Consider the following 72,089-nt stretch of genomic DNA (forward strand, 5'->3'; position numbering starts at 1 on the left):
ATCATGCATCTCTCCACATCAAACTATAACTTTTAAGTTAATATTATGACATGGTTGAGTGATGAATTGTAATTTTTAAGTTAATAATATGACATGGCTAAGTGATGAATTCATATTGGATGACAATATAATTTTACACTATTAGTGCATACCCATTAAACTTTTATTATATTTGTTTTTTTTTCCTACTAATTATTTTTCAATCTTAAGAGAAATAAAAGATAACAAATCTTACATTTTATCATCTAAATCTAAATTCATGAAGAGCAATTGATCACATAGTTATAGTCTCAACTTTTACGGTCTACTTGAAAAATTCAATGACTTTTTAAAATTCAATTTCATCTAATACACTATCAATTAAGTAGTATAAATATAACAAGGTCTAATATAAGACACTCCTGTAATGTAAGGGATATTTGATTTACACTCCTGTAAAAGAATTTTTATTTATTCTCCATTGTAATGTGAAGATTTCATGTCTATGGTCCATGAGTGCATTATTTGTTGACTTGGCTTGTCTGTGTCATTTAATTTTATTTTTTATTATTTTTTTAAAATTCATGTGGATTTTATTTTATTTTTCAAACAAAATTACTTTTTTAATTTGTTTTTTAATTTAAATTTAAAAACAAAAATCATTTATAGTTTGCCAATGACAGTTTTTCTCCCACACTCACAACATTCCCCACGTCTCTTTTCCTTCTTCTTCCTCCATGGAATTTAACCCTACATAACCCTAATAGCCTCCATGATAAACTATGTTTGGGGCGCTGCTTAGAGTGACGATTGTTGCTTATTCGTGTGTTGTTTTTGGTTGGATGATGATTCTTTCGGTGAAGCAACCTTCTTGCAAGTTGGAACTCCTTGGACTTCTTTCGCTTCCTATTAGTTTTACTATGTTTTAATCGCTTATGGAAAAACCCTCTAGATGAATGCATTGCCTTATGAAAATGTTGAAATTGTCTAATGTTAAAATGAGATATCATTGTGGTGAATGAATTGGTGGGTATGTATGGAAAAGTTAGGAGAATGGAGGATGCATGTCATGTGTTTGATGGAATGATTGTGAGAAGTGTTTTGTCATAATTATGTAGTATCTCTGCATGCGTGTATCTTTACTTTTATTGTTGTTGTTCCAATTCTATTTAGTATTGGAGTGACTTGCTGATCTAGGTATAATATAGTGCATGTAAATTGCATTATGCTATGAAGATCTGGTTGTTGTGATCTCATAGTACTGGAGTAGTTAATTGGCAGATGGATAACATTCTGTAGTGATTTTCATCTGATTTGGCTTAAGTGGTTAAAGTTGACAGTAGCTTAATAGTTGGCTTAATTGTTGTATCCTCACTCTGTCTCTCCACTTTTTTTTGTAGAAATATGGCTTTCGACGATGAGAAACTTCTCACTAGTAAGCCATGAAGCTTCTGGAGCATTAGAAGTCTACCATGTTAAACTGAAAGTCAAACTTTTTAATGATTCACATTTGGGAGTGCTCCAAAGAGTATGTTGGTTAGTCCACAAGTTAACAACTGGGTTGCATTCGAGCTACTGGCTTGATTATTTTGTAGGGAATCCATTAGACCAATTAGGAGACAACAGCATAACACATTTAGTGTGGAATCCGAGATCTAATGAAAGTGACAACATCATAACACATATAGTGCATTTAATATGTGAAATATTTTCTCTTCGATGTTACTATTTAACAGCATTATGAATGCTCTTATAACATTGCAGCAACATGTGTTCGTCTATCTCTGACTCCATGTTACACCACAATCAATACCATCGTGCACCCTTTTGTTGATCCTTCTTAAACAAGTTGGGAAATACATTTCTTACTGGTAGTTGAGTCCCACATCGAAATAAGGTAAAAGGTATTGAAATAAGCAAGAGTATAATAGAACTTGAATACCTTTATTGTAAAATACTTAGCTGGATGGGGTCAATAGGTGATCATGAAGACATATGGCCTAGTCTAGGAGAATTACCTTTATTTCCTTAGGAGGGTTGCTATCCTAAGGTCTATTAAAGCGGTGGAACCAACCTTATAATTTGTTGTAGTGGGGGCTGCATCCATGTTGTCCCCTCCTATTCTAATATCAAAGCTATGGTATGTTTAAATTCAGCATTGCACAAAAGAATATGATGTAATAATAATTTTTTTACTGGTTTGGTATAGAGAATTTATGTCAATGACACAACATGCAGATGAACTAATCCTCTCACGGTTTCATTTATAAACAAAAGTATGATTTTTGAGAAAAAAACTAAATCATCTGTTATTGAAGACTTCAATATGATCCTTTTAGGTTTAATCCGTGGTAATTTTGAATTGGGAGCAGACAGATTCAAGTACATATCATGATTCACAACAACTTCAACCCAAATGAATGTTCGATGTTTAAGAAAGAAATTCAAAATTACTAATATTTCTTCATCATTTACCATTTATGTTTTTTTACCTTTTCACTTTCTCAATTTCTTTTAATCTAAAACATTATGCATGTAATAAATTCTTATACTAACATAAGCTCAGTCACAGAATCATAAACAAATATCTACCCCATTTTTTAAATAACAATGCTAGAATCTCATTAAGATTGGACTATCAAGTTTTGCTTATGTGCAAATTTTGGACCAGTTGTTTGACATATGGAAACACCACTTCTTTTGAAAGGAATGATTAGAAGCAGATTATATTAGTATCCAACACGAACATGGAGTGGTTCAGTAGCAAGCTGACGCACATCAAAATGTAGGTGAAATTAAGAATTATATGAGAAAGGATCCAAAAGGGATACGAATCATGATGTTTGTAAATAAATAAAAATTAAGTTACAACATTCACAAAGTTTTAAGGAGTTCTAAGGCTCAACAGGAAAGACGGAAATGAATCCAAAATATACTCATTTCATTGAAACTACAAGCAAAACTGGAGGCAATGGTGATTCACAACCAAATGAAGATAATAGAGAAAAAAATTGGTATAGTTAATCCTTTTTGGGTATCTACAGCTTCTCGTGAAAGATGCAATGACTTACAATGTATAAAGCTTCATCAACTACTTTGTAACAAAGGGCTCTCTATAAAGCTCAAAGATACCGATGGTATATTTATAAATCATTAAAATTTTAAATCAACCATTTATCAACTAGATCCGTTTTTATAATTTTCTAAAGTTATTTATTTTCACTAATGGTAAAACTTTAAATGCCTATATTTTCATAAATAAAAATATTATTGCAGACTAAAACCAATGAAGAAGTATTGATATGAATACCTTATTTAGCTTAGAGTGTCAACAAGTAACATTATAACTTGTGAATGTTGCTTCTTCAAATCATTTTCTCTACGCTCTGCCAATTTTTTTTCCTTAAGACCATTTTACATCTGAAAAAATCATCAACCATAGCAGCAGAACAAAACATGTTAGATGGAAAAGTCGCCAAAAATAATCACCAGCCTTTAGAGATAGTTAGAAATGATTTTTTAAAAATAAATGATAAGAACATGGACATAAAAATGGTGTTCAGTTCAACCGAACTACTAATTAGGAAAACTAGTATAGAAAGTATTATAAGCCAACAAGCTAATTTACAATGTAGTTTTTCTTGTTAAAAGTGAATAATATCTTGACGTTTAATCACTAAGTGAAAATATATTGAATCAAGATTCTGCAGAGATCTAGGGCCATTTGGCTCAAATATGGTGATGCCAACTCGGGCTTCTTCCATGCATGTGTTAAGAGCAGGAGCATAAGGAATACTGTCATTGCTCTCAAGGTTAGGGATGTTTGGGTTGAAGGGGTTTCTGAGATTCTCCGGGTTGTGGTTGACCATTTCACTAACCACTTTAGAGAACCCTTTGTTGACCTCCCCCTGCTTAGACGGTGTCTTCTTCCGTTCCATTTCTGTTGAGGATAATCTTAGCCTTACTTCCCCCATTCTCTTATCTGAGATTGACCGTGTAATGGATCTTTGTGATGGAAAAAAGAGTCTTGGCCCTGATGGTTTTAACCTCTCATTTTTTAAGAGATTTTGGTCCCTTCTTAGAGATGACTTTGGGGAGATGTTTGCTCAGTTCCATATGTTTTCTAATCTCCCCCGTAGATTTACCTCTTTCTTTGTCACTTTGATTCCTGAGGTTGATTCCCCTTTTCACATAGGGGATTTCAGACCCATTCCCTTGGTAGGGTCTCTCTATAAGACCATTTCCAAGGTCTTGGTTGCCAGGATCTCAAGTGTTATAGATAAGCTCATTTTTTCCAATCAATCTGCTTTCCTCAAAGGTAGACTCTTAGTTGACAGGGTGGTTGTGGTGAATGAGCTTCTTGACCTTGTCAAACGGAGAAAAATCTTGTCTCCTCCTTTTTAAAGTTGACTTTGAGAAAGCCTATGATTTTGTTAGCTGGTCCTTTCTTGACTATATGTTATTCATTGGTGTAAGCCCTAGAGGCCAAAAATTTTGGTACTTGTATCGAATTATTTATTAATAATAAAAGGTTTTTTCTTTATTATGTTTGTCTAATAAAGTCCCTAGAATAGATAGTTCGTTTAATGTATCAAGTATGACTTAATCATGAGATCACATTAAACATAAAGAGATTATTCTTCAAGTATCCATAGTCGAGCTTTATTGTGAAGTGGGATAACATTAAAGCATTAAGACTATTATGTATATATAGACTATTGATCACATCTCATGGATCATGGATAAGGAGTTATCAAGTCTTAAACATAGGTATGAATATTAAGAGTAATATTTATACTGGATTGACCCGCTATGAGAATACTATATAGAATGTTATGCAAAGTGTCATAAGTTATTCTCATGGTGATAATGGTGTATACCACCCTTCGACCTGAAACCACTATGGACCCTAAATGTAGAGTCGAGTGCCTTATTGCTGATCAAACATTGTACGTAACTGGATGACCATAAAGACAGTTGATGGGTACTCCACGAAGCATGCTAAGGGACATGAGTGACCTAGATGGAATTTGCCCATCCCGCGTAACAGGATAAATGTCTATGGGCCCAATATTGAACTGGACAAGGACGACACGGTCTATGCCTTGTGTTCAATGTAGACATAAGGGCAAAAGGGTAATTGTACACATAAGTATTATCACAAAAGGATTTGTCAGATCACATGACATTTTCGTGTCTTGGGTAGCAGTGATGTGTTGCTAGATACCACTCACTGTTTATTATGTTAAATACGTGATTTAATATAATTGCCAATGCCGCGAAAACCTACAGGGTCACACACAAAAGGACAGATTGATGAGAGATAGAGTAACTAAGGAATACCGTAATGTACGCTGCACTTGATTGAATTATAGAACATTGTAAAGTAGGGTGTACTTAAGTAGAATACGAAATATGGTAAGGTACCACGCGCTTAAGTGATTTTGGAATATTATAAGATATGGGACACATACACTTGAGTGGGCTTTTTAGCTTGCAGCCCACACAAGTGGTTCTATAAATAGAACCCTTGTGTAGAAGCATTTGTGCAGTTGCAATTTCGTTTCTCTCTCTCTCACTCACTCAAAGCCTTCATTCGTAGCAGCTAGCACTGAGATTGAAGGAATCCGTTCGTGTGGACTGAGTAGAGGCGTTGTCATCATTCAACGTTCGTGATCGCTCCGTAGATCTGCATCAAAGGTTACAATCGCCACAAGAGGTAACGATTCTATCACTGATCATGCCCATTCGTAAGGATCACTAAAGGAGAAATTTTAAATTCCGCTGTGTTATGGATCGCTCTTCTCCTTCAATTCAGATTTGGGTTTAATGATAAATTGAGGAGTTGGATTAGAGCTTGTATGTTTTCTAGTAATCTGGCCGTCTTGGCCAATGGTTTCCCGGCTCGTGAGATTAGTATCCAAAGGGGGATGAAGCAAGGTGACCCTCTAGCACTGTTCCTTTTTCTCCTAGTTGTCAAGGGCTTGAGTAGTTTATTTTCTAGGGCAGTTGATCTGAACCTGTTGTCGTGCATTAGGGTTGGGTCCTCAAATTTGGTGGTCTCTCATTTTCAATATGCAAATGACACGATTATCCTGGCCAACGATACTATTGACAGTTTACAGACCATTAAGACCATTCTTTGTGGGTTTGAGCTTGCTCTAGGCCTTTGTGTGAACTTTGCTAATAGCTCTCTTATTTGGGTGAATTCTGATCAGGCTTTCTCAGACCTTGCTTGTGAGTTCCTCCATTGTAAGTATGAGTCTCTCCACCTCAAGTACCTTGGACTCTCTGTTGGAGCTAACCCTCGGTTGGTGACCATGTGGGAACCTCTAGTCAATATCCTTTCTAGAAGGATCCTTTTGTGGAAGCATATGTATGTTTCCTTGGGTGGTAGAGTGATCCTCCTTAATTTTGTTCTTAATGACATCCCTAATTTTTTTCCTTTCTTTTCTAAAGATACCTGTCAAGGTTTGGAAAAATATATTGAAGATTCATATGAGGTTTCTTTGGGGAGACGTGAAAAGGGGGTCTAATATTTCCTGAGTCAAGTGGGTGAATATTTATAAGCTCAAGAAGTTTTGGGGCCTTGATGTTTGTGACTTTGGGTTGGTTAACTTGGCCCTCATGCGTAAGTGGAGGTGGCACCTTCTCTTTGGGGCCTCTGGAATTTGGTGTGATATTCTTACTGCTAGATATGATGTCGCCTCTACCTCTTTTATCATGGCTGGGAGAGTCAGTTGTCTCAGATCTGCTTCACCTTGGTGGAGAAGTTCCCTTATGGGCCCTAGAGTTGGAAACACTTTTGACTAGTTCAGGGATGGAATTTCTCTGAAAGTTAGTTTTAGTCTCCTTACTTCCTTTTGGGAGGATACTTGGGTTGGGGATTCCCCTCTTAGCCTTAGATTTCCTAGACTTTTCTCGATTTCTGACCAGTCTTCTAGCTCTGTGAGGGAGGTTGGCAGATGAGAGGGGGAGATTTGGATTTGGGACCTTAAATGGAGGGGACAATTTCTTTTCAATTATGAGTTGGCCCTTTTCACTGATTTCCAATCTATGATTATGGGTTTCATCCCTACTGCAGAGAGGGATGTGTGGAGATGTCGAGTCGAGTGACGGGAGTCACTATATTTCCTCTACTTATTCTCTCCTTCTGGTGCGTTCGTTCCCCCTAACCACCATATTGGTATAGTTGATTTGGCTCTCCTGACCATTTGGTATATTTGGGCCCCTTCTAAAGTCTTACTTTTCTCTTGGCAGCTTCTTTGGGACCGTATTCCTACCAGAGTTAACTTACTTAAGAGGGATTTCCATCTGACCTCATGGACTATTTCCTGTCCCTTTTGTTCCCTTCATGTTGAGTATGCCTCTCATCTTTTTATGACTTGTGAGTTTGAGTCGTTCGTTTAGTATAGGATCTTTAGCTGGTTGGGGTGGTGCACTGTGTTTCCTGGTCACCTTATTACTCTTTTTGAGATGTTTAGAACTTCATTAGGTGCTATTAGATTTATGGGGAGGTTGAGGATGCTTTGGCAAGTCGTGGTTTGGTTGATTTGGAAATTCCTGAAGGATATAGTTTTCTCTGGATCTTCGGTGACTCAAAAAGAAGTGGAATAGGTACATCTTCTTAACTTGGAAATGGTATCTTAATAGGTCAGCAGATAACTCTTGTGTCTTCTTGACCTGGATAGAGAATCATATCATGTTTCTTAACCTTTAAGGATGTGAGTGGTTTCGACCTCCATTGGTTGTGTTCTTGATGGCTCCTTCTATGGGTATGTGGCTCTTCAGGTGGTCTTGTATTGGTTAGCTCTAGCTTTGTGTTTTTATGGGATCTTTTGTTTATTTTTTTCCTTGTAGTTGATTTTGTGTGCGGGTGGGGTATTTTTTCTTGGGGGGTTTTCTTTCTTGTATTTTCTTGTGTTATTTTTTTCTGGGTGTTGGTACTCCTTATTCCTTCCCCCAAGACTCTCTTGTATTGTTGGACTTTGTGTATCTCCTTTATTTATATCATTGATTTGTTTGCCATTCAAAATAAAAAAGGAAGGAAATGAGAGTCTAAAGATCTTCAACTTATATTTTGATATGCTAGTAAGTCTGCAATTATAAAAAGTCTTTCTCCAAGTTGTTGCATAAGAGTCTGACCTCGGTCAGTGAAGGAAGAAATAAAGAAGATGTTAGATATAAATGAAACAGCGAGCATATATTAAAATTCATACCTTTCTCGGAATTTTGGCTAATATAAGTGTAGCATTTATTCTTATAAAGTGTAGTTCAATATATAAAATTTTGTTTTTGTGCAAATTTTGGACCATTTGTTAAACATATGGAAAATTCACGAAGTTTAGAAATTTTAATAGTGGTTTAATATTGTTTACTTTTCTTTTTTATAGGACAATGTCAAATAAGAAATGGATTATGCACATCAAACTGTAAGTGAAATTAATGATTATATGAGAAAGGATCCAAGAGAGGTATGGATCATGGTGTTTGAAATCATAGAAAGCAGTTCTAAGATTAGACATGAAAAACTCATTTTAATCCAAAAAATATGAATTTCATTAATCATGTATTCCTCTTTGGTGACTCCAAATACGCCTAGGATAATATCAGCGCTCCTTGGCTAGCGCAGAGTCCCCAGACCATCAACGATGACGATTTTTTGAGTATGAGGGGTGACTTTTAGGGGTGACAACCGTCAAACACGATGGGTTGACCGTTAGCCCCTATTTGACTATTTTTACATCGTCGGTTTGATTCTACGAGTTATTTTCGATGGCAGTAACTTTTTGCTGTTGTTTTGATGAGTTTGACAAGTTTGGTGAGTTGAGTCATCATGTTTAGAATTGTGTGAATAAAATGAGTGGATTGTCGAGTCGCTGACAAGTTTAGAGTCGAGTTGATGAGTAGTTGAGTTAAAGTTAGAGTATGTCTTGTGACTCTAAAATTCTAATTGAAAGTGAAAGAATTATTTGTGGGCTCGGTTGAGTTATGAGTTGACCCTGCCGAATGTTTATGATTGTGTAATACTATTTTCTACCATTGTTTGTGAGAGTTGTTGAGTAATAATGTTGTGTTATAATTATATATTATGCTGAGTTATGTTGAGATGTGTAGTTCAGAGAGGAACTATGATGATGGCCTTATATTGGCAATGGTGTGGGTCTAGAGAAGATTTGGTGATGATTTATGCATTGATTTTTTTTTGTTTCATGCATCATATATATTGGAGATAGTTGTATGGACTTTGGTCCATAAATGAGTTGATGGTTCAAAAGAGGGGACTAATGATGAGTTTGATAGTGACGGACTTCGGTCCAGGGACGAGTTGCTGGTTTAGAAGAGGGGACCAGTGACAAGTATGGGTTTAGAGAGGAACCATGAGTGTGTGGATAAGTCAGTAACATAACTCTGATGTCCAAATCTGGTACCACCTGCATTGGAGTAAAGGAGTGGATGCATTTCATACATATATGCATTGTAATTGAGTAATTATTATGAATGATTCAAATGGATTTATGATTTTTATGAATTATGCTATCCTTCGCTGTTTTATACACCCCTAACATTTTTGAATGTATTCTCACCCCCTGGTTATATTGTTTGTGGTGTTCTATACACTTGTGGTACAAATACTCAAGTAGAAGAGCACTAGTTGTTGTTGAGTTAAGGATGACGTAGAAATCTTCTTCATTATTTTACTGTTTTCAAGTTACTTTAGTTGTTGCTCTGATATGTAACACTGGGAGGGTTTAGTTTGTTACTTTTGTTCTCTGAGAGTTTTGATTTGTTTTATGAACTATTTTCTGTTTGATGTTGGAATTACGACTAATTCCTGATGTGGAATTTCACCAAATCTTGGAGAATTCTGAATCAATCTTGATGAACAAGAATCAATCTTTCTGATTGATTACTCCTCTCATTCTTCACTCTTCACTCAAGTGAACCAACCACACATTATTTGCAAGATGACTCATATGCGCAACAATTATTGAAGAAGAAAAGAAAAGATGAATTAGGGAAGAAAAAGAATTTAGGGTTTTGGAGAAAAGGGAAGAAGAAGAATTTTGTAGAATTTTCCTCTCTACTTTCAAACTTAAATTTTATTCAGTTTTTCTCTATGCAACTACATTACAAAAAATGATAGGGTACCTCCCTATTTATAGGATATTTCTTGCACACCAAGTAGTCTCCAACTAACCTAACTCGGCTAAAAACAAAAAATAAATCTAAGTCTTAAACTTCTGCCAAAGACACACTTTGTCTACATTTCGCCAACTTTATAATTTCTACATGCAAAGCATTTCGACAATAATAGACTATGTTGAAATGGTGTTTTGATACTGTCGCATCATGAAAAATACCTGAGCGTGTCACACGCTTGAAATACAACAGAGACACCATTGAGTTTTATTTATTCTAAGAGAAAAGGAAAATATCAATAAAACCCAAAGAGAAAAAGGGTAAGGAAATCGGTTATGCACAGGAAGGTATTAGTATCCCTCACATTCGTTGTGCTTAACGGGAACCATTTTGATTCTTATTTGCACTGATGGATGTTATTATCTAAAGGTTACTTGCGATTGATTTTAAATAAAGGGGAAAATTAATTTTATTAATTAATGTGCCCGCCAAAGATTCAAAGTCTTGTGCCTACGTATTCTCATAGTGCAATGAGAAAATCAGAGCTCCATAGTTTGTGGTAGAAAACTATGAATCTGTTGGTTATTTTTAGGGAACAATGTTATAATCGTATCCTAGAAGTGTTTCGGTGTTAGCTGATTTTGATCCTTGTTCGGATGCTCTAAGCTTTTAGTCTGGATGTTAAGGAATGAATTATAACAGTTATTTTATGAAAAGAAACTTGTTTTATGGAAAAGAGTTTGTGAATAAATTGAATTGAAAAGAAGGTTTGTGAATGAATTGGAAAAGATTTGGGAAATGTTGAAGGTGTTGTTGGTATGGTGAAATTATTTATTGGACCAAGAGTGTACTGTTTGAACCCATAAGGTGGTGTATTTGAACCAAAGACGGTGACATTTAACCAATAACTGGTGATTAGCTAATGCAGAGTTGTAGGGTTTTGTCTAGATCCAGGGATCAAGACCTACAAAGAGGGGGTCTGCCTAAGCCTGAGTCTCACAAGGAAGACATGCAAGAGAATGAGGAGTTTTCCTAAGCCTGAGTCTCATAAGACAAACATGCATGATTGAGGCTTTCCTAAGCCCGAGTCTCACAAGGAAAGCATGCATGAAATAGTTTATTTAAGCTTGAGTCTCACAAGACAGACATGCATGAGAAATGGTTTACCTAAGCCTAAGTCATACAAGGTAAACATAAAAGAAATGGGGATTTGTCTAAGCCTGAGTCTCACAAGGAATAAATGCATAAGAATGAGGGGTTCGTCTAAGTCGGGGTCTCACAAGGCGAACATGCATGAAAGGGGTTTGCCTAAGCCTGAGTCTCACAAGGCAAGCATGCATGAATGAGGTGTTTAACTAAGAGAATTTGATTAACCTCAAGAGCTATGTATGGTTCTGAGATGGGTGTTTAACCTAGAGAGGGTGATTAAACCATGAAGGAGGTGATTAACCAAGAGAATATGATTAACCAAGAGAATGTGATTAACCTCAATAGTGTATGGGTGTCCAAAGAGTTATGTGTTTGGTCTAAAGAGAAAAGTGTTATTGATGTTGATTGTTGAAGTGTTGGTAGAGGATGAAAGTTGAGAAGTGTTTTGGTTTAAATTGCACTAAAGTCTATGAATAGGGGTGAATACGTTGAATAAATGGGACCTACAACCGTATTCAAATATACTCAGAATAAGGATATGAACGATCCCTCTCATTCTTATCTATTGCTTAAGGCTTGTGGCGCACAATTCGCATAATAATTACATAGGTGTTTTGAAAAGGATGAGGCAAATTGTTCTTGAATGGATGAAGCTCTGCATGATCAAGTCTTGATGTCCTTCTATCTCAAGGATGTTGAATGTGATTGGACTTGAGGTTGACTTGATGGATCCAGCATAGTACAAGTCTCAGAATCTAACTCAATCAAGTGATCAAGGATTTATGATAACTTGAATGAATAGGAATCCTAAGGGGAGCATGCAAGTGTTCATGAAAGTAATACAAGAGCCTAATTAAACAAAATTTATTTAACTGATCAAAATGAATTTGTTCAACTAATCATCAAATAAGGGATCATGCTAAAAATTACATATTAAGCACATGAAATTATGAGAGAAAAAAACAAATGGCATTAGAAATTGAGATTAAACATGTTAACTCTAATTTTTAAATAATCCTAATTGAATTAGAAATTAAACCTAAAAAATCAAGTCTAGTTAAAAGATTAACCTAATTAAAATTTAACCTTATGAACTATACTAATCTTAATGACTATTTAAAAAAAAGGTATTTTTGTGTATTTTTAATGTGTATAAGAAAATAATTAAGAAGAAATCAAAATAAAATAAATAAATAAATACTTCACTCTTCCATGGGGTGTGATTGGAAGGAATGGGATGTTTAGATATCAATTGGGCGTGGGGCCCAGATGGTTAAGCCCATATGCCATGATTTTGTTTGAAATCAGAGGGGAGGGGTGCGTAAGCAATAATGGAGGTGTCAGGTAGAAAATCCCTTTGGGCTTGATGTCTAAGGCCCAACGTGAAAGGGGAAAAGGAAATGGAATGGATCGGATTTTATTCGTTCACTCAGTTTCCTTCCTAACTTGCGTTATCTCCGTCTCTTGTATGTTCCCTCATCGAAAATTGCGTCGCCGCACCGGAGGCAGCGGAGCAACCCATAAATGGACAAAATCACCATCACTAGAAACCTCTCCCTCTCCTCTCTCCAGTTATCAGCTTTATTTCCTCTGCATCTCACAAAAACATCCAAACCACAAAAGAACTCCAAGAACCCTAACTCACTCAAACAAAAATCAAACACGGTGGAAAGGGAATCAAAGCATGAAACCTTGGGTATTTGATTCCCCTCAACAACCTCTACATGCTGGTAACAAGTTTGAGGCAAAGAAGTGAAAAATTGTAGAAGACGAACCTATTTACAGAGCGGAGATTCGCTGTAGGAAGCATTGAAGGTCTTGAAGATGAAGTTGTAGAGAAAATACCAAAGAAGTGATCAGGTAAGAAGCTTCAAATCTTCAATTCTTGCAGTGATTTATTCTTCTTCTTCTGAATTTAGTCTGTAGGGAATTTTCTATGTGTTATTGTTGAGTGTTAGATTAGAGTGGGGCCTAGCTCAGTTGAAGTAAAACTTCAAGGTGAAGTTTTGCTCAACAATGGTGATTGAGAGCTTTGAATGTAGTTGTGAGGGGAGAGTGAGTTACAGAGAGTGATAATCTGAGATTGAATGTGATTATTGTTGAAGGATATTGAAGAGAGTGTAGTTTATATAGAGATTGTGAAGGTCGAATTTGGAGGGAAATTCATAACTGTTTTGGGCAGTTTTAGGGCAAAAGAGGTTAGATTTAGGTCAGTTGTTAAATTCAGTTAATGTTAGTTTGCAAGTTAGTTAGGGATTAACATAGTTAGTTTGATGTTAGGAGGGTTAGTTTGAATGGTTAATTGAATTTCTATGGGATTCGTAATTGGTTAGATATGTTAATTGAACTGTTAGACCGTAACTGCTATGTTAATTAGTGTTTGAAAATGTTAGTTGTTAGTTAGATTAATGCTAACTGGTTAGAATTAGGAAAAATCAGTTAGGTGATAGTTAGGTTTTTTTAAATATTGGCTAATTGGAACAGTTAAATGTTAATTGGTTAGAATTAGAAAATACATGTGAGGCAAACTAGATGTTAGACAAATGGAAAAAGTTAGTTAGAAAATAGTTAGTAGTTAAACTAGTTAGTAATGTTAGTTGATCAATTAGGAGTTTGTAAATTATGTTGGAACAATTATAAATTTGAGAGTTAATTGTTAGTGAACTTATTTGAACTATGGTAGCTAGACTGTTAGTGAATCAATTAGTAATTTGGTAGTTAGTTGTTGGAACTGAACTGATAGTGAGTTAACTGTTGGTGGACTAACAGTTAGTTAGATCTTAGTAGTTAGATCTTAGTAATTAGAAAAGAGTTATCAGTTAGTACGGTTTTAACTGAACTGTAGATGGTGTTTATAATTATGGTAGTTGGACTGTTAGTGAATGTAAGAGTTAGTGATGAAATTTTGTTAGTTAGGTTAGTATTTAGTTTGAATCATTGTTAGTTAAATCAGTTAGGAGTTAGGAAAATTAGTTGGACTAATGTTGATGTTAGTTTGAATGCCTAACTATTGCTTAATTGATCTATTTACATCTTAATTGAAAGATCATTTAGTATGTTTAGGTTATAAACAATTAGGATATTGCAAATCAATTGGAACTTGAAATTAAGAAAAGTTGAAAAGTTGAACTGCTATAAAAACATGCTAGTTATGCAGTTAATTAAGTTAGCTTGACTGTGTTTGAAATGTGATATATGTAATGAAAAAGGTTAACTGTTTTGGTTGAATTGATTTTAGTTAATGATTGTTATTGGTTAGTGAATCAGTTATTGTTGATGTTGGAAATGTCAATTGGTTAATGATAGTGACAATTAGAGTTTTAGAATCAATTAGTTTGTGTTAATGGAGATGTTATGGAAAATTGGTTATGAAAAATTTCTAAAAATTGAATAGGAAGGTTAGTGGAAAATTAAAGTAGAAGTGTTAGTGTAGTGTTATACATTGATGTGTGTATCGGTAATGTGTATGAGCAATGGTGATTAGACTATCATGGTGTGTGTGTGTATGCATTGAATGTCATGACTTGGTTTGGTATGTGCATGGAATGTATATTAAGGTTCATCATGATACAATATAACTGAGTATGTTTCTGATGCTGACTTATTCTCATTGATGGAGGGTTGAAGTGAATTTGGTAGGGTGAATATCACTTTGGTTTGGCATGGCATCATGGATCATGAAGATGATTTGGAATGCATCAAGAATATGGAGCACTTGAAGAACTTGGAGGGAAAAATGGAATGTCTTGAGGATGAAGACAAAAGTAGTATTAGGTAGTCAGATTGACTTTAGTCAATTGTTTGACCAAAAGTCAATATTTGATCAAAAGTCAACCTCAAGTCAAAATGTGATTTTTTTGTAGAATTTGTGACTATATTGTTTTCTAATGACCTTTTGGTGTTTGTAATTGGATATTTCCCTTTGAATGCAATTTATGACTTGATTCTCAAGCTATGTCTTTTCCCTCAAATCTTTCAAATTTGAACATTTAAGTCTTGAAATACTTGAATCCTTGAATGTAAATTATAAAGTCCTGAAACCAAAAGAGAAAATAACCAATCAACTAATCATGTAAGACCTCAAAAGAGAATGGTAATAAAAACTCAACCTTCCATGGTTGACTTTGTTGACCAAAGTCAAACTTCAAAAATGACTTCCAATTTCATATCTAGGACGCCTTGATCGGAATTAGGGTTTCCAAAGACTTAATCCAAGATAAATAAACATCTCAAGTCAAGTGTAACATATTGTACCCTAGGTTTGATTCACAAGTGCACCATAGAAACCCTAGCTCATGAATTAACTTCCTTGTTACAATTCAATGCTTTGTACCATAAATAACAAGAAACCTTTGAATCAATGATGTTATTTGAAAAAAGTAAGTGCATGTGAATGTCTCATGATAGATGATTAGGGAAAGAGTATGAAAATGGATCATGAGTCATGGGTTAGATGAAATGAAAAAAGAAGGGAAAATTTTGGGGTATGACAGTTGCCCTTATTTAATCATCTTAAACTTGAATGCACGAATGTCGAAAACTTTTCGGGTATTCAAGGTAGAAGAGGATTGAATACAAAATATCCAAAAATTCTTCCTTTGAGAAAGGAATGGGTGTAATGTAAGGAGAATAAGTTTATTGTTGGAAAATTTTTTGTTGGGGATATGGAATGGAAGCTAAACTTTTATGGAGTGGGGGCTATGGAGTGAAAGATAGATTAGTCACAAAAGAGATGTTTTTTGTGCATTATGTATGCAGTGTATATGCTTAATTTATATGATACATGAGATTATGCATGTTATGTAGAAATGTGAGCTATTTTGTGAGAGAAATGAATGGGATTTACAACTGCGATACTCCTTTTTTTAGTGGTAGACTTTGATTCTCTGACTTCCGATAACTGGACTAGAGAATTTGTAATGGAGAGGACCTTAGGTTATCACAACTACTGGAGATTCTATTCTAACTCCTCCAATGGTTACAACACATAATATTATCCCTTGTAAGACCTGAATCTCAATACTTTGCTTCAGTTGACGATGATTGGACTGATATTTTTCTGTCTGAATTCTACCTGTGATGAAGTAGGCTCAAGTGTTGTATTCAAATGTCTTTATCCTTAAAAATTTCCTGGGCATTTTTCTCTTTTTTTGTCCACCGGGATACCCATTTTTTCCTAAGTCGCCTTTTCAGGTTTTCGACTTAGCAGACTTATTTTCAATTTTTATTTGATCCCTAATTTTTTCCTGGACATTTCTTTTTTTGGTCCACCGGGATACCCATTTTTGCCTCGGATGTCAACCTAGCAGGCACTTTGTTCATTTTTTTAGGTATAATATTTTTTGACTGCATCGGAGTTCACTGGCAGTGGAAACTCCTCCCCATCCATGGTGGTGAGGATTAGGACTCTGACTAAGAAGGAATTATTTACGACAGAGGGTCCTTCATAGTTATGACTCCACTTGCCTCGTGGATCCGAATGTATTGGCGAGTATTTCTTGAGAACTAGGTTAGCTTCTTGGAATATGTGAGGGAGAACCTTTTTGTCAACAACATTCTTGAGACCTCTCTGGTATAATTGACCATGGCAGAGAGCAGTCAAGCGTTTTTCGTCTATGAGATTCGGTTGATCAAATCTGGATTGGACTCATTCTGCTTCATCAAGCTTGGCTTCCATGATAACCCTTAATGAAGGAATTTCGACCTCGATTAGAAGTACATCTTCCATGCCATATACGAGCGAGAACGGAGTTGCCCCAATAGAGGTTCGTACTGAAGTTTTGTAGTCATGTAGAGAAAGGGGAAGCATCTCATGCAAATCCTTGTACTGACGTTCCATCAAACACACTCAACCTATCTACATTGTCTACAATATACACTCAACCTACCTAATTTGTCAGCAACAAATACTCAAACGCATTCAGCAAAATGTCTCTACTAACCATGGGTGATGAACATCAAGGAACAATCGAAAATATTGCGACATTTATAAGTTATTATTTGACTTACCTAACACTATTGTTTATTAATTATTCTTACTTATTTCTTAATTATCTTTTGTTAGGACCCAAAGAGATTTCGATGTCATATACATGAATATGTATCACATGACCCTTTGATAGAACCGTATTAACGAGCATGCGGTTTTGGTAATCTACTTAACATAGTCTCATACTCAGTTGATTATAAATTTATTCTTGCTTTGATAGAAAGATGGAGACCCAAGACCCACACATTTCACCTTCCATTCGGTGGATATACCATCACACTTGAGGACATCTACATGTTGTTGGCTCTACCTATTGATAGTAAGGCCGTAAATGGTAGAGTTAACCAACTACGGGACAACTTCGGGTCAACCTAGGGGCCAAGGTATTAATTTAAAATATCTTAAACAATATTATTCAAGTATAACATTAAACCAAGAATCGACTGAGTATGAAAAGATAATTAAAGTTCGCTGTTATATTATGATTTTATTTGGTAATTTTTTATTTCCTGAAAGTACTGGTAATACAGTAAATATTATGTATTTGTCATTGTTACGAAAAATAAATAAAGTAGGCACATATAGTTGGGGTTTAGTTATTTTGTCCCGTCTATATAGTTCGTTGTGTAAAAATGCAAAAAACAATACTTGTACGTTTTATTCTTGCGCCTATTTGCTACAAGTATGGAGTTGGTCAAGAATGTCGTCACTCACCCCAGTTAACGAGAAGTCATTCACATTCCCCTATGCAACAAAGTAAGTTTATCTTAAATCTTCTAATTTGTTAGACTTTATACTACAACTGACTGTAACTAATATATTTTCAATCTTTTCGATCTAGGTGGTCAGTTCTAGGGATGAACTACAACAGGTGTCCCAAACACGTTGTAGTAGTCTATCGCAATCTTTTAGACCACATTGGATCAGACGATGTATTACTACTAAACAATTCTACTTGTGATTTAAAAAAAATATCAAATTAAATATGCTCTAATCATGTCAATTTCTTATACAGTTTATCTGGAGGTCGTATCTGGGTCTTGACCATCAGGTTAACGATGATGATGATGATGCAGTTTGGACAGCAAAAACGTCAATCATCTGATTCACTACTGTGGAGATGCAACTGAGTGAACATGTGAAACTGAAGTTCGGCATACAACAATAAATTCTAGAACCTTCGACGTGTTTGGGAGATTGGCATTAACGAAGAGTTGATGGTCAATGGGATTATTCCGATTTGAGAGACTTCGCTAAAAAGATGTGTCGCCATTGAGGAATCACCGTCAACACATCTTAAACGAACTAATCGTACATGGTGCTAGACCAACTCAACATTATATGGTTTGGTTTAGGTTGGTTACAACACCATCTTTTGTGTCTGAGTCAAGGGATTTGATTGATCCAAGCCAACGAGCTTCGTCATCATACGCCCAATAACAAATCCCCTTCCAACAACCAACCTCGCACCATTACCAAACCCAAGAACAGTGTCAACCCACCCAAACCCAACGACCAACCTCACACCATCACCATACCATACACACCTAACCACCAAACACCCAACCTCGCAACCAATTCATGTCACACACCCAAACTCAAAACCAGGAACCAAACTCTTACCACCAGCAACCATATGCATCCACCACATCTGTCTTTAACCCATATGATTCATACGATTCTAGTTCATCCCATCATAGTCCCCCACCAATGAACACCTAAATATCTCACTGCCACAGCACCCAACCATTATTTAACTTTCTTACACCATAGGAACCATTGCTTCGTTTCCAAAACGATTCAATGTCCTAATTCGGGCAATCATATCGTCCACAAACAACCTAACCACAAGGACCCAACTACGATAACATGGGCATCAAACTCAATTACGGCAGTGCCGTTGGCGGCAACCCCTCAACTATTGGGGATAAATGATGGCAAATTTGTCAAATATCGTTGGACCTTTTGCAGGACCTTTACATCAGGCACCATTACATCATGTCAACACTCAAAGATCCCAAACACCTCAGGGAAATCGTGAGAGACCTCGAAGGCAGACTAACACACTAGGATGTGGAACAAGGGGGCGTTTCGATCAGGTGGGTCATTAATTTTCTTGTCAATTGTTGTGTATTTTAGTTTTATATCATAATATTATTAATCATTTTTTATTTAATTTTTTATTTCAATTTATATAATTATAATTATAGAAAAAAAAAAAAAAAATATATATATATATATATATATTATATATATATATATATATATATATATATATAATATATATATATATATATATATATAATATATATATATATATATATATATATATATATATATTATATCTATATATATATATATATATATATATATATATATATTATATATATATATATATATATCAAAGCATGTGCCATATACAATAGTGGATGCTCTTAATGTCATAATGCATGCGTCAATTGCATTGGCTTGATCTGCATTCTAACGTCATCCCTATTGGGACCTTAGTGCAAGTACTACATGAATGCGCCATACCAAATGGCGCATGCTTTAGATGATAACTTTTTTTTTTTGAAAAATGGTTATATTGGTAAAAAAAAATAAAAATGTATTATTTTGATATTATTTTTGTAAAACATGGTTATTTTTAAAAAAAATCATTTTACTCACTATTAAATTCTAATTAAATGTGTAAGTGAGTTCAACAACTTATAAATTATTCCGCTAATAAATTGATGATGAAGATCTTACTAATATCTTTTATTCATATCATAAAAATATGTAACCCTTTGTTGATATATGATGCTAATGTTAAAATTAATTTTGGAGTTTTAGTTAAAATATTTTTTTTATAGAGAATTTTGTCAACCAAATATACTTGTATTAGATGCACTCTCGGACACTAAATATTTATATTTCCGAAATGGAGGATTCAATCTTAGTGACTTTCACCTCCATTCCAACATCAAGGGATCTAATCCTTCCAAGAGACAACTAAGGAAGTTTTCAAGTTTTTATAACCTCTCAACCTTTGTATCCGCCTTATCGAGGTGAACCTTCAAACGGACCCGTTTACAACCTTTGGCACCTGGACAAGAGATGTTTTTCAACCTCCAATTACTTCAAGTCAATCTAGGCATGCAGGGAGCCACTGACTTATTAAATAGCGTGTGCAACTTGGTGCACCAGCAAAACTCGCAATTTTTGGTAGACATGATCTTGAGAATTAAACAAAACCTATAGTATGCCCATCCGAGAAATAGCATTATACGAGTGGCATCTTTGCGCGGCAATCCCTCTATGATACCAGAGTCAATCCCCACCAAAGTGGCCACATCACATGAAGTTACTTTATCACCTCCAAGCCATCAACGAAGTAGAGGAAACCATTATCCACCTCCTGAATATGAGGGAAATGGGGGGAGCCATACTCCACATGAAACTCGCAAGCTTCGACGGTCATCGACCACCACTTCTAAAGGAGAGAAACATACGACACATATGATCATACTGCATAACGAAAAAGGAACTCATTGTCTTCACGCATCCTTAATACCATAATCCCTATGTCTGTCACGAAACCCTTAAAGTTTGGTGACTATGAAGGAATCGGGGACCTCGACGAACATGTAGAGCTTATCGATAACAGGTTGGGTTATTATCATGCTCATAGGGTCAAAAAGTGTAGGCTCTTTGCATTAATCCTCATCAAAGATGCCTTGAAGTGGTACTGGATGGAAGCGTTGACTTGTGGAAGGATCATTTGACTCCTTCACCACCTAGTTTATCACCCAAAATGGAAACCTACAACTGTGGCGGTGCTCAACGGGATCGCACGTAGGAAGAGATAAACCCTATGTGAATACATAGATTGTTTCATGAAAGTGGTAGTGGCGGTAAGAGGTACAAACGATGGACTAAAGTGTTGGATATTCAAGAAATTTTTGAGGTCAAATTACATATATCGGGGAGAAGTTAGAGCTCAAGGGAGTGACTATTTTAAGCGACTTGCTGAGTATGACACAACCCTATTTGAATTGGGAAGAGGAGCTCCTAGCAGAAGAATGGGAAACAGGTTGTGATGCTAGTAACCCCGAATATCATCGGGCTTTTGAATAAGACAACAATCGTCTAAGATATGATGGGGAGCGAGGGTCTTAGGATAAATTCTCCTCTTGCACTCCTTTGAACACTTAAAGGGAGAAGATCTAGTGAGAGTGCGCCAATTATGAGTTTAAAGAAGCTGGGATAAAGATCTCATTCCCAATTGAGGAATCCTCGATGATGATAAGTTCAAGTGTTGTTGTTTCCAAGAGTGTGTTGTTTCCAAGAGTGTCATGATCACAATACCAACAAGTTCTTTCATTTAAAAGATCTCGTCGAAGAGCTGATCAAAAAGGGGTGTCTCATCGAGTACACCAAGAAAAGAGAGAAGGAGTCTAGAGGTCGGGATGAGTCACAGAGAAAGAAAAAGGTCTCGCCGTAGAGAAAAATCCTCCTCCAAGAAGGTTATTGAAGTGGTAGCCATAAGCAAGATAAAAGGGGACAACAACAGTGAAGAAGAGGATGACCGAAAGGGAAACCGACAATACATTGCTTCTACCATGGGCGGCCTCCCTAGGCTAAGTAACCCTTCCAAAGGAACCATCAAAAGAAAAATTATTTAGTTGATGGTCGTTAGCAAGGAAGAATGAGCTAGTTTGACCGGGAAGCCGAAAAGACCTACCCTCAAATTCCTGGATAACGAGAAAGTGGGTGGGATCCCAAACTTTCCTCTATTAATGGCGAGTGACATGGCCAACTGTGACATGTCAAGGATCCTAATCGTCAGCAGAAGTTCTTGCGACATCATGTATACAGAGGGTCTGATTTTCATACTTTCAATGGCACGGTGACCCGCCCCTAGAGGCACATTGAATTGATGCTCACCTTAGGATAATGGAGGGACGCCAGGATGGTCAATCTAAAATTCTTGGTGGTTTCCTACATAAGCCTATTCAATTGCATTTTAGGTAGGTCAATCACCATGACACTAGATATAGTGGATTCCCCGATACACCTTAAGCTGAAATACCACAATGTGCATGACGAACCAGTGACGATGTGTGCCAAATTTTATGGAGCCTAGAGGATACATAAGGTAATGCAATGCGATCAGAGAAGAAAAGACAAGGAAAAGGATATGGAGATCAATGTAGCCTTCCTTGCCATACAACTAGGGGAAATGGAAATTAGACCTCCCGAAAAGGGATAAAGGTGAATGATATGTATGTTATGAATAACTCTAACTTAAAGTTGAAGGAAGTGATCCCAAGTGAAGATTAAATTCGAACGCACTAATCTGCGTTAGTGAATTATAGGATGATAAATAGTGGTCAATCCACTAGGTTAACTTTTCCCTTATTTCATGGTAAAATGTAAATTATCGTCATGATGTAATGACATTTTGTTGAGCAAGGATAAATATATTTTCACTAAAAAATATTTTTCTATGTGATCACAAAGGATAGTAAAATCTTTAGGGTAAACGTCAAAACAGTCAAAACCCCACGTCAAACGACGTCGGGGCGTTGTTGCAAACGCTCCAAGCAAATGGCAAAAGCAATCAAAACCTCATAATATCAGTGCACAATTAAAGAAAATGACCACAAAGTGTCAATAACATACTTACCCCCTCTTGGTAGCTAGCTACTCTAAAAGGCCGAGGTGAGACTTTACCACGTCAACCTCAAACTGGATTTTCGCCTTGGGAAAGGGAAGGGGTGTCGAACCTTAGTCGAGAACGACCCTAGAGACGTCCAATGAAACTTTGAGCAACAAACTTGTGATTTAACACAACACCATAACAGGTAAACAATAACATTAAATCACAAATATAAATGTATACACTGTCAAGTAGGAACTACGAGGTTTAAATATTAAATAAAGACGCGTCAGAATATATTTTTAAAAAAAGAGAGAGAAGTAGGACCATACATCCAGATATCTCCCAGGGAGATCGGCTTTCCATTCTCCATCATCTGATTAGAATGAACTTGTTCTCGCAAAATATGCATTGTGGGATAAAAGGCTCAACCTACTGCAAAACATTTTCAAAGAACTCATGTGCAATACGTAACTCTCCTCCACCGATTTTGCATACTTCTTAATTAAGGTGATATTCTCAAGACGCATCTCCTGAAGGCCATCTTCAACCTTCTTCTGACCTTCCTGTGACTCCTTTGAAAATACTTCAAACTCTTCTACCTTTTTACAGGAAGAATCCAATGTCTGCTTTGCTTCAGGAAGAAGTTAAAGCTCCATTCCTTGAAGCTTCTACGACAATTTCTATCTCCAAAAATGAGATAGACACTCCTTGAAGCTCCTCCCTGTATAAATCTCTCCATTACTAACACATCATTAACACACTCTTAAAACACCTCGTTTTTCTTCCGAAGATGATCAAGCAAGAAGACTTCTCTCCGCGCGGCAGCACCAAAGGCCAAAACAACTGATGCCCAGCGCGTATGATATAACCCATAATTGGTTACTGCAACATTAAAATATTAGATTATTTGTTTTCGATATAAATTATTAAATATGCAGATTAGATCCAATCTATTAAAAACTATATTTCTTAATAAATGAAATGAATGGATTTATTTATGGTTCAATAAATGAATTAAATTACATAGATCGAAGGGGTTTGCAATTTTACATTCATTCACTAAAAACCAGGTGTAAGTTACATCGCTAAAAAACAGGTGAATAAATATCAGTAAACCCCTAAATTAAATCAACTAGACGTTTAATTATAAATTAATGTAATTGATAAATGAAACTGTAGTTCCAAAATTGATTAATAAATCCATCTATTATATTTCCAAAAAAGAAAAAACATCTCACTATACTTATGTTAAATAGAATAAATTGAGTATTGATTAAAAAAAATTAACTAAAATTCTTTAATATGAATACCCTAAAAAACATCACTTAAATTTGACATGAATATAGTGATGATAGAAAATAGAAGTCACAAAAGCACTTCTCTTGTTAAGTGCTCAAAACAAACCGCAGATAAAAAAGTTATCAAAAGTTTAGAGAGTTTAATCATTACATTACATTATATATATCCTTCTCATCTCAGCAACATTAGGATGTAACCTTTACAATATTAAAATATGCAAATATATATAAGCATCTTTAAACTGTATATGCTTGCTGAATGGTGTCTATGTCAAGTCCCTTCAATCTCACAACTGATTCTACATGACCCTTCAGTGTATGAAGCTCTCTCAACCTGCACAACATTATTACCAAATAATTAAATACATCGTACATAACAACCTACTCTTGTTTTAATGTTACTACATGTTATGTTGTACTCATGAAAGACACAAACACATGATATGTCTTATAGCTTGTTCCTTGTAAAAACCAAACTAAATAATTGAGAATGTGTTAAGTAGGTAGATAGATTGATTGATAGATACCTTGCGATTTCGGCTCTCCTTTTAGCTTCCTCGGCCATTTGATTGAGTTCGGTGACATGAGTTCTCTCGGTGAACATCTTAGTGTCCGGTGGTTGTAATCCATGCAGCGTTCTTTGCGCATGTGCCCATTGAAGCTCCCTTTGTTCCTTGCCGAAATCCTTTTGCCTTGTGAAAGCAATCTGCAATACGCGGAGATTTATAATTTATAACCGGAGAGAAAAATAAAACCAGCAATGCATTAACTAACTTGAAGAAAACAAACTCTACTCACCCTTTGCTCAATGACAAGATCCCAAGCCCTTCCGCTCAAAGCATAGCGAGTGAAAAATTTAATGAAATCGAGCGGGATATAGAATATTATGTTGTATAGCCATATAACACCAGCCCAACCCCAACCTATTCCTTCAATTGCGGCGAAACTCCAGCTAGCATAAACCGCAATCAAAGTTGCAATCTGCATACATGAACTCCATTGTCAACTGTGACACGGCGAAAAATAATTACAACACTACAAATAGTTAGTACAATGACTTACAAGTTGAGCGACAATAAAGGCAGCAACCAGCAATAAACCGGGACGCTCGACATATGACCAACCTCGTGATCGAGTAACAAATATAAGTGCCTGACTAATAGTGCTCACTTGAAGATAGATTGCAGAGGCGAGTTTTCGGAAATCATCGTGTGCGTTTTTTTCAAGAGTCGCAACTCCAAACACTTTCTGAAAACATATTAGGAAACATAATCAATGTCCACCCAAAACAATAAAAAGCCAAAAGCAGAATCTGTGACGCGCGTATATTGAAACTAATGCGCACAAAATGATCAGGTCATAACAGTAATGAATCCAATCCCAGCATAGTTGTCGTAACAGACCAAGTAACATGCATTGATCTCATTTTCAATCACAAAAATTGATATGACTGGACTCAATGATGTAGAAGACATACCGGGAAAAAATCTGTTTTATATGCTGCCCAGAAGAATATAACTGTCATCATTGCCAAGTAACTACCAAGCACAACCCCAGTAGTAAATATCTCGGATAGCTTCCAGCTATCTGGAAGAGGCGATGGTTTCACCCTATCTTTTGATATCGTCATAATAGTACCTACATGTCAAAGAAATATTATATTAGTGACTAAAAATACTCAGGATCACATGGAAGCATCCTGCAAGAGTACAAGGGGTGAATAATTTGAAAAGATAAGAAACATACCATCATTTAGGATGGCAATAATAAGCACCATAAAGGGCGGAAAGTCGAACTTCCATATCAGAGCCAGCAACATGAAACCAAGCTGTAAGAAAGTCAAACACATTGAAAACAGCAAAAATATTAGATCCATCTGAAAATTGTGACAAACAGAAAAAGAAATTATATCCCGTATTTGGAAAATAATTCATTTACCACAATACGAATTGTAATTGAGACTGCATAAATCTGCATGAAAAAATAAACATATTATTAGTAGTTGTGCAGGTGCAAAGAGTATTACAATAGGAAATCAGCTGCTTACTGTATAATTCTTCATTCTCTGGAAGATAGCTCGGCTGGTCAAAACAGCACTTATAATAACACTAAGGCCAGGTTCGGTTAAAACAATATCAGATGCACTTCGAGCTGCATCAGTAGCATCTGCAACAGCTATACCAATGTCGGCCTTCTTGAGAGCAGGTGCATCATTCACTCCATCACCGGTCATTCCACAAATATGTTTCCTAGCTTGCAAGCGTTTCACAATCTCATACTTGTGCTCTGGCCAAATGCATAAAACACTTAATATGAGCAAAGAGCCACGCGATACATGATTACTACAACTAATAATCATCAATCCAATTTGTGCCGAAAAATAAACCACTAAATTGCAATCACAATATAGAAGCATACCAGGAAATACCCCAGCAAATCCATCAGCCTTTTCTATTAAATCATCAACGGGTAAGGCAGCAATGGATTCATCCTTGTGCTGCCCAAGTAAAGCAGATGAAGGATACATATTTGTACCCATTCCCAAACGGCGACCTGTTTCCTTTCCTATAGCTAGCTGATCCCCTGATTAAAAAAAGGAAATTACATAAACAAAAAATAGAAGGAGGATATTGGGTCAATAAGCCCTTTTAGGAAACGATTATCCTTAAATATAAGCCTTGTTTCAAATACTACACATTTATTATTTTCCCAAATATACCCGCTAGTTCAAATCTACTAGTAAGTGAGTTGAGAAATGAAAAATCAGAGTTCAACACCTGCATACGTAAAAGGGAATTTTGGGAACATGCATGAACAAAATTGATACATTAAATACACATGGATCACATGCATTCTTTTGGTAAGTTATAACAATGATGTAAGCAAGTCAAAAGAACATGTTATCATATGCAACGGACCTGTAATCATTTTGACATTTACTCCAAGGTTTAGTGCCCTCCGTATTGTCTCAGCACTATCGTGTCTTGGTGGATCGAAAAGCGGCATGAGTCCAATAAATTGCCACGGGCTTCCAGGACTCTCTTTCCTTCCCTCCGGAACTTCCTGTATAAAACAGAGAAGCAGCATAAACATTTCTAGTCTCTAACTAAAAACACAAGTGCACAGCTGCATCAATTGATTAAGCAATAATTCAATTACTTGGTATGCTACAGCAAGAGATCGTAAGCCACGCTCTGCAAACTTATCTATTACTGCATGAACTCTGCGCTCAATGTCTGTCTTATTGTGTGCCAGATTTAGGATCTAAAAACCACGATGAGAATGTGAGACCAAACGGGAAAATCTTATTAAAAAACATATAATATTTAAAAGTGTTACTTATTAGTTATTACCTGTTCTGGTGCACCTTTGCTTACTCTATGCATTTTACCCTCTTGATCAGTATAAGTCAATGCTGTCCGCTTATCGGTAGGATTGAACGGAAGAAAATGTACTTCTTGTATACCAGCACGTGCCTACAGTAGCATTAACTTGAATTCAGAGAAAAGCTAAAACCACGGCGTGCAGAAAAAAAAGTTGTGAATACTATATCAAAACCTACCTCCTTTGGATCAGCTAGCGTCCCAACTATGGCAGTGTCTATTGCATCTTGATTCTCAAGTCTTGAAGCTCGAGCCGCCATCAAAACAACGGTTTCAGCATCCACTCCTTTTGCAAAAACCTTATCGATTAAAATAAAATAAATCAGAACGAACAATCACGTACAAACAATGACAAAGATAACCAGTACACGACTTCATTCACTATCCAACCTCAACAAGATTTTTGTCAACCGTAAGCTTATTTAATGTTAGAGTTCCAGTCTTATCACTGCAAAGCACATCCATGCCTGCCATCTCTTCAATGGCTGTCATCCTCTTTGTGATAGCACCCTGCTGAGATAGCCTGTGGGATCCAATGGCCATGGTAACCGACAAAACTGTGGGCATGGCAATTGGAATTCCTCCTATGAGAAGCACAAGGAGGTTATCAATTCCAGGACGATAGCGACGATGTTGGATGGGATACATAACAACAAGCTCAATAAGCATCCCCACAGCAATTGAACATATGCAGAAGTTCCCGATTGCAGTCAAGACCTATAAGACGGCAAAATATAGAAATATAATTATGAAATCTGAATAGTGAATATTCACTGGATGATGAGATTGCAAGAAGAAAAAAAAGATTCCATTCTCACATATTACCTTTTGAAAGTGACCGACTTGGTTTGTAGTATCTACAAGGTGAGCGGCTTTACCGAAAAAGGTATGAACACCAGTAGCTATGACAACACATTCAATCTCTCCTTGTTTGCAGGTGGAACCGGAATACACACCATCACCGGGAGCCTTTGTCACCGGCAGGGACTCACCTGTAAGTGCAGACTGAAAAGACCAAAAGTGTCATTGAACCATTAAGTTTATTTTTACGGATAAAAACCACCGAAATTATTTTATATATATGAACATGAAAACCAAAACTAAAGAATCAACCTGATCAATTTTCAAAGGATCTCCTTCAAGAAGACGAGCATCTGCAGGAACGATATCTCCAAGTTTGATGCTGATGATGTCACCAGGAACCAGGATCGCAGCATCTTGCTCACTCCACCTACCATCTCGAAGAACCTTTACAAAACACGCTCATGGTAAGAATCTAAGAAACATATATATAAAACAAAAAATATACCTTCCCAGATGCAAAGCTTTAACCACAAAAATATAAATATGCAAAACACAAACACTGACACATCGACATAGCGGAAAAAAAAAACTTAAATTAAACACCTTAGCTTTCGGTGCGAGACTAGCCATAAGAGCTGCAGCAGCATTACCAGCATTGTTCTCCTCAATAAAACTAATAGTCGAATTGATGATAAGCAAGGTGATAATACCCACAAAATCTTGCCAATCAGGAGCTTTGCCCTACACAAACATTCAAGAAACAAATAACCAAAATCAATCTACAAACACACACACATACATAAAACTCCCAAAAAAAGTGAGAAAACAACACACTAACCCCTCCATTTGCAAGAGCTATGGCCATTATAGCAGCTGCCTCCATAACCCAAGAGAGAGGATTCCACATAAACCCCAAAAACTTCAACAGCTTGCTCTCCTAAAAAACATCCACAAAGCAAATTCATCCTAAAAACTCAACAACAAAACAACCAAATAGGGCAAAACATAATCATAAAATGAAGAACAAGAAAAAAAGTACTCTCTTCTCCTCAAGCTTGTTATGTCCAAAAATTGTGAGCCTCTGCTCAGCAGCCTCACTAGTAAGACCTTCTCTGCTACATCTCAGATTCTCAAAAACCTCATCAATGGGTATGTTCTCCTACATTCAGAAAAAAACAAGACAGGATAACAACAATGAAGATAGAGAAAGAAGAGGATAAGGTTGTAGGTAGAGTAAATCAGATCTATGTTACCAAATCAACAGTTTCTTTAAGAACAGCTTCTAACGTTTCAGGCTTTTCTTCTTCACCCATGTTTGTGTTTTCTGGTTCAACACAAGTTCCACCCTCTTTCTCTTTCTATGAAAGCTATTATCAACTTTATCTGACTACAAAAAGCCGTTCATAAATTAGGAGAGTAAAGGGTGCGTGGAGTGCACTAACCAAAAACCAAACATTAGAGTGAGAGGTGGCAAAACTAATAATAATAGAGGACTTATAACAAATCACTCTCTAACACATATATTTCAATTTCATTTTTTACTTTCGATATTTTTTAAATATGCGTCACTTTTGATTATTTAATTATGTATGAATTTTAATAAATAATTAAATATAACATTTTTTATAAAATGATATCTACTTTTTAAAAATAGAAATATCATCGACTATATAATTTAATGAAATATATAGGAATTTTAATAAATAAAAGTGTGTTAGAGACTGTTATTAATTTTATTTATTAATGATAAAAATAATTTAAAATCAACAATTTTTTAAAAATAATTATCATAAAATGAAATAAAAAATAGTGTAGGATTAGGGTAGGATTAGGCGACCTAATTGTGACCCAATAAAATGGATGGGGGTTGAAACAATAACCACTCTTCAAAACTTAGGAAATAAATATTTGTATAACTATGCAATAACATTACGCAATTGGAGTTTTCATTGGAAGATAATTTTTGAAGGTGTGATATCGTATCCTCCCTCAAGTTAGTGTTATTTTCAAATTTTTACACTTTTTATAATAAAAATTAGTTGAGTTGTTTTCAATAATAAAATATATTTTATTTATTAAAGTATAGTTAGTAGACTCTAATAATCCCGAAATTAATCGATACTAAAGTCATATTAAATCTCACCATTTAGTAGTTAAATAAATTAAATTTATGTAGTTGTGACCAGACAAGTTACTGTTGTTGATGTTAATTGTGTGTCATTATGAATTCAAGCATGTATTCTCAAAAAAATTGCCTACCATTTTCTTTTGTTTCTTTCTTCAAGTAATCGTAATTTCAAATGCAGACATTTTGCAAGATAAAGACAATGTAGATGGGTCCCTCTATTTTTCTTGGAATTTTGAAAACCGCATAATCCACTCCTTGCATTTTCAATTTTTGCGGTTGGATTTATGTGTCTAAAAGTATTTGATTTTCTTCCCTATATTTAAAAGATAATTCAATTAGAGTACAATACTAAATATAGTTAATCTTAAGATGGGTATTTAATATCAGTTGTAGAAATGTTCTCTTCGGTTAGATTCATATCTATATTAATTCCAAAAATATTTTTAATATTTTGTCTTAATAGTTTTGAAAATTATTTATCAACATGTTTTAACTCAATCCATAAATATCAATATTAGTAGCACGTAACCATTTTGTCCAAGAGATAACTATTTACTAAAGGGTAGATTACAGTCTAAATTATTTTGATAAAAAAATAGTTATACTTAAAAGTTTATATATATATATATATATATATTATATTATATATATATATATATATATATATATATATATATATATATATATATGCGCGCGCGTTTTTTATTAAAATAATAAATTAAAAAATTATTATTATTTTTTGTATTAAAATAAAATTAATAGAAAAAGGCAATTAAAAAAATTAAAAGAAAAAAGAGTAATAATTAATATAGAGTATTAAGAAAAAATATTATTAAAGTTATATTAAAATTATAAAATAATTTATAATTTAAGATAAATATTTTTTGCAATGTGATTTATAATTTGGAACGGATGGAGTAGTATTTTCTTGGAAGTTGAGATTGAACATTCAACTTTCTTATAATTTATTATTTAACTCTAATTCACTTGACCACTAAATTTCAGTACTTTAAATAAGATAATTTATGATAAAATTTTCAATTTGAACAATCAAAAATCAAGGGGATATATTCTAGGAGTGTCATGTTTTATTTTTTAAAATATATATGTAATCTTTTCTCTCGGTTTTTAAAAAAATCAAAGGAATATAGCTATAAGGAGACTTGTTTCAAATCTCAATTACTACATTTTATGTTATTTATTTTTTCAATGGTTTAATTGCTATTTTTGGGTTGATGTTTTTCCAACTTTCCTTTTTTTCTTTATTAATTTTTTTTTTATTAGTATTAACCTTGATTACATGGTCCAATTGAGAGATAATATATTTTGCATTAATATTTTCAAATCAATTTTTTCAAAAGCCCTTTTTAATTTTTTATTTTATATATTCAAATCTCTCGGTATTTCTCAAAAATAAACATGATAGATATTTTAAATGTATTTCCATAATATCGCGTTTTGGTGTTTTTTATATATTTTTTTATTTTTAATTAATACATACACGTCGGTTTTTATAGAAAATCGACGTGATTCCTCTTTTGCATGAAATACTTCAAAGAACTAGATTCTAACTTTTCATTTACATATTTTCACTCTAACTTCATATTGTCATTCTCTTAGCAAAAATCTAGGTGATTTTCATCGTCAGTCTCATTAAAACTCTTCCAACAGTAGGCGATAGTCATCACGTTTGAGATACGCTTTTTTTTCTTTATCACGTTTGAGGTTTATATCACTGAAATGACTTTAGTACCTCCAAAATGCACCATAGTTTCTCTTGACCATTTGTTTTTCCATTTTGATCATTTGTTTTGTCACTTATTTAACCAATGTCTTCTATGAGTGAGACTTGCATTTGTTTTTAACTGAACTATTGTTAGTTAGTATATTTATAAGTGTTGTTTATCACTGAAATGATGTTAGTTAGTATGTTTTTACGTGATGTTTGATTCACGTTGGTGTCTCTGCTATTTTTCTTTATTTAGATAGTCATGGTCGATTCAACAAGCATCTCTCATACAACATTTGTTGCAACCTCTGTTGATATAAAATGTAAAAGAAAAATTAAAGGTGTCACGATGTATATCAAGGTGAAAAAAACCCACAAAAATGGTGTTCGCTGCCCGGTTACAGTTGATGTTGAAACCGGCAAGGCTTATGGTGAACATGTTGAGGATTTTATGGGTTATATTGCATTACAAGGTAGAAGTAAATTGAGTATTTTGATACATAGTTGGCACGACATTGACGAAGAATTGGAAAACAACATGTGAACTGATATTACGGTATTTATTTTGAATTTTATGATTTGTTTTATAAGTATGTATGATCATTTATGTTTTTGTTTAATACTAATAACAACTGTATTGTGTAAACATATGAGGTGTTTATTGTTAGTCCAGAGGATAATGTGGTGAAAAAGAAATTGCTTACATATACTGGTGAGTGTTGGAGGGGCTTTAAAACACAGCTCACCCGTGATTATATTCATCATCCAAGTGATCAAGTTAAGACTCCATATATGATGTATTCATTTATTGATCATGATGTTTGGGAGAAATTTGTAGAGTCTCACATCACTCCTTACTTCTTGGCTAAGAGCAAAAAAAAGAAAAGAAAAATAGATTTATAAATATCTATCCACATAGATTTTCTCATTGAGGATGTGAAAAACTTGAAAAGAATATGATTGGAGAAAAAAGTAAACAAAGGGAAGTGAAGCTGGGAGATTCTATAAGCCTTGATCGCAGTCCATCTCCACCATCACTCCATAAGAAATGGAGGAGGGCACGTCAAAGAAAATGCAGTGAGTTCACATTAAAGGCTACACGCGAAGTGGTTGAAAAGATTGTAAGTAGATATTTTTTCAACAATATTTATTGGGTTAAATATATGATATTTCCCCCTACAATGTTAGCAAAATTTGGTTTATCCCCCTGTAAAAAAAATTGGATCCCCCCTTGAAATGATAAAAGTCTGTGTCTTTTGCCCCATAAGCGCAAAAGTTACTCCCCTGTAGGATGTGTTGGTTGAACAATCTAAAGTTGACCTCTTCGTTTCACAAGATCGTCATGACATCTTGGTATAAGCAATTAGAACCGAGAAGTATTTTATGTGTGTCCATGGTCTTGGAAGAGGTATTGGTTTCAAGTCATATTTTGGACCATCTAAATCATCTAGAGGAGTAAATTGTAGGAGAGAGATTGAAGAGATGGTTGTTGTAGAGGTGGTGGAGGAAATGGGAGAAGTGGATTCAGAAGGAGAAGGAGAGTTTGTTGCAGCAAGTGCTTGAGATTCTCTAGAAGCAGTAAGAGGAGTGATAGAGGTTGACCAAGGAGGAGCGAAAGAAGACGAATGAGGAAAAGCTTGAGAAGATGTTCGAGAAGTGTACCTGTGATGTGCTTGATGTATAAGTATAAGTTAAAAAAATTGTGTTGTATGTTGTTGTTATTATTGTTTGCGTATTTTAATTTTGTATTGTATTTTTGTTGTTTTTATGATGCGAAAATTGAACTCATTAGGTCTACTCAACCAAACAACTTCAAATGATCAATTGTACATTCGTGATAAAGTTATGGGTAGTACAAGCACAAAAGAAAGTTGTTTTGGCCATTAAGACAATATTGAAATCACATCACCACAACTAGATAACACTAAAAGACTTTCAATGATATTAAATAATATTCTAGACATCTACGAAAATATTAAATTAAGTCATGATCCATATCAGTTTTATATACTTCCTAAGACTTCTATTATTAAAATTTTGAAGACGGATGAATGGTTAGACAATACCATATTACAAATCTTTATCTTTTTAATATAAAGATTTGACTCTTGCAGATTCTTACATGAGATGTGTGTTGAAAGGATATTAAGAAAATATTGTTTCATAGATCCAATGCACATTAACCTTCATCGTGGTATGGTAGCAAACAATATCACAGTTTACGTACAAGAGAAGTTGTTGAAAGAGAACAAAGAATGTTATTTGGTCATGTTTTACCATGCGTGAGTATATATTAATTTGTGTTTTAATTTATAAATCAATTTTATACATATTATTAATTATTATGAATGTTTATGCAGTAATCACTAGCAACTAATTATTATATGTCCAAAGCAAATTGTTGTAGTTATGTTTTGCTCATTGCACAATCACCTTAATAAAGCTATGATTAATGCTTTGAGTGGTAACTGGTATTATTTTTAACACTCAAATTTTACTTTTAGTTTTGAATAGTTTTTATTCATGTTTAATTTTAATCGACATGTGTAGAGCGATAGAGGGATACAATGCAATCAAACATAGTGTACTTGGTAGAAAGTCAAGGTTCCATTATCCAAAAGTAAGTATATTACTTGTGATTTTTGACATTCTTTTATTTGTGTGTCTTAGTGATATAAATATATGAAAATTATTTGTAGTCGCGAAAACAATCTGATAACAATTTTTGTAGATATTATGTTAGAGACAAATGTTTGATATTGTCTCCGGAGGCATTACAAATGGATGGACTAATCTTAAGGTATTAGCTTAATCCATATACAAGTAACTTATGTATATTTCTTAAGTTAATGTTGTTGTTGTTAGCTTATCATAATTTAAATTTTGTTCTAATTATAGGAGTTTAGCGACAGATTACCATTCTCACAAGGAGATAGATAATATTCGATTATGTTGCGCCGGTGTCTTCTTATCTTGTTTTGAACCTCAACAATAGTTTTTCTTGTTTGTTATTACTTATATATATATATATATATATATATATATATATATATATATATATATATATATATATATATATATATATTGAGAGAGAGGGGGGGGGGAGGTTTTGTCATTTTTATATGCAAATATGTAGATTTTATATTTTGTGTTGATGAGAACAATATAAATTTGTACATTTGATTTTGAAAATAATATAAATTTAGTATTCTGTGTTTGCAAGATTTAAAATTGATTATGTCAATATTTTGTAGTTTCTATGTAAAAAATTATACAGGCCAGTTAAAATGAGATTTAAAACAAATTATATATGGCAATAGATAAGATTTAATCTTTCAGTTATTAATTAAAATCGACGTACCAATATAACTTATTACCTCAGATATTAAATAAAACCGAGAGGTAAAGTGACATACGATTCATAGTTTTGAAAATAAAACTATGTTGTTGCTAAGGATCGAATCAATGATCATTTCCATTATAACCTCGGTTTTTTTAAAACCGATGGGTAAAGTGACAAGTTTTCATGTCACCTTGATAGTGTAGCTGAGATAAAAGTTATTTCGCATCTGATGTGAGATGTATTATTTTTAGTAGTGAATATATCTTATAGCCTTTTACTCATTGTATTTAGTTAAGGATATATATGGATTCACACTTAATTAAAAAATAATGTGTGTAAGTGAGTTTTTTTTATGGATAAATTAAAATATTTTATATTTATATGAAATATTACATATTACATGTGTAATATGTAAAATCAAATAATTTTTTATTAAATAGCTTTTGTTTATTTACATTTGATGAAAAGTTAGGTGATACAAACAAATGTTTAAGGGTATATACATATACTTGATCTCTCCCTAACGTACTTAGTATAAAATGTAATTAACTTAACCATTATCAAATTACTTATCTAACAACTAATTAATGCTTTAATATCCCTTATAAGGTAGTGAGTACAAAGCATGAATCTCAGGCTTAAGGAGAATGTTATTGAAAGGTTGCATGTCTAATGGTTTTGTGAAAATGTCTACCACTTGTTAGGAAGAATAGATTGAAAACAAGTGAAAATTTCCTTGTTAGAGCTTATCATGAACCCAATGACAATTCAAGTTGATGTGCTTGGTGTGCTCGTGGAAGGAAGAGTTGCTTGCAATATGTTTAACAGAGGGATTATCACGATACAACTTGATTGGTTGAATGATAGAAATATGGAGATCTTTGATGGTGTGTCTGAGCTATTGAAGCTCACATATTATAGAGGTCATGGACATGTATTCCACTTTAGTGGATTTGCATAAAACAATGGGTTGTTTCTTAGATTTCCAATAAATTAGGTAGTCACCTAAGTATATACAAAACCCATTGTAGGTCTATGAGTGTCAAGGTAGATGTCCTAGTCAGATTCAGAGAAAGTCTTCAATTGTATGTGAGAGGAGGAAAGGAAGAAGAGGAAATGATATGAGATATGTTTGAGATATCTCAAGACACGAATAACAATTGCATGTTAGAAATTAGTGAGTTTGCTAGTGTGTTGGCTCAACTTTTGGTTTGCATATGAAATGTTTGGTTGACTCTTGAGGAGGTATATAAGTTGACCAACAATTCTTCTATATGGTGTTGGTTATGATCATGTATTTATAGGTATGGAAATAATACAATTGTTGTTAAACCAGGTATCATAATGTTGTTGAATGTCTTAGTGTTTTGATGATGACATCACTGATGTTTGTTGTATTCCGTGGTGATACCTTTCTAACTATCTGATGTTGGTGATTAACTTGAATATATCCCAAGCCTCATCAAGTAAAATATTCAAGATTTAAGTGAAGGGCTTGTATGATCGTTGTATCGGAAAAAGGAACTTGAAGCTTCATAGGTGTAAAATAGAGGAAGTGTGAAAGTTCATTTGGTCGTGTTTTATGAGTGACCAGAGTCTTGTAAAAGTATGAGAATAACTCTTAAGTTATTAAGACAACTCACACACACTTAAAATATTTTAGTAGCATTTCTTTACTTATTAAAATCACCTTAAAACCCTTTTTAAGGCCTAGCAAATTGATTAGGAAATTGTCTGGTCAATTGGAAGTTATTTACAACTAAATAATCAATTAGCCCTAGTGTTATAATTAATTATTTCACTTTGTAACACTAAAAAATAATTGGAATATGTTGTAAGAACAAAGTTGGTTCTACAATGTATCTCTAAGATTTTGATGATAATAAAGGATGAAACAAAAATGGTACTCTAATGATTTTTTTTAAGTGTGCAGGACTCTGATCAAACAATCAGATAGATCAACACATCAGATACAGAACTCAACTATCAGATGCTACTCAAAGAAAAAGCATCCAGAAGGTTCTGACTCTGATCAACGCAGTTACCAGCACAACAGAAAGAAGTCAGAAACTCTGATAAAAAAGACTGAATCCAGACTCTGAATCTGAAGAAGTCAAGAGCATAGAGAAACTCTGATGTGGTCAGATATTATCAACCTCTAACGTTAAACTCTGATTTACCAAGACTCTGATACATATTCACTAGTTCAGAACACGTAACCGAAGAGAAATCTGGTTTTGGAAAGAAATTATTTCTAGAAGGAAATAATGAGGCGCACAAAACTGTTTTAGAAAGAAACAAGGAGAGTAATGACAATAAATATTCTTCAATGATCAAGATCCTGTCATCACTCCAATGGTCCTTCTCAACACCTATATATAAAGGACTGAATACTTCACAAGAAGACACACCTGAGACACACAAGAATACAAAAACTCTCATTCATTCTCTCTTATTTTTCACGAGTTGCTGCTCTTACGTGAAAAGCTATTGTTCTTATTATTATATAATATTTGCTTTTGTTAGAAGCACGTTGTATTACAAATCATATTTTTGCTAAGATATTTCCTCAAGTGACTCTGTGCAGTCTGAATACTTGATAAGGCTAAGGGATTATTCTCTTAGGCGGTTGTTTGTGTAATCTTTCAAGATTAGTGGATTAAGACCTTTTTGAAGGCGAAATCACCTTGGCAGGGTGGACTGGAGTAGCTTTGAATTTCAAGCGAACCAGTATAAAATTCTGTGTCATTTTCCTTTTTATTCTCTGTGTGTCTAATATCTCAAAAAAAGTTTTTATTTCCAAAAACAATTTAAACCCCCTTTCTTGTTTTTCTCTACCTTTAATTGGTATCAGAGCTTCGACTTTGTTATTGATTTTCTAATCAAACACTTAACAGTGTAGAGAGATCCAGCGTGAGAAAGACACCATGGCCAACACTAATGAAAGAGACAATTACAATGCTAAACCTCCAATCTTTGATGGAGAAAAATTTGATTATTGGAAAGATATAATTAAAAGTTTCTTTCTGGGCTACGATGCTGATTTATGGGATATAGTCACAATTGGCTACACACCACCTGTAACTGACGCTGGCATTGCCATCCCCGGAAGCAAAATGACAGATGATCAGAAGCGCGAATTCAAAAACCATCACAAAGCCAGAACGATACTACTAAATGCCATTTCCTACAATGAATATGAAAAAATCACCAACAGGGAAACAGCTAAAGAAATACTTGACTCCCTGAGGATGACTCACGAAGGAAATTCTCAAGTCAAAGAGACAAAGGCTTTGGCTCTAATTCAGAAATATGAAGCCTTCAAAATGGAGGACGATGAAGCTGTAGAGGTAATGTTTTCTAGATTTCAAACTTTAATTGCAGGACTCAAAGTTCTGGACAAGGGCTACACAACTGCAGATCATGTCAAAAAGATAGTCAGAAGCTTACCAAAGAAATGGAGACCCATGGTCACAACCTTAAAGTTATCCAAAGATCTGAAAAATATTAGCCTTGAGGAACTTGTTAGTTCACTCAGAAGCCACGAGATAGAACTGGAGGAAGATGAGCCTCAAAAGAAGATCAAGTTTGTAGCACTAAAGTCCAGATCTGAAAGACGCAAGCCAAAAAGAAACAAAACCTTCCAATCTGAAGAGGAAGACAATGACGACTCTGAAAAAGAAGACTCTGACGATGAAGAAGAGTTATCCCTTTTGACCATAAGAGTTAAACAACTCTGGAGAAAAAGGAATAATAACTTCAGAAGGCCAAGAACCAAGGGAGATCGCTCAGAATTAACTTCTGAAGGTAAGTCAAACAAAGAAATAACATGCTATGAATGTAAGGAAACATGTCATTATAGAAACGAATGTCCCAAGTTGAAGAAAGAAAGCTCTAGAAGAGAGAATTTCAAGAAAAGTTCATTAAGAACTAAAAAGGGATTGATGGCCACCTGGGACGACAGTGGATCTGATTCATCCGAATCAGACTCTGAAGAACAGGTAAATGTTGCACTCATGGCTATCACCTCCAGAAATACATCAGATGGAGAATCTGACTCTGAAGAGGTATTTTCTAATCTTTCTCGCTCTGACCTTGAATCATGCCTTTCTGAAACTCTAACCTCATATCAGAAACTTAAACAAAAAATTTAGGCTTTAAAAGGAGTTCTTGAAAGAACAATCAAAGAATGTGATAAGCTTGAGATAACTGCTTTAGAACTAAAAGATGAAAATCAAACTTTGATAAAAGAAAGAGACTCCACAAATAAACAATATTTAAAACTTGAAGAAGCACTATCTCAAGCCCCACAAACTTCTAACACAATTATATATGAATATGAAAAATCTTTTCAAAAGTTTCTGAAAAATGGGATAGAAAGGAGCAGAATGGCATCCATGATTTATGGAGTAAGTTAGAATAATAAAAGAGGAATAGGGTATGTCCCTAGTGAAAATAAATCTTCCACAGATGACAAACCTAAATCTCCTTTTTCTTATCACTACACACATATACAAGGGCAACGTTTTGATAATGCCAGAAAACCCAAAGTTCTAAGAAACTCTGGAAAAACTAATCATAAAGGACCCAAAAAATTCTGGGTACCAAAGGATAAGATTGTTTATGTTGCAGATATCTTATGCAGTAGAGTTAAGACACCAATCATGGTACCTGGACTCTGGATGCCCGTGACACATGACGGGAAGAAAGCATATGTTCCAAAGCCTGAAACTTAAAGATGTTGGCTTCGTATGTTTCGGAGGAAATCAGAAAGGAAGAATCAGAGGCTCCGGAACTATTGGTAATGGAACTCTTCCCTCTATATATGATGTTCTCTATGTAGAAGGATTAATGCATAATCTGTTATCAATAAGTCAATTAAGTGATAACGGTTATGACGTAATCTTCAATCAAAAAACATGTAAAGCAATTAATCAGAACAATGGAATAGTCCTATTCACTAGCAAGAGGAAAAACAATATTTACAAGATAAATCTTTCAGACCTAAAAGAACAAAATGTAAAATGCCTGGGGTTTGTTCATGAAGAGCAATGGGTATGGCATAGACGCTTTGGCCATATTAGCATGAGAAAACTCTCTCAGCTAAATAAACTCGAGTTAGTCAGAGGCGTACCTAAACTGAAGTACTCTTCAGAAGCTCTATGTGAGGCATGTCAGAAAGGTAAATTTTCAAAAACGTCTTTCAAAAAGAAAAATATTGTTTCTACCTCTAAGCCTTTGGAACTTCTTCACAATGACCTATTCGAGCATGTTAAGACAACATCAGTCAATGGAAAGAAATATGGACTAGTTATTGTTGATGACTTTAGTCGCTGGACATGGGTAAAATTCCTAAAGCACAAGAGTGATTCTCACTATGTATTCACTAGCTTCTGTTCCAAAGTGCAAAACGATTTTGACTCTAAAATCATCAGAGTCAGAAGTGATAATGGTGGAGAATTTGAAAATAAATTTTTTGAGGAACTATTTGATTCTAATGGAACATCCCATGATTTCTCCTGTCCTAGAACTCCACAACAAAATGGAGTTGTAGAAAGGAAGAATAGGACACTCCAAGAGATGGCCATGACCATGATCAATGAAACAAATGTGACTAAGCACTTTTGGGCTGAAGCAGTAAATACAACATGTTATATTCAGAATAGAATCTCTCTAAGACCTATTATGGAAAAGACTCCCTATGAACTGTGCAAGGGAAGAAAACCCAACATTTCTTATTTCTATCCTTTTGGATGCTCTTGCTTTATTATGAATACTAAAGAACATCTGAACAAGTTTGATTCAAAAGCACAAAAAGGTATTATGTTAGGATACTCAGGATACTTTAAAGGCTACAAAGTATACAACACAGAAACCAAAATTGTGGAAGAATCAATCCATGTTAGATTTGATGATAAGCTTGACCCTGAAAAGTCAAAGCTAGTTGAGAAACTTGCAGATCTGGAGATTACTCTTGCAGGTTCTGACGAAAAGACTAAAGCACCAGAAGTATCTGATAAACAAAGTCCAGATGCAACTAAAGCCTCAACTATCCAGAAGAAGTCAAGAAGCCGCACCAACATCTCTGAAGATTTGATTATGGGAAACAAGGATGAACCTGTCAGAACTAGGTCAACATTCAAAGTTTCTGAAGAAATTCCTCTAGGACTAGTATCTCTGATTGAGCCTACTTCCTGTGATGAGGCACTTCAAGACAACGATTGGGTTCTAGCTATGAAAGAAGAGCTAGATCAATTCTCAAAGAATGACGTCTGGGATCTTGTTCCAAATCCTAAAGGAACCCATACTATTAGAACCAGATGGGTGTTCAGAAACAAACTGAACGAAAAGGGAGAAGTAGTCAGAAACAAAGCACGACTGGTGGCACAAGGGTACAACCAACAAGAATGCATTGACTACAACGAAACCTTTGCCCTAGTCGCCAGGTTAGAATCTATTCACTTACTTGTTTCATTTATTGTAAATCATTCTATCAAACTATATCAAATGAATGTCAAGAGTGCGTTTCTTAATGGTTATATATCAGAAGAAGTTTATGTCAATCAACCTCCAGGTTTTGAAAACTCTAAATGTCCAGAACACGTTTTTAAACTCAAGAAATCATTGTACGGTTTAAAGCAAACTCCTAGTGCTTGGTATGATAGATTAAGTAACTTCCTTCTGGAACACGACTTTATTAGAGGAAAGATTGACTCTACACTCTTCTGTAAAAACATTAGAAATGATCTCATAATATGCCAGATATATGTTGATGACATTATTTTTAGTTCAGCTAATCCTTCTGTATGTCAAGAATTCTCTGAGCTAATGCAGGTAGAATTTGAAATGAGCTTAATGCAAGAACTAAAGTTCTTTTTAGGGATTCAAATAAATCAAGCTTCAGAAGCTACCTACGTTTATCAAAGTAAATACATAAAATACATTCTGAAGAAATTCAAAATGGCTGAATACAAACCTGCTAAGACACCTATGCATCCAACCTGCATTCTGGAAAAAAAAAGAAATTAGCCAGAAGGTTTGTCAGAAGCTCTATCGTGGTATGATATGCTCTCTTCTCTATCTGACTGCTACACGTCCTGATATTTTGTTTAGTGTATGTCTCTGTGCCAAATTCTAATCAGATCCTGGAGAATCTCATTTAACAGTTGTTAAAAGAATCCTCAGGTATCTGAAATGAACTCCTAACCTGGGCCTGATGTATAAGAAAACATCAGAGTATAGACTTTCTGGTTATTGTGATGCAGATTACGCAGGGGATAGAATGGAACGTAAAAGTACATATGGGAATTGTCAGTTCTTAGGAAAGAATCTGATATCCTGGGCCAGCAAAAGGCAATCAACCATAGTTATGTCCACTGCAGAAGCATAATATATATCAGCATCACTATGCACTACTCAGATGCTCTAGATGAAGAATCAGCTTGAAGACCTTTTGATTTTTGAGAGTAACGTTCCTATTTTCTGTGACAATACTGCTGCCATCTGTTTAAGTAAGAATCCTATTTTGCATTCCAGAGCTAAGCACATAGAAATAAAACATCATTTCATTAGAGACTATGTTCAAAAAGGGGTAATTACCTTAAAATTTATTGATACAGACCATCAATGGCCTGATATTTTTACCCAAACCCTCGCTGAAGATAGATTCTCGTTTATCTTGAAAAATTTAAACATTCAAAATTGTCCAAAATGAAATGTGCCTCTGAAATAGCAAAATAAGATTCTAAAGTAAATATTTGGAATTTGTATCTGAATCTGATGCTACTACCAGTTAGAAGTTATCTGAATCAGAAATCCTCAGGATCCAACCCTTTGGTATTCCTGAAGATTAGATAAAGTAACACGTGGGACATCTTGCGTCTGACCTTGGAACTTCTAGATAGCTGTCTAGCATAAATCAAGCGACAGACTCTTGAAATTTCCTTGAGCAGTGTGTTGATTTGGGGATTAGACCTCCATCATGGGCTATTATCATTCTCCTCCAAACGTGCTTACTTGGTCAACATGTTGCATTTAATATCTAAACAACTAAACTCTATTTCTAGTGTCGTTTTGCATGCATCCTATTGTGTATAAATTCATTTCACATACTACACTTGCATACTTTACACTCACAACCTCACTAAACCCTCTCTCTCAGTTCTTCATCTCCTTCAAGAATTCTGCAGTTTTCATCAAACTCTTCACCCTTCAACGTCATCTTCAACTGTACTTCACGGATTCTCAACAATAATCAATTTACAACTTCTCCCAACAAATGAACTCAACGGAGCAAACACCCATTTCAAGTCAACAAACTACAGCAACCACCGGTGTCGTCTCAACCCCAATCTACAGGGAACCCTATATCCTTGATCGTGAGCCTCACATCCATCTAGAAACTCCATTTGAAAAGCTTGAAGTTTTACGTGAGTCGTTAGTTAATTTTGAAAACATGAAGAGAAATGGCGTAGACCTTACTGAAGAATTGAGAATGCAAGGGTGGGAAACCTACTTTCAACGCCTCTATGACCCTGTGTATACAAATCTGGTGAAGGAGTTCTGGCGTTTCGTAGACTCAGATGATCACTACATTGTCTCCTATGTTCTGGGAGTCAAGATAGTCATCACTGAGAAATCCATTGCCTCCCTTCTGAACACGGAGAAGACAGGAGGCAGACGCATATACAACATAAACCCTAGGGCAAAATACTTGTCCTAGGAAATCAACCCTACCATCTTCCAACAGAGTGCTGAAGGCAAGCATTCTAAGAACAAAGAGCTACACTAGAACCTCCAGGTCTGGTTGAAGATCATCTTAGGCACCATTCATCATCGCCCTGCTTCAAACTCTTCTGACTACATCAACATAGATCAGAAGTGTATCTTGTACTGCATTCACAAGGGTCTGAAACTGTGTCTACCTGCACTTCTCTTCAAGTACCTCAGAGACTCAGTCAGAGACACCAAAAACAACATGAAGACAAGGAACTACATCCCTCTAGGGAGACTCATATCAAATGTACTGATTGAGAGTGGCTTAGTGGATCACCTAATTCAGCTCAGACTCATGGAAGATGTCACCATTGACACTGGAAGACCGCTAAATGCTCGAAATCTGAAGAGCATGGGAATCATTGATCAAGTTAGAGCCAAACCAACACTTGATACCTCCTGGGAAGCACTCAGGGATCAGAGGGAGATTCCCAACGGACTCTACCTGTTCTCCAAGATTGACCCTCTAGAGGTAGTGGCCTACTATCTATAGGACCTTGCCAATCAAGGGGTGGATATCTCTGACTTCACAGTGGACTGGCTACCTGAGCATCCACCAAACTTCATAAAGAGGATGTGAGAGCCCTCTGAGAAGTCCAAGAAGGCGAAGAAAACAAGGCTGGGAGAATCCTTTGGGTCAAGACCTCTAGTCCCTCTGGCTGGCTCTCCAAGTAAGTATGTACCTCTCTCTCTCGCTTTGTTAAAATAAAACCTCTTGCTTTTTCTCTTCCCCAAACCACCCATATATACACCACCTCTGACACTCCTCCCTCAACCACCATAACATCTAACCCACCCTCACTTAAATTTAACCTAGCTACCATCTCACCACCCGTTTCAGAAGCAGAAATGCTGAATGAAACCACTTCACCATCATCATCACCATCTCCACAATCCCCACCATACTACGAACTCTCCTCCAACACCGAACCATCTGACCCCCAATCCCCCACTTTGGCTCAACTACAAGCTCGTGCTCTGGCCTCTCAATAGCCATCACACTCTGAACCTGAACCAGAACCAGAAGTCACTTCCCCACCCCCAAACATCCAAATCCCACTACATCTTAACAACCTCATACACCATCACCTGCACAACAACCAATCAACTCTGAACCACAACCAACTCACTCACCATCTGAACCACACCCAGAACCTGAACAAACAACACAATCACCCTATACCATGCCCTCACCCACAACTTCCGTTGCCTCCATAACTCCCACACTAAATCTCAGTGCCCCCAAATCACATTGTCCATCCTCCCCAGCATCTGACACTGAACCAAAGACTACCCTTCCTACCCTAGAAGAAGCAATACAGGTTTTTGCAAAGTCTTCAATGGAGAAGGTCAAGTCTTTGACAATCAACTTTGGCATCAGTGATGATCCCTCTGCATTAAGGATCCACTGGAATAAAGTGATAAGTTGGATGACCTCTGAAGCCTTCAAACTGAAAGGTCTCTCTGAACAAGTACGCAACGACTTTATCAGAGATGCTGGTATTAGACTTCAAGAGCGCTTAGCTAGAGAGGCTAAGGAACGGGAAAGGAAGGAAGCCGAAGAGAAAGCACGCCAAGAGGAAGAACAACGAATCAGGGAAGCTGAAGAGAAGGCTGCTGCGGATGCTGGGGCTGAGGTAAAAGCTAACGTCGAAGCTGAAGAAGCAGCTCGCATAGCTGCAGAAGAAGCTGCCAAAGCCAACGCTGATGCATTGACTCAGGGGGAGCAATCCAACTCTGGGTTTGTCCCTCTGGTCTTGAAGACTCTTGAGGAACTGCAGAAAGAACAACAAGTAGTTCGGGCTAGGCTGGATCAACAGGACTTTGTCAACATCAACATTCAAAACATGTTATCTCAGCTACTCCAAAGGATGCCTCCACCCTCAAACCCTTAGGCACTTATGATTTTTGCTTTTTGCCTTTCTGATTTTGTTGTTTCCTTTGTTTTCTAATATCTGACTTCACTCCTGCTTATCTGTAACTACTCTCTTTATCAATATCAACTGTTTTTGCTATGTCTTTTTTATTTTGACAAAAAGGGGGAGAACTAAAATAGCTCTAATGGAAACATAACTAAATCTTCTCAAAGCACTGCAAACATTATTAAAAATTATGAATAAATTAATTACTTAAGATATGTAGGAAAGTAACTAAAGCACTAAACCAAGGAAGGTCCGATAAGAACTTCTGATTAATCCAAGGATCTAACTCAGGGGGAGTTCCCCTTTCTATCTGATCTGAAATATTTCTATACTGTTCCACCTCTTCTCTATATTGTTTTGTCATCATCAAAAAGGGGGAGATGGTAAGAGCAAAGTTGGTTCTACAATGTATCTCTAAGATTTTGATGATAACAAAGGATGAAACAAAAATGATACTCTAACGAAATTTTTCTTAAGTGTGCAGGACTCTGATAAAAAAATCAGATAGATCAGCACATCAGATACAGAACTTAACTATCAGATGCTACTCAGAGAAAACGCGTCCAGAAGGTTCTGACTCTGATTAACGCAGTTACCAGCACAACAGAAAGAAGTCAGAAACTCTGGTAAAAAAGACTGAATCCAGACTCTGAATATGAAGAAGTCAAGAGCATAGAGAAACTCTGATATGGTCATATATTATCAACCTCTAACGTTAAACTCTGATTTACCAAGACTCTGATACAAATTCACCAGTTCAGAACATGTAACCGAAGAGAAATCTGGTTTTGGAAAGAAATTATTTCTAGAAGGAAATAATGAGGCGCACAAAACTGTTTTAGAAAGAAACAAGGAGAGTAATGACAATAAACATTCTTCAATGACCAAGATTTTGTCATCACTCCAACGATCCTTCTCAATGCCTATATATAAAGGACTGAATACTTCACAAGAAGACACACCTGAGACACACAAGAATACAAAAACTCTCATTCATCCTCTCTCATTTTTCACGAATACGGGAAAAACTATTGTTCTTATTATTCTATAATATTTGCTTTTGTTAGAAGCACGTTGTATTACAAATCATATTTTTGCTAAGATATTTCCTCAAGTGACTTTGTACAGTCTAAATACCTGAGAAGGCTAAGGGATTATTCTCTTAGGCGGTTGTTTGTGTAATCTTTCAAGATTAGTGGATTAAGACCTTTTTGAAGGCGAAATCACCTTGGCAGGGTGGACTGGAGTAGTTTTGAATTTCAAGCGAACCAGTATAAAATTTTGTGTCATTTTCCTTTTTATTCTCTGTGTGTCTAATATCTCAAAAAAAGTTTTTATTTCCAAAAATAATTCAAACCCCCTTTCTTGTTTTTGTCTACCTTCATATGTCTCTTGATGATTGGAAATATCTAAATATCAAAACCTTCCTTTTATTGCTTGAACAATCGATTATTCATATGTAATAATCAATTGGGATAATTGATTATCTCACTAATTCAACCCATGGATTATTTCCTTTTTCGCAACATATTTCCGCTTATATAAAAGAGACTTCTTCTCATTTGAAAACACGTCATAAGTAGAAGTTTTACCACTTCTCTCTATTTTATCACTCTCTTTGACATTTGTTTTTCATCAAAAGTTTCAATTGGGCCTTATGAGTGAAAACTACTTGTGAGGAAAGTTTTGTATTAGTGTCATGCACTTGTTTGGTTATTTCAAGAGTGTGATTATCTTGAAGGTTCTTGTTTGATTCTAGAGACAAACCAATGAAAACCTTTGTTTGGTTCTAGAACTTAGTATGGTAAAAGTCCAGTTTGGTTATTGAGATTAGCCGATAAAATCTCTACTCGGTTCATGAGCTACCCCATCGAAAAGATCTTGTTTGGTTGGGGGGGATAAGCCAATGTATAATCTCTCGATTCATTTCTAACAAAGGTTCGTGGGCATAACTTGAAAAATCTTAAGTCATTATTAAAACTCTTAAGAAGATCTATTTGGGATATTAATAATGACTTAATATTTTTATCTCTCTAACTCTATATCTTTATATTATATCTTTTATTTTCTTAATATTATTTCTTTTTGCTGATTTTTCCTATTTTATCTCAATACTAACACACACTTCTATTTTAAGAAAAAATAAATAAATTAATCACAAATTTTAAATACCACAAACCCCCCCCCCCCCATCTTGTACTTGGAGTCACTTGTTAAACAAGTGGCATCAAAGTGTAACTCCTATTAAACACTAATCGTCATAAAAGGTAGTAAATGACTTCAAGTTATTCACTAAACAAAATCTCAATTATTTAATGAAGAAAAATATATTTTGTGGAAAGATAAGATGAAGTTCTTCATCGATGGGATGAATCGTGGTATTTAGAAAGTTGTGAAGCAAAACCCATTTGTTCTAACACACGAAGTTGGAAGTGTTATAGTGAACAAACCTGAAAAGGATTAGACCAAAGATGATAAGGAAAATATGCAGCATAGTTTGAAGGCAAAAAATGTCATCATTATCGTCCTTGATCTTGATGAGTTTTTGTGAGTTTCTCACTGTGAGATTGCAAAATAAATGTGGGGCATCCTCTAAATTAACCATGAAAGAACTACTGAAGTAAAATGAGTAAGGTTGGACACATAAACCCATGAGTATGAACTTTTCAAAATGAAAATTGTAGAGAACATCAGTCAAATGCAAACATGATTTATCCATATTGTGAGTCATATGAAAACTCTGGAAAAAAAATTAAATGAGGAATTAATTGTGAAATTATTAGATGCCTAAACCCTAGTTGGTAGTCTAAAGTCAATGAGATTTGTGAATCTAGGGATTTAGCAACCATATACATGCATACTTTTTTTTGGGGTAAATTATAAGAACATGAGATGAAGCTGAAAAGACTTGTTCTGAATGAGAAAGGAGAAAATAAGAACAAAAATATAGCTCTTAAAGTCGAAGATTCTGAATTTGTTGGTGACATGTCACTCATGGTGTGAAACTTAAACAAAAATTGAAGTACGAGAAACAACAACAAGATGAAGAAAATTAAAATGAAGGAAAATCTGCATTCACTCCCACATGCTATTAGTGTGAAAGAAAGGGCATACCATACCAAATTTCCCTTTAGGCAAAAAGGAAAATTAGAATAAAAAAATCCAAGAACCCTCAGAAAAATGCCAAGAAGGCTCACATTATGTAGGATGACAATGACATGAAGTCCTCAGATGATGAAGAATCCAACATTTGTCTCATGGCAGATCACCAAGATGATGAGGTAACCTCTTAGTTTTCTTATCAAGATTTTTTTTCACATTTCTAAAAAGATAACAAAGGAAACAAGTCAATTAGAACAAATTGTCGCTACCTCCAAGGTCATTTCTTCCTTTGAATTGAAAAATAAAAACTTGTTGGAAGAAATAGAAAATCTTAGAGAGAGACAAAATGATATAGTACAAATATCTTCCCCTTCTAACGAAGAATTAGATGAATTTATCAAGTGCGATAAATGTGATTGTTGAAAAATGAAATTGGTGATCCTAAAAAAAAGGCATGACAAATTCAATAAAGAAAGAGACAACTTGAATCTTTTGCGGGAACCCAAAGAGCTTCATACAATAAAAACGATATTCACTATGAACCCAAGAACAATAGTAAAAACTTTAGTAATATTTGTAATGCTCAATCTATATTTTACTGTAAAACCTTAGAATATAATTATTGTAATAAAGATGGTCACATTGTTATGTTTTGTTTTATTAAAAAGAGTCATGAGAGCAAACAAAGACATCCTTCTTCATATTTCTATAAAAAGCATTGCGAGCGCAAAATGAAGCATATATTTGATTCATCACATTTTTGTACTCCTAATAAAAAATCTAGTGATGGAAATATTTATTGAACTAGCAACAAAGAACCCAAAATGGTTTGGGAACCAAAAGTTAAGACTTAAGTTCTTGATGTAGGAATGCTTTACATCCCTGAACGCTAAATGGTACCTTGATAGCAGTTGTACAAAACATATGACCGACGAAAAAACTCGTTTCTCCTCCTTCACTCCTAATAAGGAGGTTTTGTCTCTTATGGTCACAATAATAAGGGAAATATTTTAGGTTTTGGTATCGTTGGTAAGTCCCACAATCCAACAATTGAGGAAGTTCTTTTGGTTGAAGTATTAACGCATAATTTACTCAGTATAAGTCAATTATGTGAGAAGGGTAATAATGTAAAATTTGATCCTTCTGGATGTGTGGAAATACCTACACAGTGAATTTAAATAAGATTCCTGTAAATGATGTATGTTTCCTGAGTAGTGATAATGAATCTTGGTTATGACTTAAGAGGGTAGCTCACATTCATATGAAGCACTTAAACAAGTTAGTCTGCAAGGATCTTGTAGTTGATTTACCAGACTTGTATTTCGAAAAGAATAGATTATGTGATGCATGCCAAAAGGGTAAGCAAGTAAGGGCTTCTTTTAAAGCAAAAAATGTTATTTCCATAAACTGACTCTTACAATCGCTTCACATGGATCTTTTTGGTCCGTCTATAAATGTAAGTCTTTGTGGTAATATCTATGGTCTTGTAGTTATGGGTGACTACCCTTACTACAACTGGATTTTTTGTTTCTAAAAGAAGAGACATGTTCTTTGCCTTTCAAAAACTAGTCAAGGTTATCTAAAATGAGAAAGGATTAAGCATTACATTGACCAAGTCAATTCTAAACCAGACGCCCTATGAGTTATATAATGGAAGAAAGTCGAATGTTTCTCACTTTCATATTTTTGGGTGCAAATGTTTTATCCTTAACAACACGAGGGATATTCTTGGAAAATTTGACACAAAATATGATGAAGGCATATTCATAGGATACACCACTTTGAGCAAATATTTTAGAGTCTTTAACAAAATAACCCTAACTATAGGAGAATTTTTTCATGTTACATTTGATGAAACTAACCTCAAACCTGTAGAAGTAGAAGTTGTTGATTGTGTAGTTATATTGGGAAAGACAACCCTAGAAGAAAAATATAAAAATCAAGAAGTAGAACAAATTCAATATCAAGTTTTAGATCAAGAACAAGTTCAAGATATGAATAAGGAAACTCATGTAGATCATTAAGATCTTTCTAAGTAATTGAGGACGACTAAAGATTATCATATTCAGAATGTAACTGGTGATATCTTTAAGGGGGTTATTACTTGGCATTCACTTAACAATGTATGTAACTTTGTGGCCTTTGTGTCTCAAATTGAGGCAAAGGGAATTGATGAAGCCATCATAGACGAACATTGGTCTCTTGCTAAGTAAGAAGAGTTAAATCAATTTAAATGAAATAATGTTTGAGAACTTGTTCCCAAAACTTTGGCTAATTAAGTGATTGATACCTGGTGGGTCTTTCACAACAAGCTTGATGTTTTTGGAAATGTTTTAAGAAATAAAACATTACTCATTGTGAAAGGTTACAATAAATAGGAAGGCATAGATTTTGATAATAAAAAATATTCCCATGTAGCCCGATTAGAAGCCATAACGATACTTATATATTTCTCATGCATTGTGTTTTCTTAAATTCTTCCAAATGGATGTAAATAGTGTGTCCTTAAATGGTTATATCCATAAGAAATGTATGTTTATTATCCTCTCGATTTATAAATCTCTCCTTACTCATATTTTCAAAATGAAAAAAGGCCCTCTACAGTGTGAAACAAGCTCCTTGAGCTTAGTTTGATTTTTTGAGCAATTTCATGTTTGAAAACAAGTTTATAAGAAGGAAGGACGATACAACTTTTTTTCAAATCGAGCATATTTTTTCTTTTTCTTGTGCATGTTTTTTTTCGATTTGTTCCTACTAACAAATCCTTGTGCAATGATGTTTTTGGTATGAAAAAGATTAAATTTTAAATATGAGAGATCTTTAGTACTATCATGGGTTACAAATTCATCGATCATATGAAGGTTTCCTTAATAAAATTCACCTAAGTAATGTACACAAAAATCTAAAGCTCTACACAAACAAAGATGAAAAGGGGATGTTTTGCAGCTTTGAAGGAGTCTTCCTTAAAAATTCAATAAAGTTATGTAAAACATGTGTATACCTTGGGCATACAAGAAGAAGTTGTTACCTGATGGCATTTGTCAATCTTAATGTTTTTAATCAAGACCTTGATGGTGTTTTTCAAAGGATGTGATAAAGGTGCTTATGGATGTGTTTAAGGTATTGTGGTTGATGTTATCATTCAATGGCCATGATTATGGAACCTCTTATAAGGTTGAGGTGATAAATTTATAATGGATCTATCAGACTTGTATTTGGATCAACTCTTATATCAAATGATTCACAGAGAAGGAAAATTGACAGTGGTTTGTCGTTCCCTTGAAAGGGGGAGTGTTTATTAAGTTATCTCAAGGTTTTACGGTTGTACACTTAATAGAGGTTGAAAATTTGAAAAGTATGATTGATTCTCTAGTAAGTGGTTTATTAATTGCTTAGTCAATTAAATTTATTTTTATTTACTTTTACTTGAGTTGTAAGTGTTTTTGGAATAAAGGGGTGCCAAACACAATACACCTTGAGTCCAATATCATCCCTAGGCTCAAGGAGGTTGAAAAATGGTTGTCCAAAGATTTCCTAAGGGGAAATGATCATCTATTGGAAGGAATCTCAGCAAAAAAGAATTAGATTCCAAAATTTTCTCTTAGTTTAGAACGCATCAAAGACATTTGAGTGATGTTCAAGAAAGAATCAAAGGGAAAATGTAATCAAAAGCTTACCTATTGGTGATCTTAAAGTTGTATGTTGCATTATATGGGGAGAAGTCTAATCTTATGTGTTGTTTATTTGTGCCTCACTCTGGATTATTATAGTTTATCTCTTTATCAGGTAACTTGTTCCTTTTACTAGAGCAATCATATGGTCTATATGCTTGCATTTTTTATCGCATTTTCCCCTCTATTTTGATAATGCCAAAGAGGGTGAAGTATACTCTCATAAGGAGTATAATATACTCTACCATATGTGAGAGGATGATTTAACCACTCCAAGCATTATCTCTTTGCTTTATATTTTACCACTTCCTTGAGAGATGCGTTGTCATCATCAAAAAATGGGAGAATATGGATTTATGTGCTTGCATGTATGAAGCTAATACATATGTTGTTAAACTAATAATCCTAATGTTATTATTTGTCTGAGTGTCTTGATGACGACAACGTTGATGCTTGTTGAAGTCGACATTAATATCTTTCCAACTCTATAATGAAGGTGATTAACTTGAAGGTATCTCAAGCCTTGTCAAGTAAAAGATTTAAGGTTCCAGTGAAGTGATTATATAATCAGTGTATCTGGAAAAGGAACTTGAAGCTTTAGAGTTATGAAAGAGAGGAAACGTGAAAGCTCACTTGGTTGTGTCTGTCTAAATGGCTAACGTTTTATAAAAGTCTCGAGAATATATTTGGGGAGAGGACTAAGCTATCATTCAGTCAAACCTCTATAAATCTTGATGTCATCTTTCTAACCATATCTCTTTATATTCTGTCATTTATTTTCTTAATTTTATTTTTATTTCTGATGCTTTTCTCTCTGTTATCTCATACTAACGCAAATGGTTATTTTAAGTAAACAAATCTTTAAATTATCACGCATTCTAAATACCATAATTCACCATCTCTCCCCATTTGTGCTTGGAGTCACTTATTCAACATAAGTTTCCTTGATCCATAATGAGTCTTGTATCTCAAGATATGGGTGTTATGGCAGGCTTGCCTCCAAATATGCTTGTGTTATAGAGGATTTATAAGACATATTTCCTTTGGCATAAGTTGATTATTTTACTAGATCATACTACTTCAAGACCCAAAAAAATATTTAAGAGTCCTTAGGTCTTTAATCTTGAAGTGGTTGTGTAGTGTGGTCTTGATGAATTGAATGATATATAAGTTATTACTTGTAATGATGAGATTATCAATATAGATGTGTAACATAGTAAATGATATCAAAGATTTATGTATAAAGAGATAACGGTCTAAAAGGTATTATTTAAAGCCTTGTGATAATAACACATTAGATAACTTAGAAAACCATTATCTATTAGACTATTTAAGGCCTTATAAAGTTTTTAAAAGTTTGCATACTTGATTTGGATGAGAGCTATGGATGCCTTGATGTAAGATCATGTATACCTCTTCATCCAAATCACCATAAAGGAATGCATTGTGTACAACCAACTGGTGTAAGTGAGGGTTTAAAGAAGAATCAAAGGCAATGAGTAATCTCATAGCTATGAGTTTAGCAATTGTGTACATCTAACCTTGGTTTGTGTCTTTCAATTGTGCCATCAACCTTAAACTTGGTTTTATAAACCCATTTACATCCAATTTACTTCTTACCCGGGAAGAGTAGTAAAAATCCAAGTTTTGTTATTGGTTAATGCCTCAAATTCATTATTCATGTTCTAAACCCAATGGGAATGTTTAACGGTTTGCTTGTAAGAGGATGGTTCACAAATGAAATAGATAGCAAACAAAAAACCATATAATATGGGAGAAGTATTGACATATCAAATAAAATTTGAAATGTCATATAACAGAGAAAAATAAGATACACTGCATATAAATTCACCGAGGCATGAAATTTTGGTTTTGTGTCTAGTGGATTTATAATGTGGATCATAGGTTTAAGACTATTAGGGGGAAAGTTGCAATGGTTTTATTGATGTAGTTTTAAAAGATGAAGTTTTGTTATTAGTGGTGCATGTAACACCCTGAAATTTGATTAACGTATTTAATCAAATTATTCGTATTTTTTTAATTATTTGGTATTTGGTATGATTATAATTAAATATGTATGTGTCTGTGGGGCATTGACAGGGGGTAGTGAGAGCCTTAGTAGGATGGTAGAGGGATTAGAATTATTCAATAGCTAGAAATAATTTTTTTTTAATAAATAATTAAAATAATTAGAATTATAGTTATTTTGACTAATTAATTTAAATAAATTAGAAAAATGAGAGTCGGGGTGAAAAGTAGGAAAGTAAAGAATATGAGGGGAGTGGGGAAAGTTGTGACTTGAGTTGGCCCTTAGTGTAATTTTTAAGAGATTAATAATTAAGTTTGGGATAAAAAGGAGTTAGAGAGAAACCTAGATTTGTTAGTACGTGAAAATAAATTTTGGGAAGAAAAGAGGCAAGGCATGGCTAGGGCTTGAAGGGAGAAGGAGAACCTTGAGCAATTCTGAATTTTTACAAGCAATTTAAGGTAAGGAGGAGAAAGAGATTTAATATGAGAGTATAACATGAAGGGTAGAGATGAGATGTCCTTACTCTCTTTAGGGATGTTATGATTTGTTATTGCTATGAGTTATGCTCCAAATTAGTAAATTAAGGTGTTATTATTCAATTTTCGTATGCTAAATTACATGTATTTTATATTGTTTTTTTGCCTATGTGTTCATACTATTGTTTGAGTTGTTGAAAGCATGATTATATACATGAATTAATGAAATTGAAATAATAAAATGATGTGATTATGTGATTTAACATGCTGTAATGATGATAGAACATGTAATATAATTTTCTGGGCGTTTGGGACCCATTGGGACTGGAAATTGGAGATTTGATGGGGCTCCAATGGTGGAAAATCGTATTTTTGAAGGTTATGGTCTGAGCGTGCTTGCCCAACAATGATAAACCTCGCCCAGCGAGCCATCTCTCACCCAACGAGTTGTTGTGCTCGATTGGTGAGAGAGATAGAATAAGGGTAGTTTCTTTGTGTCGAGTTCTTGCTTCATTATCGATTCTGGTGACATGTTGGTTGTTGTTTCGTGTGTTCAATAAGAGATTTTGACATGCATGAGTGTTGTGGGAATACATGTTCATGTGTGAGTATATATTGTGCAATATATGTGTAATTGTGTGAGTTATCATACATGCTTAATGATAAATCAATGTTGAATGATTTAACATGATTGGGTGTTGTACGTGAATATATGTTTGACGTGGTGTTGCTGTTTGGTGATGATTCATATTGTGATTGAAATGCATGATTATATGGTGATTAATTATGTATTATTGGTGTGCATTGTTGTTGCTATTGGTGGATAGTAATTCAGAAAGGGGTTACTATTATGTGTCAATGCATATTGTTTATGGTCAGAAGGGGGGTCGTGAACATTATTATTTTTGTTGTATTGATTTGTATGGACATACAATATTGTATCGTGTCATTGAAAGAGACATGTCCGCTAGTTCAGAAGGGGTGACTAGTGGCTTATCCCAAGCTCATAAGGGGGGGGGGGGGGGGGGGTGCTTGGAGCTCAAAAGGGGGAGGGGTCATGAGTTCAGAAGGGGGGATCCAGTTTCATAGAGGACCAAATATTGAGTTGGTACCACATGCATTAAGTGTCACGTTGCATCGTGAGTCACATTTCATATATATATATATATATATATATATATATATATATATATATATATATATATATATATATATACACACACACACACACACACATACAGTTTCATAGAGGACCAAATGTTGAGTTGGTACCACATGCATTAAGTGTCACGTTGCATCGTGAGTCACATTTCATATATATATATATATATATATATATATATATATATATATATATATATATATATATATTATATATATATATATATATATATATATATATACACACACATACATACATATATGCATGTTGTTATGATTTAGTGTGAGATTATGGTGATGTTAATTGTGTATTGAATGTGTGGTATGTTGTATATTTCTCTACCTTGACATTCTTTACACCGTTCATATTGAATGTTGTTTCTCACCCTTTTGCTTCATGTTGTCCACCATGGACATCTTGCAGATAACCATGAGTGAGCATTGTTGTTGTGTGTGGAAGGTGGCTTGTTGGGGATACTCTTGATTTTCTTTATTTATCGTTTTATCCCACTCTAGTAGTTGTGGGGCTCTGATCGTGTAATATCAAGGATGGGGTATTTTTTATGTTTTGTTATTCGATATTGACGTTAGTGTTTGAGAAGTTTATTAACTATTCATGAAGTTTATTGAGGTTGTTATACTATGATTTCCGCGACATGATGATAATTGTTTGATGAGTTTTTGAAAGGTTATCATTGGCGACACCTTAAATTACCAACTAATGCTTTATATATAAGTTTAGGGGTTTAGGGTGTTACATTAGTGGTATTAGAGAAAGTTGGTCCATCCGGCCAGGTTTTTGTAATGTTGTTTGTTCCATAGTATGCAACAAATGTTTAAACATTATTGATGCATTGTTTCTTCTAATGAATGTTTGCTAGTGTGCAGAATGGATGGAAGAAACAATTAAGTGATTGTTGATGCTTTGGAGACAATGGCTTAGGCGCTGTTGGGTCAGAAAAATAAAGTTAGTGATGAGTTCCGTGGGTTGGGGAAGTTTCAGAGAAACAATCTGCCAGTGTTCAAGGCAAGATATGATCTGGAGGATGCATAGTCTTGGCATAGAGAGATTGAGAAGATTTTTCTAGTGATGACTTGCACTGAAGTTCAGAAGGTGCAGTTCGGTACTCACATGTTGGTAGAAGAGGCCGAAGACTGGTGGAACAACGCACGTCAGAGATTGAGGTTGTTGGAACTGAGATTACTTTGGTTGTGTTTAGAGTTAAGTTCTTAGAGAAATATTTTCTAGAAGACGTGCATAGTAAGAAATGTCATACCCTCAAATTTATCCTACCTCCACATCACCCTTTATAACCCTAATTCATAAGCATACACTCATCATACATAAATTCATATGCGTTTACACTCATGACAAATAATGATCCATAAACTCAAGGCATGGGATTCATCCATGAAGCCTCAGGACCCACTGATCATGTTGAGATGTGCCCAAGCCACCTTAAACCTAATATTCAACCCTCAAGAATCCCACAAGTTTGGAGTATCATTCAAGACATATCACTCACTCTCCAAAACCCTAATTTGATGGTGAGTCCCATTGAAGACACATGAAAATTCATCTGGTCACCCGAGGACCTCAACACTAGTGCTTGGACCTCTTTGGCTTATATAAGTCATGACTCACCTTGAGCTTTGACTATGCCATTGAGGAACCCTAAAATCCAAAGTTTGTTCATACCCCAATCCTTTGAGTTATCTTAATACATCCCTTACATCACAAAACCCTAATTTGTCTGGCCATGGTTCTTGATGAAACTTGTGACTCAAGAAACCCTAGTTTGTTCATCCTTTGATCATTGGATTTGCTTCATTTGATCATCCTATCATACCATATTTCATTCACCATCAATTCAACTCAATTTAAATCACAATTCACCAATCAAATATCCATTTCATTCATGATACAAGTTATTGGTTTGGTCATGGTTTTTGAACTTTCAAGGCACTGGATTCACCTATGGGCATGACCTAAAATCACTTCACAAAGCTCCAAGCCTCATTTTATATCATGATATGATCATATGAGCTTCAAACATACATCATTGCACCATAAAAATCAAGAAACCACAAAATGACATTTCCAGGTTAAGTTGGTTGATCACATTTTGGCAAGAATGACCTATGATTTGGTCCAAAGTACATAAATTTTTTATCTTGCAAGATTTTCAAGATCTTCTTTAAGCTAAATGTCCTAATTTAGTATCTCTTCAACTTTTTTTCAAGGTCCAAGACCTAATTCATTGAGCAAGGACCTCAATTTTTGCATTGGCCAAGCTAGTCCAATGTGCCTAGCATGACCAAGACAACCACTTTACCACATTTCCATTTCCAAACCACAACTCCTTTTGACCTGGTTCTTTTTGAATTTGATCAAAGACATGGAAAGGAACATTTGGCTCAAATTTCATGCAAAATGTGTAACACCCTTCTACCCAAACGACATATTTATATATATATATCAGAGTACAACATGTAGAAGAGTTTACATTTCTTTAAAACATAACACTTATCGCATCACAACATAAAACATATTATTTATTTGATTTAAAACTTCGCAGCGGACAACAATATAAATATTATAATAATGTGTCAACATGATCTCAACAAAACACCTCAACAATTATTCATCATAAACAACGTAAATAAAAATAATTCGGCTATCGAATCCCATAATCCCCGGTGTCACATGACCAGAGCATTTGACTCGACTCTGTAGAATAACTCTACACTTATTCTCCGAACCTCAACAATAGCTACTCCACTTTATCTGCACATTGCTCATCATAGATGAACATAAACACATGCAGAAGGGGTGAGAATTACATTATTAAATAATATTATAACGACAGAAATATAAACATAAATATATTTCACATATACCAACACAATTCATCATAATCATCATAATCAATAACTCATGAACATCAACAACACAACACATCAAATGCAATGCACACACCCATGCATGACTCAACACGACTCGGTATACCCATTTTGTGATCAACTACAGGATCACCACTCCCAGATTCATCACCATAGAATCCGAGTCCCCCGCAAGGAACCAAGCCTCTCAACAAGCCCGGAGTCAACAACATCATTGGAACTCAGTCCGTTCATCACTAGGCATCGGCCTTTCATGAATGCATGCACATCAAACATGCATCATAATCATCATAGCAACAACAACATCATATAGTCATGTTATCATCATCATTAATATCATGACATACAACTCAACAAAACAACAACAACATCATAACGATATCACATCGTCACATAACACATTCATAATTAAACACGTAAATTCAACATGTCATCATCATAACACCTCATACGCAATCATATAATCACTATTAATTGTTTATAGTACAACTACAGTGACTTACTAAGAGTCTCGCAACTCAACGTACCCAAAACTCGCCAACATCAACTTCTGCACAGCACAGTTCGCGCCGCGCAGCAGGGTTCGCGCCGCGAACGGTGCGTTCCAGAACTCTTCTGGATTCTGCCCAGTTCGCGCCGCGAACTGGGCTTCGCGCCGCGAATCGCGCGCGAACAGAAGCCCTCTGCTACAGAACCTAGCGCAACTTTGCTTCTCTACTTGCCATAACTCATACTCCACAGCTAACAACCCAATATCAACATTTAACAGTCATACATACTCAACATACTTCGGTTATAAAGCATATAACTCAACGAAACTCACAAATCGGGGATTTCCATCAAAACCCCAACTTTCCCAATCTCCCTAAAATCCCCAAAATCCATCAACAATCCAACCTATATCATGAATTTGCTCGCATATTATCGTTTAATAAGGTTCAGACCCCTTACCTCTTTGGATTGAAGGAAGCTCTGAGCAATCTTTGGCCTTTTCCTCTTCCTTCTCTTTCTCTTCAGCGTTTCTCCCTTTTTCTGACTCTGAGGCAACAATACGTGAAAAACACCCTAAGTTCTCACTTTGGCCTCTTTTTATCCAATTCCACTTTTACCCTTCCACTCTTCATATTCCATTTATTTTATTATTTAATTATTATTAAAGTAAATAACACCTATAATAATAATAATAATAATAATTCCCGATATTATTTAATAATTCCTTTTACCTTCCAATAATCATATTAAATAATATTTAAATTACTCTAACAATATTTGGGGTGTTACAACTCTCCCCCACTTTAGAAGTTTTCGTCCTCGAAAACATACCTCAAGCAAATAGAGCCGGATACGACTCCTTCATCTGATCTTCACGCTCCCAAGTCAAGCTCTCACCAGCTGGACCTCCCCAAACAACTTTCACTAGAGCAATCTTCTTACCTCTCAGGGTCTTCTCTTCTCGGTCATCTATCCGAATTGGCAACACCTCAACGGTCAAATTATCCCTCACCTGGATATCATCCAACTGAACAACATGCGAAGGATCCGCAATATATTTTCTCAACTGAGATACATGAAACACATCATGCAGATTAGAAAGCGACGGCGGTAAAGCTATCCGATACGCCACTTCCCCAACCCTCTTCAAAATCTGATACGGACCCACAAACCTCGGAGTAAGCTTTTTAGACTTTAAAGCTCTACCCACACCTGTCGTCGGAGTAACTCTCAAGAACACATGATCTCCCTCTTGGAACTCAAGTGCCTTTCTCCTGTTATCATGATAACTCTTCTGACGACTCTGAGAAATCTTCATTTTCTCCTGAATCATCTTAACCCTTTCAGTCGTCTGCTGCACAATCTCAGGCCCGAGTACAACACTCTCACCTGATTCATACCAACACAATGGAGTTCTACACCTCCTACCATACAATGCTTCATATGGAGCCATACCGATACTAGCATGAAAACTATTATTATAAGTAAACTCCACCAACGGCAAATAACTATCCCAAGAACCACTCTGCTCCAACACACAAGCTCTCAACAAATCCTCCAAGGATTGGATAGTTCTTTCAGTCTGACCATCAGTCTGAGGATGATAAGCTGAACTCAACCTCAACTTAGTCCCCAACGCTCTCTGCAAACTTTCCCAAAATCTAGAAGTAAATCTGGGATCTCTATCAGACACAATACTGGATGGAATACCATGCAGCCTCACTATCTCCTCAATATACAACTCGGCCAACTTCTCTAAAGAGTGATTAATCTTCATCGGCAAGAAATGCGCCGACTTAGTCAATCGATCCACAATCACCCAAATAGAATCATTACCCTTCACCGTCCTCGGTAATCCCATCACAAAATCCATGGAAATGCTATCCCACTTCCATTCAGGAATCTTCAAAGGTTGCATCATACCTGCCGGTTTCTGATGTTCAATCTTTGACTTCTGACAAGTCAAACAGGCATACACAAACTTAGCAACATCTCTTTTCATACCCGCCCACCAAAACAACTTCTTCAAATCTTGATACATTTTAGTTGCACCTGGATGGATACTCAATCCACTCCTATGGCCCTCTTCAAGAATACTCTTTTTCAATTCAGACACCTCAGGAACACAAACTCTACCTTTAAATCGCAGGATGCCATTCGCATCAATCTCAAAATTACCACCATTACCTTGGTTAACCATAGTAATATGATCAACTAGAGCGACATCAACTTGCTGACCATTCCGAATATCTTCCAGAATTCCACTAGTCAACTTCAGCATACCCAACTTTACACTATCAGCGGAAACTTCACAACCCAAACTCATATCACGGAACTGTTCAATTAACTCAAGCTCCCGAACCATCATCATAGACATATGTAGAGACTTTCTACTCAGCGCATCTGCAACTACATTAGCCTTACCGGGATGATAACTCAATTCAAAGTCAAAATCCTTCAGTAATTCTAACCACCTTCTCTGCCTCATATTTAACTCTTTCTGATCAAACAGATACTTCAGACTCTTGTGATCACTGAACACTTCGAATCTGGAACCATACAGATAATGCCTCCACATTTTCAACACAAATACAACAGCTGCAAGTTCTAGATCATGCGTAGGATAATTCCTCTCATGAACTTTCAACTGTCTAGAAGCATAAGCTACAACTTTACCATTCTGCATCAAAACACCACCAAGACCCATCAAAGAAGCATCACAATAAACAACGAAGGACTCACCAGGATTAGGCAATATCAATACTGGAGCACTGGTCAACCGCCTCTTCAACTCAACAAAACTCGCTTCACAAGCTGCATCCCACACATACACTTGACCCTTCTTAGTCAACTGCGTCAACGGTAATGCCAACTTAGAGAAGCCCTCAATAAATCTGCGATAATAACCAGCTAACCCCAGAAAACTGCGTATCTCAGTAGCAGACTTCGGAGTCTCCCACTGTAATACAGCAACAACTTTAGCAGGATCAACAGAAATTCCACCACTCGAAATCACGTGGCCAAGGAAACTCACTTCCTTCAACCAGAACTCACATTTAGATAACTTTGCATATAATTTCTTTTCTCTTAACACCTGCAAAACAATTCTCAGGTGTCCTGCATGCTCTTCTTCCGTCTTAGAATATATCAATATGTCATCTATGAACACCACAACAAAATTATCAAGGTACGGATGAAATATACGATTCATATATTCCATAAACACACCTGGAGCATTAGACACACCGAACGGCATCACAGTGTATTCATAATGACCATACCTCGTACGGAAAGCAGTCTTCGCAATATCATCTGACTTCACTCGGATCTGATGATAACCCGACCGCAAATCAATCTTACTGAAAACATGAGCTCCAACCAACTGGTCCATCAAATCATCAATCCTCGGCAATGGATACCGATTCTTGATAGTCACCTTATTCAACTGCCGATAATCGACACACAACCTCATCGTACCTTCTTTCTTCTTCACTAACAATACTGGTGCACCCCAAGGAGAAACACTTGGACGCACAAACTTCTTCTCAAGCAATTCTTCAAGTTGCTTCTTCAATTCAACTAATTCAGTTGCCGACATTCTATAAGGAGACATCGACACTGGACTCGTACCTGGTACTAAGTCAATGGCAAATTCGACTTCACGTTCTGGAGGTAATTCACTTACATCCTCCGGAAACACATCTTGAAATTCACAGACAATAGGCAAATCTACACTCACCACTTTCTTATCCGCTTGCAAAGACGCAAATAAAGCGAATACTTGAGCTTCATCTTTCACAAATTCCCCCACCTGCCTAGCAGATAGAAATCTTGCCTCATCATTCTCACCAACTTCAGAAAACCGCACCGTCTTACTATAGCAGTTGATAAACACGCCATAGAATTCTAGCCAATTCATTCCCAGAATAATATCGATTTGGTGCAAGGGTAAGCACACCAAATCAACCACGAACTCTCTCCCAAAGATCGTCAAATGACAACCTCGACAGACAACAGAAGTCTTCACAGAACCATTAGCAGGAGTATCTATCACCATACTTCCGCCTAGGGACGACATACTCACACCAATCCTGGTCGCACACTCATACGAAATAAACGAATGCGTAGCACCAGTGTCAACAATAGCAAGCAATTCAACATTATTAATCAAGCAAGTACCTTTAATCAGATTATCTTCTTTAGGAGCTTCGGTCCCACTCAGAGCGAACACCCTACCAGTAGTATGAGCTGCAGTAGCCGCCTTCTTCGGTTTCGAGCACTGCGAACTGATATGGCCTTTCTCGCCACAATTAAAACATGTCGGACCAGCATCCTTACATTCAGTAACTCTATGACCAGCCTGACCGCATCGGAAACATCTCAGCACTTTCTTGGTACAGCTATCAGCACGGTGGCCTGGCTCGCCACACTTGAAACATTTACCAGCTATGGGAGATCCTCCCCCACTTGGCTTCTTCTCATCTACCACTTTCTGCTTACCTTTACCATTCGGAGATGCATAAGGACTACCACGATCCTTATTCTTCTTCTCACTAAGACTCTTGTAGTGAGCAGTCCTAGCCTTGCTATCTTCATCAAATATCCTGCACTTATTAACCAGTGTAGGAAACCTACGAATCTCCTGGTAACCAATGCCTTGTTTGATCTCGGGACGTAACCCGTTCTCAAACTTGACACACTTGGATTCCTCAGCATCAGCATTATTATAATGAGGACAATACTGCACCAGCTCCTCAAACTTCGAAGCGTAATCAGCAACAGACATGTTACCCTGCTTCAGTCCCAGAAATTCCATCTCCTTCTTACATCGCACATCAGCAGGAAAATATTTCTCCAGAAAGGCCGTCTTGAACCTTTCCCAAGTCATCTCAGCACCTGGTACTGCAATTCTCTGACGGGTGTTATCCCACCAGTTTTCAGCCTCTTCAGATAACATATGCGTACCAAACTGCACCTTCTGTGCTTCAGTGCACGTCATCACCCTGAAAATCTTCTCAATTTCCTTCAGCCAAATCTGAGCACCATCTGGATCATAGCGCCCTTTGAATGTAGGAGGATTATTCTTCAGAAACCTTCCCAAATTCCTAAACTCGTCGACCGGCGGATTCTGCTGCGCCTGCATAGCCTGCGCCATAGCAGCCAAAGCTTCAGCAATCGCACGGTCATTTTCTCCAGCCATACTCTGCACAACACAACCACAACCGTTAAATATCGACAGTGTCATTTACACTAATCGACCAACAGGGAAAACCTCTCATTACGACTCGACTGGACTGACCATGCTCTGATACCACTAATGTAACACCCTTCTACCCAAACGACATATTTATATATATATCAGAGTACAACATGTAGAAGAGTTTACATTTCTTTAAAACATAACACTTATCGCATCACAACATAAAACATATTATTTATTTGATTTAAAACTTCGCAGCGGACAACAATATAAATATTATAATAATGTGTCAACATGATCTCAACAAAACACCTCAACAATTATTCATCATAAACAACGTAAATAAAAATAATTCGGCTATCGAATCCCATAATCCCCGGTGTCACATGACCAGAGCATTTGACTCGACTCTGTAGAATAACTCTACACTTATTCTCCGAACCTCAACAATAGCTACTCCACTTTATCTGCACATTGCTCATCATAGATGAACATAAACACATGCAGAAGGGGTGAGAATTACATTATTAAATAATATTATAACGACAGAAATATAAACATAAATATATTTCACATATACCAACACAATTCATCATAATCATCATAATCAATAACTCATGAACATCAACAACACAACACATCAAATGCAATGCACACACCCATGCATGACTCAACACGACTCGGTATACCCATTTTGTGATCAACTACAGGATCACCACTCCCAGATTCATCACCATAGAATCCGAGTCCCCCGCAAGGAACCAAGCCTCTCAACAAGCCCGGAGTCAACAACATCATTGGAACTCAGTCCGTTCATCACTAGGCATCGGCCTTTCATGAATGCATGCACATCAAACATGCATCATAATCATCATAGCAACAACAACATCATATAGTCATGTTATCATCATCATTAATATCATGACATACAACTCAACAAAACAACAACAACATCATAACGATATCACATCGTCACATAACACATTCATAATTAAACACGTAAATTCAACATGTCATCATCATAACACCTCATACGCAATCATATAATCACTATTAATTGTTTATAGTACAACTACAGTGACTTACTAAGAGTCTCGCAACTCAACGTACCCAAAACTCGCCAACATCAACTTCTGCACAGCACAGTTCGCGCCGCGCAGCAGGGTTCGCGCCGCGAACGGTGCATTCCAGAACTCCTCTGGATTCTGCCCAGTTCGCGCCGCGAACTGGGCTTCGCGCCGCGAATCGCGCGCGAACAGAAGCCCTCTGCTACAGAACCTAGCGCAGCTTTGCTTCTCTACTTGCCATAACTCATACTCCACAGCTAACAACCCAATATCAACATTTAACAGTCATACATACTCAACATACTTCGGTTATAAAGCATATAACTCAACGAAACTCACAAATCGGGGATTTCCATCAAAACCCCAACTTTCCCAATCTCCCTAAAATCCTCAAAATCCATCAACAATCCAACCTATATCATGAATTTGCTCGCATATTATCGTTTAATAAGGTTCAGACCCCTTACCTCTTTGGATTGAAGGAAGCTCTGAGCAATCTTTGGCCTTTTCCTCTTCCTTCTCTTTCTCTTCAGCGTTTCTCCCTTTTTCTGACTCTGAGGCAACAATACGTGAAAAACACCCTAAGTTCTCACTTTGGCCTCTTTTTATCCAATTCCACTTTTACCCTTCCACTCTTCATATTCCATTTATTTTATTATTTAATTATTATTAAAGTAAATAACACCTATAATAATAATAATAATAATTCCCGATATTATTTAATAATTCCTTTTACCTTCCAATAATCATATTAAATAATATTTAAATTACTCTAACAATATTTGGGGTGTTACAAAATGCACGAGCCAATTTCATTTGGCCTTAGTTCAAAAATGGAAATTGTCATGATGCATAGGCCAAACCACTGAAGGAGAATAGCGATCCAAAATGCAACGGAAATTAAAAATTTATCCTTTAGTGATCCTTAAGAATGAGCATGATCAGTGATAGAATCGTTACCTCTTGTGGCGATTGAAACCTTTGATGCAGATCTAAGGAGCGATCACGAATGTTGAATGGTGACAACACCTCTACTCAGTCCACACGAACGAATTCCTTCAGTCTCAGTGCTAGATGCTACGAATGAATGCTTTGAGTGAGAGAGAGAGAGAGATAAATGAAATTTCATCTGAACAAATGCTTCTGCACAAGGGTTATATATATAGAACCACTTGTATGGCCTGTAAGCTAAAAAACCTACTTAAGTGTATGTGGCACATATCTTATGATATACCAAAATCACTTAAGCGCGTGGTACCTTACCATATTTCGTATTCTACTTAAGTGCATTGTACCTTACGATGTTCTACAAATCACTTAAGTGCACTGTACCTTATGGTGTTCCTTACTGTAGGTTTTCGAGGCATTGACAATTATATTAAATCACGTATTTAACATAATAAACAGTGAGCGGTATCTAGCAACACATCACTGCTACCCAAGACATGAAAATTTCATGTGATATGACAAATCCTTTTGTGATAATACTTGTGTATATAATTACCCTTTTGCCCTTATGTCTATATTGAACACAAGGCATAGACCGTGCATTCCTTGTCCAGTTCAGTATTGGGCCCTTAGACATTTATCCTGTTACGCGGGATGGACAAATTCCATCTAGGTCACTCATGTCCCTCAACATGCTTCGTGGAGTACCCATCAACTGTCTTTATGGTCATCCAATTACGGGCAACGTTTGATCAACAATAAAGCACTCGACTCTTCATCTAGGGCCCATAGTGGTTTCAGGTCGAAGGGTGGTATACACCACTGTCACCATGAGAATAACTTATGACACTTTGCATAACATTTTATATAGTATTCTCATAGAGGGTCAATCCAGTATAAGTATTACTCCTAATATTCATACCTATGTTTAAGACTTGATAACTCCTTATCCATGATCCATGAGATGCGATCATCAGTCTATATACATAGTAGTCTTAATGCTTTAATGTTATCCCACTTTACAACAAAGCTCGACTACAAATACTTTAAGAATAATGTCCTTATGTTTAATGGGATCTCATGATTAAGTCACACTTGATACATTAAACGGATTAGCTATTCTAGGGACTTTATTAAACAAACATAATAAAGAAAAAAAGCCTTTTATTATTAATAAATAATTCGATACAAGTATCAAAAGTATTTGCCTCTAGGACTTACACCAACAACCACAACCAATCAGAATTTGAAAATTGATTCACCACGGTTCCAATCCATTCTGATCTCTTTTGACTTGTAACATATTATGAAACATACTAAGGCCCAATTGGAAGTCAACTTTGGTGTGGAAAGCTCAAAAATCATCAAACCCGAGCCATGTGCAAAATTCAAGCTTTTCCCATAATGGATAAAAACAAAAGCCACTCCAGCCATGTATGAAGCACCTTTATCCCTCCATTTTCATGCTAGAGTGCATACAAAATGATTTGGAAGGCAAACCAGGTCAGAATCTCAGCAAAGCTTCCCCCATAAGCCTCCCACTTTGTCACTTTCGAGCTCAACCACTTTCTGAAGCAAACCTCTTCATTCTCCCTCCAAATACTTCCATCACCTTCCCTCTAAATAGGGGAATATATTCCACTCAAAAACCAAGCTTGAAAAGCCAGAATCACCTTGCTACAAAATCAAATTCCACCATCAAAAACAGAGATACAGTTTCTGAGTTCCAACCCATTTCAACTCAAACCAACCACCCAGAATCCTTCCATAAGCATCACTAAAGCTTTTCCAAACCTTAACTCATCTTCCTAACACCTCACATGAGTTGCACCAACTCGTCGGAGTTCACTTCTAAAACTGATTCTGATCAGGTAGCTACATTCACACCCTTCACTCAAATAAGTTACCAATCAACTTGAAATCATTCACTGATCATTAACCCTTTGGTTTTGTAGCGGGGTATTCGTTACCTTTAGATTTATTGACTAAATCAAAAGTAAATCATACAATTCGAGTCGCCACCGCACTTCTATTTATCCAAAGGAAAGGTTAGAAGGCGAACAAAAACCGAGAAGTTTTATCAAATCAAAAACTAATAAAAATGTCAGAGATCGGAGTAAGGGGGTTGGTTATGCAATGGGAAGGTTTTAAGCACCCAAAACATCCTAGGTACTCCTAGGGAGCCCTTTTCACAATTTGTTGTAAGGCAGGTTGGTATTTGTGAAAAAATTATTTGTGGAAACATGATTGGGGAGATGAGAGAAGAATGTACAAATCATTTACAATTTTGTGTTTGAATGGATGAACCCACTGCCTACGTACCATCTTTAAAAAGATTAGGATCAAAACCTCGTAGTTCGGGGTAAAAATCTCAAAACAAGTTGGTGAATTGATTATTCCAAAAGCCTTAAGGTCTTTTGTTATCCAAGGGAGAAAACTCAACCTAAAACCACAAATCCACCATGTGAGGATAGCTTCAACATGTTAGTGAGGGGTTAACCCTATAATAAACATGGAAGACTCATTGTCCATCACTAAGGATATAGGTGAGTATTATATCAACCTCAAGGATAACTCAAACCTAATAGCTAAGGGTTATGAAAAGCTTTGGCAAAAGTGGCCATTGAAACCACAAAACAATTGAGTGAGTTGTATTTACCAATGAAAAGTATTTACAAAGTATGGTCAAAGTTGACTTAAAATTCTATTCAAAATAAGTGTTATGAAAAGAAAGTTTGAAAATCAAAAGCATAATGCTTAGGTTTCTAATGTTGAAAACAAATGTTAATGTTTGCACAAAAGTTTTGGCTTGGGTTAGAGTGGAGGAAAGAAAAAGAATGGCTAAGTCCTAAACATACAAGAGGTGAAGGAAGAGAAGTAAAACCACAAATGGAGTTCCCTTCTTGAGATCATAGTGATGATCCAAGTAGCTCCCATCCTTTGGAATAAGCAAGCAAATAAGCAAGTAACTCAAGCAATCAATCACACAATCAAACAAGCTCCTAGGAATCTTCCAATGGCTTTTGTATCTCTCACTTTGGATGCTCATGACAATGGTTCTTCAATTGGGCTCAATGTTTGGGATCCCTGGCACAAGAACACACACATCAAAAAGTTCTATAATGTAAACAAAAGAATAGACAAGAGTGAGTTTAGAGATTAGGATCCTTTCAAGTTCATCTTCAAGATTAAGCATTCTAAAGGCATGAGGCCTAGTTGCTCTTTGACATTATTTCTTCTTTTATAGCATTCTAAAGGCATGAGGCCTAGTTACTCTTTGACTCCATTTTGCATTGGTAATGTCCTAAAGTCTAAGTCCTTTTATCCATTAGCATTTGGTTCACAACAATCAAAACAAAACACAAGCACAATAGTATATATAAAATTATGTGCTCAAGTGAGCAAAAGGCAAATTGCATTAACATAAACATGAGCTCAAGTGAGCAAAGGGAAAAAGCAAATGAATAATATATACAAGATATTAAATTGCATAAAGTAAATTGCAAGAATTAAATGACTTGAATTAAAAGTTAATGGTCAATAATTAGTGTTAGTGTGCCATAAGGCAATTTAGCATTATGTTAAGCAATCGTAAGTGGACTAATGTAGTAGTCACACCTATCTGAGGCCGGTCAATAAAAATATAGGCAACAAACACAAGTTAGAGACCTTGATTAGTGAACCAAGCTCCTACAACTTGCCATGCCAAAAGAAAATGAGAATGATCTTGTATTGATTTAGGTTTTTTGCTTGATTAGGAAGCAACCTATCCTTAATGCAAATCCATTCACTTGATCTTTGATCAAGATGAATTAGATTTGAATCAAGGAAGGTTAAACCTCCTATACATCAAGGCTAACCACCAATCTTTAACTCATTGATCAAAAAAGAAAAAGATGAAGAAGAAGATGAATAAGAATGTACATTAATGGACTTCAAATGAAATAAGAAAATTGCATTGACCAAAGATAGATGAAATCAAGGTCAAACAATAGTAAACAGAAGCAAAATGAAACTTAGAAGTCAAGAAACAAATAAAATATTTTTCGTATTTTTCAAAATTAAAATAATACTTGAATTAAAATAAACAAATAAAGGTCAAACTTTAAATCCATTTCAAATCAACTTTGAAAAGTCCAAATGGATCATCCTAAGTTCAACAAGGTCAAACAAAGTTTGACAATTTTTTTTTGCATTTTTAGAAACCAGAAACTATTTTTAAACAATTAAAAATGAATAAAAAAATAACCTAATTGAACTAAAATCTCAAATAAATCTCAAATCAATTAATAAATTGATGAGAATATTTTTCATAGATCCATCACCATTCAAAGAGGTTAAGAAAATATTTTGGTATTTTTTGAATATTAAAAACTATTTAAAATGAATTAAAAATAACCAGAAAAGAGAAAATTCATAAAAAATATCAAATGATAAAATAAAAAATATTAAAAAATATTTTTAGAAACTAGAAATTAAAAGGGAAATAATGCAATTGGTCCCATATTTTTTGGAATTAAAATGAAAGAGTTATGATTTTTTGAAATAAAATGGAATAAAAGAAATAAAATGGATTAAATCAGAAATTAGAAAAAACCACGTGCGTTGGATGAGATCTCATTAATTGACGTGGAGGATCTGATGGCAATGAGCTGCGCGCGTACCATGGCCCAAAGTCAATGAGAAACATGAGGAATTAAATAAAATCATAACAAAGGAAGGTGGAGATTAGATCTGAGAAACAAATCCA

The 72,089-nt window shown here is 35.5% G+C and overlaps 1 protein-coding gene, 1 long non-coding RNA gene and 1 other non-coding gene across 3 annotated transcripts; 2 read left to right on the top strand and 1 right to left on the bottom strand.

Moving 5' to 3' along the window:
• The first annotated feature begins 1,933 nt into the window (after nucleotides 1–1,933).
• On the top strand, nucleotides 1,934–2,097 carry LOC127076989 (U1 spliceosomal RNA). Its single transcript, XR_007786985.1, has one exon. It is a non-coding gene; the product is annotated as a U1 spliceosomal RNA (small nuclear RNA).
• Nucleotides 2,098–12,700: 10,603 nt separating this feature from the next.
• LOC127073850 (uncharacterized) lies at nucleotides 12,701–15,222 on the top strand. Its single transcript, XR_007785881.1, has 2 exons — nucleotides 12,701–13,131; nucleotides 14,899–15,222. It is a non-coding gene; the product is annotated as an uncharacterized LOC127073850 (long non-coding RNA).
• Nucleotides 15,223–24,317: 9,095 nt separating this feature from the next.
• LOC127073851 (ATPase 11, plasma membrane-type) lies at nucleotides 24,318–29,903 on the bottom strand. The gene is made up of 20 exons (XM_051015080.1): nucleotides 29,646–29,903; nucleotides 29,432–29,551; nucleotides 29,231–29,329; nucleotides 28,996–29,133; nucleotides 28,702–28,836; nucleotides 28,414–28,593; nucleotides 27,979–28,305; nucleotides 27,768–27,887; nucleotides 27,559–27,681; nucleotides 27,365–27,469; nucleotides 27,124–27,268; nucleotides 26,624–26,788; nucleotides 26,253–26,491; nucleotides 26,144–26,176; nucleotides 25,952–26,033; nucleotides 25,683–25,843; nucleotides 25,268–25,453; nucleotides 25,004–25,186; nucleotides 24,733–24,911; nucleotides 24,318–24,539 (listed from the first exon to the last, which is right to left on the bottom strand). The coding sequence occupies exons 1-20, from the start codon at nucleotides 29,703–29,705 to the stop codon at nucleotides 24,443–24,445; spliced, it is 2,877 nt and encodes a 958-aa protein (XP_050871037.1). The 5' UTR covers nucleotides 29,706–29,903; the 3' UTR covers nucleotides 24,318–24,442.
• Nucleotides 29,904–72,089: the final 42,186 nt, after the last annotated feature.

Source organism: Lathyrus oleraceus, chromosome 4, assembly GCF_024323335.1.
Source record: "Lathyrus oleraceus cultivar Zhongwan6 chromosome 4, CAAS_Psat_ZW6_1.0, whole genome shotgun sequence".
Lineage (NCBI taxonomy): Eukaryota > Viridiplantae > Streptophyta > Magnoliopsida > Fabales > Fabaceae > Lathyrus > Lathyrus oleraceus.

What these genes read in the sequence shown, in the direction of transcription:
- LOC127073851 (XM_051015080.1), bottom strand. Translation starts at nt 29,705, where the DNA reads ATGGGTGAAGAAGAAAAGCCTGAAACGTTAGAAGCTGTTCTTAAAGAA. An exon ending in ACAAGCTTGAGGAGAAGAGA is followed by an intron (nt 29,330 to 29,431) that starts GTACTTTTTTTC and finishes GATGTTTTTTAG; the next exon opens with GAGAGCAAGCTGTTGAAGTT. An exon ending in AGGAGAGCCGAAATCGCAAG is followed by an intron (nt 24,540 to 24,732) that starts GTATCTATCAAT and finishes AATGTTGTGCAG; the next exon opens with GTTGAGAGAGCTTCATACAC.